This window comes from Durio zibethinus, chromosome 14 (assembly GCF_047325235.1).
Source record: "Durio zibethinus cultivar Kanyao isolate XHJ-2024 chromosome 14, ASM4732523v1, whole genome shotgun sequence".
Taxonomy (NCBI): domain Eukaryota; kingdom Viridiplantae; phylum Streptophyta; class Magnoliopsida; order Malvales; family Malvaceae; genus Durio; species Durio zibethinus.
The window spans coordinates 4,519,449-4,570,696 of NC_143175.1; the positions used below are offsets into that span (position 1 = coordinate 4,519,449).

The 51,248-nt window shown below is 30.0% G+C and overlaps 3 protein-coding genes across 3 annotated transcripts; all 3 read right to left on the bottom strand.

Moving 5' to 3' along the window:
• Window positions 1-5,694: 5,694 nt before the first annotated feature.
• On the bottom strand, window positions 5,695-7,205 carry LOC111294332 (feruloyl CoA ortho-hydroxylase F6H1-3-like). Its single transcript, XM_022887603.2, has 2 exons — window positions 6,588-7,205; window positions 5,695-6,466 (listed from the first exon to the last, which is right to left on the bottom strand). Exons 1-2 carry the CDS (start codon window positions 7,091-7,093, stop codon window positions 5,893-5,895), a joined length of 1,080 nt encoding a protein of 359 aa, XP_022743338.2. The 5' UTR covers window positions 7,094-7,205; the 3' UTR covers window positions 5,695-5,892.
• A 9,036-nt stretch (window positions 7,206-16,241) lies between these two features.
• Window positions 16,242-17,692, bottom strand: LOC111294334 (feruloyl CoA ortho-hydroxylase F6H1-3-like). Its single transcript, XM_022887604.2, has 2 exons — window positions 17,116-17,692; window positions 16,242-16,997 (listed from the first exon to the last, which is right to left on the bottom strand). Exons 1-2 carry the CDS (start codon window positions 17,619-17,621, stop codon window positions 16,424-16,426), a joined length of 1,080 nt encoding a protein of 359 aa, XP_022743339.2. The 5' UTR covers window positions 17,622-17,692; the 3' UTR covers window positions 16,242-16,423.
• Window positions 17,693-20,026: 2,334 nt separating this feature from the next.
• On the bottom strand, window positions 20,027-21,484 carry LOC111294335 (feruloyl CoA ortho-hydroxylase F6H1-3-like). Its single transcript, XM_022887605.2, has 2 exons — window positions 20,901-21,484; window positions 20,027-20,782 (listed from the first exon to the last, which is right to left on the bottom strand). Exons 1-2 carry the CDS (start codon window positions 21,404-21,406, stop codon window positions 20,209-20,211), a joined length of 1,080 nt encoding a protein of 359 aa, XP_022743340.2. The 5' UTR covers window positions 21,407-21,484; the 3' UTR covers window positions 20,027-20,208.
• Between the last annotated feature and the right edge of the window lie 29,764 nt (window positions 21,485-51,248).

A 51,248-nucleotide genomic window follows, 5' to 3' on the forward strand; every position in this document is an offset into this window, starting at 1 on the left:
ATGAGTAAAGAAATAATTTGAGAGTTCATGCACATTATCGATGATCAAACCCTAGAAAGCTTTGATAAGTTGTTCATAAAAAATTTTCATGAATTGTTAGAAGCAATTGTAAGTAATACCGTATGTCCCATTATGAGAAATCTACATAAAATGCTTACGGTATAACTAACATTAATAACATATATATTTATTTCACCTTTATAGGTTTGGAGTGGAAGGCTTGTTAATGAAGAGGTGAAGTGTCTTTCACAAAGTCTGAACAGGATTGTGAAACGATACAAAAATTTCATCATCAATGGATTTAGATTTCACACTAAATCTTATGAGAGATTTAGAAGTACACAAAATTTAAGAGTTGTTATTACTTCATCAACTACTATTTATGCTAGTATTAGAGACACAAACCCTTTAGAGGAAAATGTTATGGCATGATTAATGACATCATTGAGTTGGATTATTATAGAAAGTGAAAAGTTGTCTTATTTTAGTATGATTGGGCTGATATGAAAGTGCAAGAGGTATTAAAAAAGATCAGTTTTAATTTATACTTCTGAATTTTTCTAGATTAATTCACATTAGACAACAACTTATCGATGAACCTTATATTTTTTTATCTCAAGTCAAACAAGTTTTTTATTCTGAAGACCCTAAAGAATTGGGTTAGTTTGTTGTTCTTCGAAACACACCTAAAGACTTATTTGATATGGGGTTAGATACCAAAGATGATGTTCAACATGAAACTGAATGTTATCCTTTTACTAAACAAAACTTGGATGAAAATATCTCCAGTACCTCTGCTCAGTGGGTCCATGAAAATGTTAATGAAGACATTTATGAATTATGATGGATCATTTATATTTTTAATTCGAGTGTTTAAGACATAATGTAATAAATGTTTGTATGTAATTAATGTTGCATTCACTATTGTATATTTATTGTATTGTAAATCTTACATTATCATTTAATTTAATTAAATCGAAATGTTCTTTATATAACGTTGGTTATGATTTCCTAACTTCTCAATGTCTTTATATATGTTCTAAACTAATATCTTTTATATATTCATTTTTATGATACAGTTAAGCTACAATGCGGATAAGTAGATTGAAAAGAACACATATAAGATATATTAGTTCAGAACTATCTGTGGTACCTGTTGATATTGGCTATGGACTGAATCTTTTGGAGGAGAATGAATGTACTATTAGTTCTAACTCAATCACTTCTAACCCTTCAACTGTTATTGGATTTGGCAATACTAGAGGTCTAAGTTTAGATAGTATCCTATCAATTGATTATGCTTTTAATTTGAATACAGGTATCATATACCCCATATTTAAAATTCGATTATAAGGATTAAAGTATCGGCATTTTACATATTGATTTTTTATTTTTTGCAGTTGATAACAATGGTTAAAGGAGGATCAAAGGTCGAACAACTTTGAAGAAATTGTTTACACTACCTCCGAATGAGCATATTGTACTGTTTGCAAACTCTGATAGGTAATCAATTGGTGAAAAGGATCAATTGTTGGCTGGATTTCTGAGCATGATTGCTCGTAATGGAATGAAATTACTTATTCATTATAAAACATGGCATAAAGTTCCAGCAGAAGTTAAGGTCGATGCTTTAAACTTTATTGAGGTATTAGTATAATTAATTACATATAAAAATATAATTATTTTACATTTGGTTTTATTGATTCAAACTTTTCTTTTTGTATTATTACAATCAAGATTTATACTTGAAACACCAACTTCATTTGTGCTTAAGTCATTGGGAAAGAAATGGAAAGACTATAAGCATAATTTAAAGAAAAAGTATTTCGATCAAAATACTACTATAGAGGCCACAATGGAAAATCTAACCCATAATGTAATTAGGTGGTAATATGAACAATTAGTTTCATTTTGGTTCTCAAGAAAATGAGAGGTACTAATTTATAACTTTTAATATTAGTTTTAAACAATAAAAGTGCTTTATGCTTTAAGTTGGTAATATTTATATTTCTATCATATACGCAATTATTTTTTATGACAGGAAATAAAACATATTGGGATTGATAGCAAAAAGCAATAGAAATATAGCCACACAAGTGGATCAAAAAGTTTTTCAAGAAAGCAAAAGGAAATAGTAAGTTTATGATATTAAACTTGTTCGAATAAATGAACTTTTTATGCCATTAAAAGGTAAAAATGCAAATTAACAATTATTGTTCTGGTTTAATAGTTTTAATAGTATCAATACATGATATTAAACTTATCCAAAGTATTGAACTTAGTTTCCACAATTGATATGTATGAAAAAGTTATTGTTTACGTCTATTTAAGACTTTTTATGCCGTTAATAGGTAACAATACTAAATTGTTGTTATTGTTCTATTTTAACAGTTTGGATAGCTTCAATACATGATATTAAACTTATCCGAATGGTTGAACTTAATTTCTACGATTGATATATGTGAAAAAGTTATCGTTTACGTCTATTTGAGACTATTTTTGCCTTTTAAAGGTAAAAATACAAATTAAACTTTTGGATGGCTTTTAACAGTTTGGATGGCTTCAATACATGATATTAAACTTGACCAAATAATTGAATTTGGTTTCCATGATCAATATGTGTGAAAGGCCAAAATGCTTTTATTGTTTATGTTTGTTTAAGACTTTTGTGTTGTTAAAGGGCAAAAATATAATTTTATGGTTATATTTGTATTTTAACAATTTAGATAGATTAAATACATGATATTAAACTTATTTGAAATTTGGAACTTGGTTGACAGGCTTGATATGCATGAATAAGTTGTGGTTGACATGTATTTAATAATAACATATGTTTTTATATAGGAGATTGAGATAGGTGACAAAATTGGATGTGTGAAACTTTTTTGCTTAACACACACAAAAAAAAGATGAATCTTACCTGAATGTTGAAACACAAGAAATTGTGGTAATTGGTTACATCTATTTTAACAGAAAGTAAGTGTATACTATTTTTAACATATTATGAAATAATCATTAAACTTGATAGTTTTATCTAATTAATTAATAAGAGAAAGCAAAAGAGAAAATGGCTGCTGAGATTTAAGTAACATTTGAGGGTTCTGTCAACATGCGAGAATTAAAAAATTAGATTTTCACAAAAATTGCTGGAAAAGAAAGGCATGGACGGGTATGAGGTCTTGGATTAGGTCCAACACCATCTACCTACTATGAACGTAGCTCTCAGTAATTTATATTTTTAGCAAGTCAATCTTCATGAAACATTTCTATATTGAGAGAGGAGTTGCAAACTATGCAACAACATTTTTCAGCAAAAAGAAACATAAAGAGAACATGAACATGCCAAAATTGAAAAAGAATGTGCTAGAATGGACCAAGAGCGTGTAAAATTTCAATAGTTGCATAATCAATTCGATCATCTTATGAATTTTGTGCAACAATAATTTTCAAGAACTAATCTCAGTGGTCCACAAACTTAGCTATTATATTTAGTAAATATTTATATTTTTATAAATATAAAAAATAGCTTATTATTAAGTGTTAAAACTTATATGATATTATTCAGTAGATTCTTGAGCACACTAATGACCAAGATGAAAAAATTCCTTTATCAAATGGCAGTCTTCCAAATCTATACAATCATCAATTTTATACATTTTAAATTTTTTGGTTAATGTACTAAAATAATCTGAATGTTATTATACTAATTATTAAACTTTGTATTAATTACATACATATTTGAACGTGAATTAAGTATTTATTAATTTCAGTTTCTGAATTTAAGTTCATTTTTATTTCTTTTAATATTTTATGTTAATGAAAATAATAAATATTAAAAGAATTTTTTTTTAAAGTAAATTTTTTAATTTCAAGGCGTTCGTGTTTAAGAATGCTGCTAAATTATAAATTTAGTAGTATTTGTACCATAAAATGTCACTAAAATTAGCGACATTCTTATCATTAAAATATCGTTAAATTAGCAGTGTTCTTATTAAAAAAATGACGCTAAATTAGCGACATTTTTATGATACAAATGCCGCTAATTTAAAGGCAATTATCCTGACAAATGCCACTTAATAGAATGGCATTTTATGATATAAATGTCACCATATTAGCGACGTTTTTCTTATATAAACGTCATTAAATTAGCGGTATTTTTCATATACAAACACCACTAAAATAGTGATGTTTTGTAAAAAAATATCACTATTTTTCTTGACAAATGTATAGTCGATATTTTTAGTGGCATTTTTTGCAAATGCCGCAAATTGTTTAGTGACGTTTATAAATGTCGTTAAACATTGAGAAAAACGCCACTAAAAATCTAAACCTCTGTAATAAATTTATTGTTTTTAAATATATCCTTTTGAAGTATATGTAAACTCCCTAATCCCTTTTAAACTCTACCAACAATGTATGACACTATGGTTGACTGCAACACTAAATTATTTAATTCAACGATAAAATATGTTTTTAATTGATTGTTGATCAAAAAAATATATAGCAATTCCTGGAAAAAGGGCTGTTTCGTTAAATTCGTATTTTATAATAAACGCCCACCGGTTTCTATTTGGGCTGATTAATTTGTTAATGTTTATCATTAGCACGCGAGTTGGAGTCCTTAGAAAGTGTTTTGGCTTCCCCAATTTAAAAATTAAAATAGTTTCCCTTCTGAGTTCCAACCACCGGTAAAAAGATTTTGACCTTTGACAAAGCATTTGCCTTATATTCAAATGGCTTAAAGTAATGCTGTATGAACCCTATACAAAATTTTTAACATGATATTTGAATTAAAAGTACATTCAATTTAGTAGCCAAACTTGTAATTTACGTGTTAATTAATTGGAAGCTTTCCTGTTGTTAATTCAAAATGTTAATGCGATCATCAATCAATAAAAATATGATATATATATATATATAGATATTTCATACGTGAGTGACACACGGTTGTTTTTTTATATAATAATGATACATGGTTATAACATAGTATTCATGTGATTGTTATGTGTCAAAATTAAAAAAAAAATTAAAAAACAATAAAACTTTTAATTTTTTAAAATCCAAAATATTAAAATAAAAACATACAAAAATAAAAAAAATATATGTTTTAACAAAATCAAAACTAATACTTAAAAAACAAAAAATAACTTCTTAAAAAATTAAAATATAAGAAAATTTTAAAAAAATTTTCAAATTACGCTGGAGATTGAACTTCATTTTTATAATAATCCATCCCTTAAAAGAGATGAATGAATCATATTACTATTTTAACTATATTTCATAGATTTTATAATTAACTACCTTAATTAATTTGTGGGGAAAAAGGTTTATTTAATTTCTTTCAACTGAAGGAATTTTTTTCACTGCGTTCTCCCATATTAACCAAAAAAGCTTATCTTGAATGATATACTATAGCATATTCTTTTTGATATACAATATATGAAGTCTAGAAAAATAGCTAGATCAAACTTAGACCTCTTTCTTTTACATACGCTAACCTAAGGGCGAAAGCAGAAACTGAATAAATGAAGCACCAAATAATAATTTCAAAGAAGACAGGAGACCATAATAATATTTTAGTGGACTCAGGCACTGTAATATAAAAGAGGTGAAAATTTTTTGAAGGACCGTGGCCCTGACTATCCCCTGTTGCTAATAAATTTGAAACTTGTTCACAAGGAGAATGGGGGGAAATAACTAAAAAGAAAACTTTCAATAAGCTTTTTTCGTTTTTTTTTGGTTTAGTACAAAATACATCTATTGCACGACGGCTAGTTTCGATGAGCATATTAACATACTTTTATGCTTGCAAATTTATTCATTTCAGCCTTTTTTTTTCCTTCAATACATAAACAAACCTATAATGGACGAAAGGAAAATATTATATCATGTTTATAATTCAGCAAATTCAACTGTTTTCTTCCCGTCGTGCGCTTTACGGAAGAAATGTTTGACGTAATCTGAATAAAGAACTTGCTTATAAATTGGTTTCTCACCGCTTTCGACCAATTCAGGCAACGGTCCAATCATATCACCAGGTCTTGGATTCACAAAAATGGGGACAGAAATTCTGTTCTTACTTCCATTGGCGACCACACGATGTTCAACGCTCCTGTACCTGCCATTGCTCAATATTTGCAATGCATCTCCAACATTGATCACAAGAGAACCCTTAATTGGAGGAACATGAATCCAGTTATCACCCTGGTTTCCTCTTACGAAGAGCCCCCCAATCTCATCTTGAAGGAGAATTGTGAGGGTCGAGACATCAGAGTGACGCCCTACTCCAACTGTAAGTTCTGGGTTTGGGCAAATGGGATAGTAGTTAAGGTTAGTCCTCGTTGAACCCATCAACAATGATTCTTTTGTTGCATCAATCTCATTAACATTTAGACCCTTCATTAGCACCTGTAATAGCTGTTTAATGACAACTTCAGACTTCCTCATGTAATCTAGCACTTGCTCCCTGAAAAAAAAAAAAAACAGGTGATCAATCAATATATAAATTTGTTAGCAGATTCTGTGCATGTCAAGATGTTTTATGTTTGCAAGAAAATATAAACAGTAATTGGACTCGTTGTTTATACTTGCAGACAGGAGGCCAAAATGCAGAAGCCTCTTCTTCGGAGACGTAAAACATGCTAAGGTAATCTTTCCACTCGAGAGCCTTCTCTGCTTGAGGGCTAAAACTTGTGCCAAACCTCACATTGTTTGAAGATGAATGTTCCTTGGAATACTTATTTTTTTCCTCTGCTGGCAGCCCAAAGAAGCTGTAAGTCGCCTCTTTAACATTCTCCAGCACTTCAACAGGCACAGCATGGTTGACAATCTGGAAGAACCCCCATTTAGAAGCAGCATCACAAATTGATCTCGCCACTTGGGGGTCTTCCCAATTTGACATGTCAATGATGGGAATGGATTCTTGGGCTATGATGTTGGTCATGCACATCCTTTCTTCCAAAGGTTGGATATATTGCTTAGGGAGGGCTTTGAGACCCACTTCAGACAAGCCCTTCACTCCATTACCTTGGTTAATAACGAAATCAATCAAAGCTGAGGGATCACTGAATGGTTGAGCAAGTGTTGGAGCCATTGTTTAGACTAATTTAAGAGAGATCAGGTGTTGTTTTTGGCAGAGGATAGAGCTTGAAGAGTGAGTGCTACAATAGCTTATAGTACTAGTGTCCGGTGCTGCTAGCTTTCAATTTACAGCTATTTATAGAGAATTTTGTCTAAGGTCGAAAGCAGCCATGCCGAATTTTTGTCTTATAAAAATGTTTGCCTCACCAACCCAACCAATCCTGGCGGGAAAATGCATGTACAATTGAGCATCATTTTGAGTCCAAAATGGTAGGCTGAATTACGTGGGCATTCCATTCTGATCATCTTTGGCACGTTTACGTGACTTAATAGTGGTTTCCTAGCACTTCCGTATCTCCTTAACTTTGCACACCCATTTTCCCCTACGTATCAAAGTTCGTTCACAACCCCCATCTTTACTCAATTGTGAATTTAAACTTACTTTTTTTTTTTAAATTGTTGATAATAATAATAATAATAATAATAATAATAATAATAATAATAATAATAATAATAATAATAATAAGCTTTTTTTATTACTATTTTTGTTGGTTTGTTAAATGCTTTGAAGAATTCATATAAACGAAAAGATCACTATATTGAATTAAGTGGATATTCTTAATTAAAAATCTAATTTCATTGGTCTATGCTATTTTATTTTTTCTAACCTATATGTCATCAGTGCTTTTGGAGGTTTGATTTTTTCTTTCTTTTAATCAAGATTTTTACAAAGTGTTTTTTTTTTGACAAAAAAAATTTACTTTAAGATAATATTGTAAAAAATTATTGACAAATTACTTGTCATTGGTTCAAGTTAATTCCAATTTGCTTAAAAAATTATTAATTAGTTTTTATAACTGCATCTTATTCGAGAAGTCACATAATTTATCCCATCTTTTGTTTATTTCTCTATCATTTCATATGTAGCGTTAATGATTCTCACATTGCACAAAGTTTAACCGAACTTTGACTTTTATTAAATTTTTTTTTTTTTACGAAATTACTCGTGGCCTAAAAAATGAGTGTTACAGTTAAGGGTAACAAAAAAAAAAGGAAGGATGACTTTTCGAATTGATGGTTTCCTAGTACTTTCATATCTCTTTAATTTTGCCGACGCACTTTCCCTTTCTTATAAAAGTTCGTTCACAACGCCCATCTCAATCTCTATCTTCAATTTATTCAAACCTCAGCTTCTTACACAATTGAAATTCCATCCAATATATCTAATAACTAGTTTTTTTTATCCGTGCCATGCACGGAGTTTTTTATTATATTTTTTATAATTTAAAATTTTAATTTATATTAATTTTAATAGTATATATAAATAAATAAAAATAATCATAACCATTTATAATTTGTAGTTTAAAATTTAAAAAAATTATCGATATATAAATTATTATGAAAGAATCTAAAAAGCATTATGAAAGTTTTAGATTATGAAAGTAAAATTATATACAAATATCAATGAGAAAGTTAATCTTTTATTCACATTTTAGCATAAAAACTAAGATTTACACATATAATATATCATGAAAGATTTTTTCATATTTAAATTTGAAACTTTATCTTGTCAAACTTTTATGACGAAAAAAATATTGATTGTGAGAAAAAATCATAAATATATATTTAATAATTATTTAATTTAAAAAAATCTAAATTTTTAAAAATTTAGTTTATCCAAGTTTAATTTTAAATTAAGATAAAAGAAGATAGTATAATTTTAAATTTAGATATGTGTGTAATTTTGAATTAAGATAAAATATTTTTTTATTTTAAATTATAAAAAATAAAAAAAACATTTGACAAATAACTGTGATTCAACAATAAATTTTATTTATTTAAATTTATATGAATATTAATTTAGATGGTGTATAATTTTTGTATGATTTTTAAGATTTAAGAATTTAACCTTTAAAAACTATTTGAATTCGATAAGAGTAAAATATGAGAAGATATATTTTATTCTATTTAAATTAAGATAAATCTTATATATTTGGAAAGATTTTGATAAATGTAAATTTTGAAACTTTAACATTTTTAAAAATTAAATAATTGATTTAATAAATTTATTTTAAAATATCTTACGTATTAATAATATAGGTTGTCTACCTAAACATTCATATAAGCAAATCTTATCAAATTTTTATGTATGTTGTAATATAATATTATATATGATTTGTCAAATTATACCCTTTAGATTTTGTCTCAAATCTCTTTATCAAATTTCCTTTCAATCCAACGATGCCGTACAAAATTTTCTCTCATTTTTTCACTCAATTAAAAATTTAAACTTATACTATTTCTTTCGTCTACTATTTTTAAAATTATTGTTAATAATAATTATTATTATTGTTGTTGTCGAATGCTTTGAAGAACTCAAAGAAACGAAAAGATCGCCAGATTGAATTAACATTAGATATCCTTAATTGAAAATCTAATTTCACTGGCCTACGCTGTTTTATTTTTTCAAACGTATATGTCAGAGCTTTTGAAGATTTCTTTTTCTTTTTTTTTAAGTCTTTACTTGATTTTTACGAAGTGTTTTTTGACAAAAAAATGTTTTATTGCAAAGAAAATTGACAAATTACTTGTCATTGGCTCAAGTCAATTCCAATTTGCTTAAAAAATTATTATTATTAATTTTTAATTGCATCTAATTGGAGAAGTAACATAAGTTATCACATAAGTTATACTCTATCACCTCATATATAGTGCTGTGATTTTGAATTTGCACAAAGTTTAAAAATTTTGAAATTAAATTTTGACTTTCATTGGTTATAATTTTTTTTCGTAATTAATCTTGGCTTAAAAAAATGAGTGTTTAAGGTTAAAGGTAATAAAGAAAAATAAGAATGATTTTTCTATAATTTTCAAAAGAAATATTATTTTGAGATATTATTAAAGGTATGCAAATAAAAAAATATTTATTAAACGAAAGAAGTAATAATTTATTATTTTTTAAATATATCCTTTTGAAGTATACGGAAACTCTGTAATCCCTTTTTCAATTGTTGTAATTTTTTCTAGCCCAAATGATGTCAGATTTACAAATAATAAATAAAAACCCTTAGAAGTTGAACTTCAATTATATCACCTACCATTGTGGAAATCAAGTACCTTCTCCAAGTTGAAAGTTTTTGTTTTTAAATTCAATCTAAAAATTTTAAACATAAAGTAATGCTCTTTTATTTGATTATTCAATAGATTCGCAAGTTAGAATTGACTATACATAAAGAGTTTGTAAATGAAGACTTTGGCAATTAGAGCTTTACAAATTAAGGTTTTGTTTTTCTATGTTTGTGATGAAATCAAAATCATGACTAGAATGAAGAATACATATGTTGCTTGTATATTAAACTGAGTGCTTAGACATGTTCAATGGACGAGAATATTTTATTAATTAATTTTTTGGGCTGATTTTTATTTTGTAAAAAAATAATTCTAAGGCTGAATTGTTAATATTGAACAATATATATCTTCAAGTGTTGTTTCGTCGAACATTAATTCAAGTCTTAAGATCTATGTGCGCACATTGATTTCAGTGGCTGGTTTCTTAATGGTAAAGTTAACATGTGTCATGCATGTTGATTAAGTCTTAATTTAAAAGTATTTTCCTCTTGACCTTTTTATAAAAAGAAAATGTAGTTCCCATTTTACCGCTATTCTAAGGATATTGACCATATCACATGGGGTATCTATGCTATTATTAAAATTCTAAATGAATTTCATATTATAAAGGTTAAAAGTTTTTGTGGTTCTTAAATTTTGAGTTAAATTTTTTTTTAATTTTTAATTTTTAAAAAGTTTTAGTTAAATTTTTAATTATTTAAAGCTATTTTATTTTGATCATTTTATTTATTAAATCATCTAAATTACTGGTAAGTGCTAACTGATAGCACGTAGATTATGTGGATTGGCATATTTAATAGCAAATGGAGGAACTAAAATAGAATTTTTCTCTAAATTTAAGACTAATGATGTTATTATCTCAAATTTTTTATATTTCAATATATTTTATAAAATATTAAATTTAAAATAATATTTTTAGATTTTTATTGTAAAATAATTTATTAGTTAAGTATTTTTGTTTTTACTAGAAAATAGATTTTCAAAAATTAAAATTAAGTTAAAATTTTCAAAATCTTTTTATGGTAAATTCATTATCATTTTAAATAATTAAGTAAAAATTTTTATATCAATCTAAAAAATTAAATAAACGATTCCATATTGTTTTAAAAAATTAACTAAAATTTTTTTTATATATTCTTTATTAAAATTTCATATTTATAAAAAATCAAAAAGGTAATATAAACGGCCCTTAACGTTGTTCAATCCGGTAAGGAAAATAAATTGGATTACTGAAAATAATATTTTTATTTTCTCTAAATATAAATCATATACTTTAATTTTTTTTAATTTATAGAATTAAAAAATAGGATTTCAAATTTTTAAACTTAATTTTCTAAAATCTATTTTATTTTATAAATATTATTCTATTGACAAATCATATCATAAGAAAAAATAAAAAATTATTTTAAATCTATTCTTCATTAAAATTTCATATTTATAAAAAGTAAAAAATGGACAATCTAAACGGACTTTAACGTTGCTTATCTAGTAAGGGAAAGAAATCAATTTACTGAAAATAATATTTTTATTTTACCTAAATATAAAACTTTTACTTAATTTTTTAAAATTGTGTAGAATTTTTTACAAAAAATTTTGAATTTTTAACTTAATTTTAATTTTTAAAAATATATTTTCTCAAAAAAAAATTTTATTTTACTAATAAATCATATCATAAGAAAAAAATAAAAATTATTTTAAATTATAATATTTTAAAATATATATTTAAAATGTAAAAATATTTTTAATTAATTTGAATTTTAAAAATAAAAATATTTTTCTGTATTTACTTTTATTTTTATTTTTACTTTTTTCCTTCTTTGTAAAATCTATTTTATAAAATATATTTGAAAAAGGAATAACAAAAGATATTTAATATTTTAATAAAAATAAATTTTTTTGGATTGAAAATAATATTTTATATTATGATTTTTGTGTAAAATAATATTTTTACTATAAAGTAGATTTTTTATTTTTAAAATGATATGTAATTTTTTAAAAAGAATTTTAAAATTTTAAAATTAATTTTATTGTTGAAAATCTATTTTTTAAATTATTTAATTAATAAATTTATTACAATAAAATCTAAAAATATTATTTTAAATTTAATATTTTATAAAATATTTTTGAATTATAGAAAATTTTAAGATAATAATATCCTTGATACTTAAACTTTGAATGAATTCTATTGTGGTTCTTTTTCTAGTATGTGAGATTATAGTTGATTTTATTCACGTGGTGTCAATTGACGTTTATTATCCATTTAGATTGTTTCATAGACGAAATAACCAAAATATGATAATTTTGGACAATTTAGAATTTAATTAAAATTTTTTAAAATTGAAGGACTAAAATAGAATTTGACTTAAAGTTTAGGGACATAGGTGTTTTAACTCTAAATATTATTAAAATTATGAATGAATTTAATATCATAAATCAAGTAACATAAATTTAGTTAAAAAATTATTAAGAAAAATATTAATATAGTATAACTTCTCCTTTGAATTTTTTTTTTTAAATGCACACATGATATGTGTGTCAAGTTTTAAATGTTACATAATAAGCATATACATTAATTATTATTGCTTAAAATATTAGTAATTTTTTACTATTAATATTTAATATTGAATAAGAAAAGTATTAAAAAATTGTTCAAAGCTAATTGGGCATTCTTACATATATAAGGGGAAAAAGCAAATAAAATAATTACAATTAATTAATATTTTCCATCTTAAGAAAATCTTTTGAATATTATAAAAGAATAATTTAATTCTGTCCCCTAACACTGAAAATTTTCTTTTTTTTCTTTTTTTTCTTTCTATAAAATTACTTATTTTTTAAAAAAATTGTAAAAAGCTTTTCTTGATCACATTTGGTTTTCAAAATAAAATAAGGTGGGCATGAAATATATATTTATTTCCCTCTTGTACTACATAAAAAAAGGAATATAATAGCTAGGAATATGTATTGAATAAAATCTCAAGATTTCGTTTGTCAAGCTGAAATAGAATAGAAATGTTATTTAGATATTAGAGTGGTAAAAGTTAGTGAAGGAAATAAATATATATATAAAGTAATACCATTTTCTTTCAATCTAAAGTAATAAAAAATTATTTATATAAATTCAAACAAAATTAAGATTTTCTAAAAAGAGAAATTATAGTTATAATTTAGTATTATATTTTATTTTAAAAATTAAATTAAAAAAACAAACTAATAGATCAAAATATAACTGAATAAATATAATATAAAATTAAACAAAATCCTAAGATTTCATAACTTCTTTTTTACCATCAATTTAGTACTTTTTTTTGGGGTCAAAGAATATTAGTAGTTGATACGGCTTAAATGTTTCAGATTACATAAGCAGAAATTGATATTTTTGTCTCCTGTAAAACCTCAGAAGCAATTGAGCAAGTTGTGAGTCAACAATTACCTTTTTCCAGGCTGCGACCAATTTTGGTCTCTCTTCCTCTGCTTTCAAGCTCGATCACGGTCCGTTTCAAAGCCGCGGTTTTGGAAAATTTAGCCTAGGTTTGAATTTTATCGTATTTTTTATAAAAAAAATAAATTTTTTGGATTAAAAATAATATGTTATATTATAATTTCTGTGTAAAATAATATTTTTAATAAAAAATAAAATTTTTATTTTTAAATGATATGTAACTTTTTAAAAAAGATTTTAAAATTTTAAAATAAAATTTATTGTTGAAAATTTTTTTAATTAATTTATTAAATTATATTATAACACAATATAAAAATATTATTTTAAATTTAATATTTTATTAAATATTTTTGTATTATAAAAAAATTTAAGATAATAACATCCTTGATCCCTAAACTTTGAACGAATTTTATTGTATTTCTTTTTTTGTCATTTGAGATGCTAGTTGACATCATCCACGTGATGTCAACTGATGTTTTTCATCAATTTAGATGATTTCATATATAAAATGATCATAATATGATATTTTTTACAATTCAAAATTTAATTAAAGTTTTTTAAAATTAAAAAATTAAAATAGAATTTGACTTAAAATTTAAAGGCATCAGTGCTATTAACTCTAAATATTATTAAAATTATGAATGAATTTAGTAAACATAACTTTAGTTAAAAAATTATTAAAAATATTAGTATAATATAACTTCTCTTTAGAAATTTTTTTTAAGAAATGCACAGTGTGTGTGCCAAATTTTAATATATATTACATAATAAGTCTGCATATTAATTATTATTGCTTAAAATATTAGTAATTTTTTATAATTAATATTTAATATTGATTAAGAAAAGTACTAAAAAATTGTTCAAAGCAAATTGGCCATTCTTACATATATAAGGGGAAAAAGCAAATAAAATAATTACAATTAATTAATATTTTTCATCTAAAGAAAATCTTTTGAATATTATAAAAGAATAATTTAATTGTATCCCCTAACTCACTTAAAAGTTGATTTTTTTCTTTTTTCTTTTTTTTTTGTTCTTTCTATAAAATTGCTGATATTTTAGAAACTTGTAAAAAGCTTTTCTTGATCACATTTGGTTTTCAAAATAAAATAAGGTGGGCATGAAATATATATTTATTTCCCTCTTGTACTAAATAAATATATATATATAAATTAATACCACTTTCTTTCAATCTAAAGTAATAAAAATTTATTTATAAAATTCAAATAAAATTAAGATTTTTTAGAAAGAGAAATTATAGTTATAGTTAAGTATTATATTTTATTATAAAAATTAAATTAAACAAACAAACTAATAGATCAATATATAACGGAATAAATTTAACATAAAATTAAAAAAATCCTATGATTTCATAATTTCTTTTTTACCATCAAGATAAAGCCTCATATACTATTAAGAATATTTAGTAGTTTTCTGTTTTTTTTTTTTCTGTGAAAGAATATCAATAGTTGATACGGCTTAAATGTTTCAAATTACATAAGCAGAAATTGAGCGAGTTGTGAGTCAACAATAACCTTTTTCAAGGCTGCGAGCAATTTTGGTCTGTCCCTTCCTCTGCTTTCAATCTCAATCATGGATCTTTTCAAAGCCATTGTTTTGGAAAATTTAGCCTAGGTTTGAATTCTATTTTATTTTTTGTGTCACAATTGAGTTTATTATATCATTAATTGAATATAAATATTAATTACATTGAGATTTATTTAATATAAATTTTTTATTAAATTTTTTTCAATCACAATTCAATATTTTTTTTCAATCATATTTACGATAATTTTTATTATTATTTCTAATTTTATTAGAATTAATCTCATCCCACATCCAAATAGAATCTTGTCTACTCTATTATTTAAATGTTGCATAATTTTCTTTGTATGATTGCAACATTATTTATATATTTACATACATTTGAAGAAGTCTAAAATACCATAACAAATTACTTATATAAAAACTAAAACTAATAAAGTTCATATTAATTAAAATTTGTTTTGTGTACAAAATATATCAAATTAATATAAAGTTTATTTCTTTTAACTATAATATAAATTAAAAAATTCAATGTAAATTATAATCTTTTTATTTATAGAATATAGAAATTAATTTAATGAATGACTTTCAATAAAATTAGAATTCTTATTTATAAATTGAGTGAATCTTGTATTATTTATAAATAAAAATATACTTAACAAATATAAATATCGCTTTCGTAAATAAAAATATAGATGTGGAAATAACTAAAACTAATAAAGTGCATTAACAGGTTGAATTAAATTTATAAAATGCACTAATATCATTTTTGTCAACCAACATGGGTGCTTTTATATATATATTATACTTAATATATATGATTTGAATTTTCAAAATTAATTAATGTAAAAATAAAAAATGGGGTACCTGTATTAAACACATACGTAAGCCGTATACTATTCAGAATCCATGTATTGAATTTTCATATCTTTTTGGTTATTTTCATTTAAAAAAAAAAAGAAACAGCTTTCATAAGGAGACTATAGGTAGTACAAAAAATAGGAGATTATTGGTAATATATTTGAAAATTATTAGCAAGGAGAAGTGGAGAAAGAACAATAAAACAAGTGATTTCAGTGTTGCACAAGATACATATTTTTGCACGGAATGGCTAGCTTTTCTAATATCCTGAAGCATATTATAAGCTTTTATGCTAACAGTTTATTCTTATCAGCCATTTTCCCATCAAATAAATCTACAATAGCTTACAACATTTGGATGAGATGTTTATAATTCAGCAAATTCAACTGTTTTCTTCCCATCATGTGCCTTGCGGAAGAAATGCTTGACGTAATCTGAGTAAAGAACTTGTTTATAAATTGGTTTCTCACCACTTGCAACCAATTCAGGCAATGGTCCAATCATATCACCAGGTCTTGGATTCACAAAAATAGGGACAGAAATTCTGTTCTTACTTCCATTGGCGACCACACGATGCTCAACGCTCCTGTACCTGCCATTGCTCAATATTTGCAATGCATCTCCAACATTGATCACAAGTGATCCCTTAATTGGAGGAACATGGATCCAGTCATCACCCTGGTTTCCTCTTACGAAAAGTCCCCCAATCTCATCTTGAAGGAGAATTGTGAGGGTCGAGACATCAGAGTGACGCCCTACTCCCACTGTAAGCTCTGGGTTTGGGCAAATGGGATAGTAGTTAAGATTGGTCCTCATTGAACCCATCAACAATGATTTTTTTGTTTCATCAACCTCATCCACATTTAGACCCTTCATTAGCACCTGTAACAGCTGTTTAATGACAACTTCAGACTTCTTCATGTAATCTAGTACTTGCTCCCTGGAAAAAATAAAGAGGTGATCAATTAATATATATTTCTTTAGCTAATTGTGTGCATGTCATGAGGATGTTTTATGGTGCAAGAAAATCTAACAAGTAGTTGGAATCTTTGTTATACCTGCAGACAGGAGGCCACAGTGCAGAAGCCTCTTCTTCAGAGACATAAAACAAACTAAGGTAATCTTTCCACTCGAGAGCCTTCTCTGCTTGAGGGGTAAAACTTGTGCCAAACCTCACATTATTTGAAGTTGAATGCTCCTTGGAATACTTATTTTTAAGCTCAGCGGGTAGCCCAAAGAACCTATAAGTAGCATCTTTAACATTCTCTAGCACTTCAACAGGCACAGCATGGTTAACAATCTGGAAGAACCCCCATTTTGATGCGGCATCACAAATTGATTTCGCCACTTGAGGGTCTTCCCATTTTGACATATCAATGATGGGAATGGATTCTTCGGCCAGGATGTTAGTCATGCACATCCTTTCCTCCAAAGGTTGGATATATTGCTTGGGGAGGGCTTTGAGACCTATTTCAGATAATCCCTTCACTCCATTACCTTGGTTAATAACGAAATCAATGAGAGCTGAGGAATCACTGAATGGTTCAGCAAGTGTAGGAGCCATTGGCCTGAGGAATTTGAGTTAAAGAGCGAGGTGTTATTTTTTATAGAGCTTTGAAAAGTGCTACAAAAGAAGGCAGTGGTGGAGCTAGCTTTCAATGCACAGCTATTTATATACAAAATTTTCTTACTTTGAAAATGGCGCAGGCTCACCAACCCGTGTACTAATCCTTGCACGAAATTTCCACCTTCCTTGTTGTGCGCTAAGCCTAATGGTAATAGCTGCATCACCTTAAAAATTTTCAGTCCAAATTGGTAGGCAGAGTTCATAGCGGCTCACTTTTGGAATTTCCTCACCCTTTTTCCACTTTAGTCTGCACTTTCCTATGACTTTCTTCGTCTTCAATTTTGCTATGCGCTTTTCCAAAAAAATAACTTAAAAAATCATTTTTACTTGTCTTGCCAAAATTTTCTATGCTCTTTTTCAAAAAACCCAACAAAGCAGGACCAAAAGTAATTACTATTTCAAATCTTTCTTAAGCAGTCATAAAAATTGAAAACCACCCCACATCAATCCCCACCGCAACTTTATCTAAATAAACCTTGGTTTTTCATATGTAGACATCTATTTCTTTCATTTTTGTTTTCATCTTCGACAATCCAATTTATCTTCTAACTCTAATTTGTAAAATAACATTTTTAATTGTCTCCTCAAATCTTGACCAAATTAAATTATATTCTTTTCAAATTTTCTCTCTTTCTCATTCTTAATTTCTTTTTTTTTTTTTACCAAAAGATAATATAAGTAATTAAAATTGAAGCGGTATATCTTGCATTATCAACTTAGTTTTTCTATTTTTCTTATAAAATTACAATTTTAATAAAAATATTTAACATGCACCCAGAGTAAAAAAAAAAACCAACAAACAAATAAATAAAAAGTCTTTATTCGGATAAATCAAAACAAATCATTATCATAAAATAATTAATTAATATTGGCAATTCCATGAAGCTATGTCAATTGACAAAATGTTTCAATATATGAATATTACGAATATGAAAATAATTAAATCCGTCTCCACTCGATAATTTTTTTCATCACTGAGATGCAAGAAGTAAAGTGTACCCTTAATTAATTTCCCCTTTCAACTAGCAAGAATTCTAACATTAAATTAAAAAAGTGACTCAACCAACAACTTGTTTATTAATTGGGATAACAAGCATTATCATAAATGCTTATGTTACCCATGGTAATTTGGTAGCTTATGTAATTTGAGTCGTTGAGGTGTAAATTACTTTGGGTTTCTGTATTTAAGATGGATATTTAATTTAAAGGAGAAATAATTAGTGTCTAACGACATTAATTAGGAGATATTGAAAGGAAGAAGTATATAATTAATGCATTGCTTTTATTAAATTTATATAGCAAAATCAATGCATTAAATGCAGAATTTTTCTTTAAATGATATTTTAATTATTCTTAATTAATGTTTATAAACATCCATTAATCTGACTTTTTTAAGCCTAGTTTTGAATTCTATTTTATTTTTTATATGGTATGATTGAGTTTATTACATCATTAATTGAATATAAATGTTAGAGATTTATTTAATATAAATTTTTTATTAAATTTTTTTCGATCACAGTTACAATATTTTTTTCAATCATAATTACGATAATTTTTATTTTTTTTTTTAATTTTATCAAAATTAATCTCGTTGCATATCCAAATAGAATTTTAATCTACTCTATTATTTAAATGTTGCATAGTTTTCTTTGTATGATTGCAACATTATTTATATATTTACATACATTTGAAGAAGTCTAAAATACCATAACAAATTACTTATATAAAAACTAAAACTAATAAAGTTCATATTAATTAAAATTTGTTTTGTGTACAAAATATATCAAATTAATATAAAGTTTATTTCTTTTAACTATAATATAAATTAAAAAATTCAATGTAAATTATAATCTTTTTATTTATAGAATATAGAAATTAATTTAATGAATGACTTTCAATAAAATTAGAATTCTTATTTATAAATTGAATGAATCTTGTATTATTTATAAATAAAAATATACTTAACAAATATAAATATTGCTTTCATAAATAAAAATATAGATGTGGAAATAACTAAAACTAATAAAGTGCATTAACATGTTGAATTAAATTTATGAAATGCACTAATATCATTTTTGTCAACCAACATGTATATATATTATACTTAATATATATGATTTGAATTTTCAAAATTAATTAATGTAAAAATAAAAAAATGGGGTACCTGTATTAAACACATACGTAAGCCGTATACTATTCAGAATCCATGTATTGAATTTTCATATCTTTTTGGTTATTTTCATTTAAAAAAAAAAAGAAGCAGCTTTCATAAGGAGACTATAGGTAGTACAAAAAATAGAAGATTATTGGTAATATATTTGAAAATTATTAGCAAGGAGAAGTGGAGAAAGAACAATAAAACAAGTGATTTCAGTGTCGTACAAGATACATATTTTTGCACAGAATGGCTAGCTTTTCTAATATCCTGAAGCATATTATAAGCTTTTATGCTAACAGTTTATTCTTATCAGCCATTTTCCCATCAAATAAATCTACAATAGCTTACAATATTTGGATGAGATGTTTATAATTCAGCAAATTCAACTGTTTTCTTCCCATCATGTGCCTTGCGGAAGAAATGCTTGACGTAATCTGAGTAAAGAACTTGTTTATAAATTGGTTTCTCACCACTTGCAACCAATTCAGGCAATGGTCCAATCATATCACCAGGTCTTGGATTCACAAAAATGGGGACAGAAATTCTGTTCTTACTTCCATTGGCGACCACACGATGCTCAACGCTCCTGTACCTGCCATTGCTCAATATTTGCAATGCATCTCCAACATTGATCACAAGTGATCCCTTAATTGGAGGAACATGGATCCAGTCATCACCCTGGTTTCCTCTTACGAAAAGCCCCCCAATCTCATCTTGAAGGAGAATTGTGAGGGTCGAGACATCAGAGTGACGCCCTACTCCCACTGTAAGTTCTGGGTTTGGGCAAATGGGATAGTAGTTAAGATTGGTCCTCATTGAACCCATCAACAATGATTTTTTTGTTTCATCAACCTCATCCACATTTAGACCCTTCATTAGCACCTGTAACAGCTGTTTAATGACAACTTCAGACTTCTTCATGTAATCTAGTACCTGCTCCCTGGAAAAAATAAAGAGGTGATCAATTAATAAATATTTCTTTAGCTAATTGTGTGCATGTCATGAGGATGTTTTATGGTGCAAGAAAATCTAACAAGTAGTTGGAATCTTTGTTATACCTGCAGACAGGAGGCCACAGTGCAGAAGCCTCTTCTTCAGAGACATAAAACAAACTAAGGTAATCTTTCCACTCGAGAGCCTTCTCTGCTTGAGGGGTAAAACTTGTGCCAAACCTCACATTATTTGAAGTTGAATGCTCCTTGGAATACTTATTTTTAAGCTCAGCCGGTAGCCCAAAGAACCTATAAGTAGCATCTTTAACATTCTCTAGCACTTCAACAGGCACAGCATGGTTAACAATCTGGAAGAACCCCCATTTTGATGCGGCATCACAAATTGATTTCGCCACTTGGGGGTCTTCCCATTTTGACATATCAATGATGGGAATGGATTCTTGGGCCAGGATATTAGTCATGCACATCCTTTCCTCCAAAGGTTGGATATATTGCTTGGGGAGGGCTTTGAGACCCATTTCAGATAATCCCTTCACTCCATTACCTTGGTTAATAACGAAATCAATGAGAGCTGAGGAATCACTGAATGGTTCAGCAAGTGTAGGAGCCATTGGCCTGAGGAATTTGAGTTAAAGAGCGAGGTGTTATTTTTTATAGAGCTTTGAAAAGTGCTACAAGAGAAGGCAGTGGTGCAGCTGGCTTTCAATGCACAGCTATTTATATACAAAATTCTCTTACTTTGAAAGTGGTGCAGGCTCACCAACCCTTGTACTAATCCTTGCACAAAATTTTCAGTCCAAATTGGCAGGCAGAGTTCATAGCTGCTGATTTTTGGAATTTCCTCACCCTTTTTCCACTTTAATCTGCACTTTCTTATGACTTTCGTCGTCTCTTTAATTTGTATGCGCTTTTTCAAAAAAAATCACTTAAAAAATCATTTACTTGTCTTGCCGAAATTTTCTATGCTTTTTTTCAAAAAACCCAACAAAGCAGGACCAAAAGTAATTACTATTTCAAATCTTTCTTAAGCAGTCATAAAAATTGAAAACCCCACATCAATCCCCACCGCAACTTTATCTAAATAAACCTTGGTTTTTCATATGTAGACATCTATTTCTTTCATTTTTGTTTTCATCTTCGACAATCCAATTTGTCTTCTAACTCTAATTTGTAAAATAACATTTTTAATTGTCTCCTCAAATCTTGACCAAATTAAATTATATTCTTTAAATTTTCTCTCTTTCCCATTCTTAATTTCTTTTTTTTTTTAATCAAAAAATAATATAAGTAATTAAAATTGAAGAATGTAGAAATAACCTTATATCTTGCATAATCAGTTTAGTTCCTCTATTTTTCTTATAAAATTACAATTTTAATAAAAATATTTAACATGCACCCAAAGTAGAAAAAAAACCAACAAATAAATAAATAAAAAGTCTTTATTCGGATAAATCAAAACAAATCATTATCATAAAATAATTAATTAATATTGGCGATTCCATGAAGCTATGTCAATTGACAAAATGTTTCAATATATGAATATTACGAATATGAAAATAATTAAATCCGTCTCCACTTGATAATTTTTTTAATCGCTGAGATGCAAGAAGTAAAGCGTACCCTTAATTAATTTCCCCTTTTAACTTGCAAGAATTCTAATAATAAATTAAAAAAGGGACTCAACCAACAACTTGTTTATTAATTGGGATAACAAGCATTATCATAAATGCTTATCTTACTCACGGCAATTTGGTAGCTTATGTAATTTGAGTCGTTGAGGTGTAAATTACTTTGGGTTTCTGTATTTAAGATGGATATTTAATTTAAAGGAGAAATAATTAGTGTCTAACGGCATTAATTAGGAGATATTGAAAGGAAGAAGTATATAATTAATGCATTGCTTTTATTAAATTTATATAGCAAAATCAATGCATTAAATGCAGAATTTTTCTTTAAATGATATTTTAATTATTCTTAATTAATGTTTATAAACATCCATTAATCTGACTTTTTTAAGATTAATTTTGTTAATTTTTTATTTTTTAAAAAAATAAAAAGAAATTTTACTTAAAAAGAATAGAATTAGTATGTAGAATTCTAAGAAACAAAGGAAGAAGATATATTTATATATATATATATATATCAACGTCAAGAATTAATCTATAATAATACTGGACAAGAAATATTAAAGTGATAATAAAATAAATTTTATATCAATTAAATAAGATATTTTAAACACATAAATATAATAAAAAATTATTTATTGTTAATTAATTTTAAATCGAATCCGATTAAAAAGTTTCAAGTTCTTTAATTTATTTTGACATATTTTAAACTTGGATTTTTTTTTTCAAAAGAATATTACATAAATCTTCCCTATCACATCAATCATAAAATTAAACATACAATATGCAATATGCAATAATTTCATAAGTTATCATCTCAGGGTTTAGATTCTTATAGGAATCTCTAGAATAACTTTATTATATATTTAACATTAATGATGATGTAAATCGGCCAGAAATCGGTAAGTGCCCTTAGTTCATTACATTTTTCTTATTGTTTTGATGAAAAAATTGTAAAAACAAGAGCATATATATATATATATATATATATGATACAAGTTGTGAATTGATTGAAGTAGGTGGGTATCCTTAGTTACCTTGACTAATCGCATGGTTATTTAGATATTTTAAATGTCAATGATATATAATTATTTTATTAATTTTCATAGCTATTTAGTTTGGTTTCGTTGATTTGATTTCTTAAAAAAACAAAAATTTTGCAAATTAATCGAAAATTTTCGTAAAAGTCAAATCGAATATAGACCTATCTACATTTGGGCAATTCCCCGAGCCCGCGATCTCCACCCAATCAACCCAAGCCATGGATAACAAATTTCAAGCCCAAGCCATACATGACCAATGAATATTAATTAGTTTTTATTTAATTTTAATTCAAAATATATGTAAAATAAAAATATTAATACATAAAATTTTTAAAATATTTTAACAATAAATTTAATTAAAAATAAACCTAAACTAAGCTTTTATACGCCTATGGAGCTTAACCTTAACAAAAAAATTAAAATGTCAATAGATTTGATCCAACTTATAAGCACCTCTAATCGAATTGTTATTGTAATGTAAATAATAATAATAACTCGTGGCTTTATACCTAGCCCAATCCGTTTATTTCTTTCCACCAATCCATGCATGGTCAGCCCAATTCAAGCTCATAGTAAAAGTTTCAAACCGATTGTTCAACCCGAGTCCTACTGTCCTACTAAACAAGAATTAGAACCAGAATTCTCAAAATCTTGTTTTGTAATCTTATAAATAAGAACCAGAATTCTCAAATCATAACTTAAATTTTCTAGCTTTTTCTAGTGGCATCTTTTGGTTCAAATAGTTCCAGGGAAGAGGAAGTGAAGAGGATTTTAGAACAAAATTTTCCTTCTTCACCTTCGGAGTTGGAGAGGCTTTGTCCAGCAGTTAAGTTGGGTTTAGCACCTGGCTATCGGTTTTATCCTTCTAATGATCAGTTAATCATGGATTATTTGATGAACAAAATCATGGGTTATAAGCTTCCTGTTGATTTTATCAATAAGATTGATCTTTATGCCTATGATCCTCCTCTACTTCCAATGAGTGAGTGTTTTCTTTCTTTCTTTGTTTTCTTTTTAATTTTCTGGGATTTTTTTTAATTCTGCTGGTAAATTATATTCTTGATCCAACTTTTAAGGTTTCTTGGGCGTGAAGAAATATGGCTTGAGTTAATTTTGAGTTGCAGAAAGGAGATACTCTTTGCCATTCCATCAACTTTATCTCCATCCTTAAAGATTTCAGCCTTAGACCTTTGTAAGTCTGAATTTTAAGTTCTTGAATTTGTTTTGGCATTCCCAAGTTTGAAGAATTTAGTTTTAGTGAATTTTATGGAATCTTTATCTCTCAACTTTGATGTTAATTTCTGATTCTCTTTGCTTTTATATGATAGCTAGTATTAATCTTTTTAATTGGTAAAATTATATAATTGAGTTGGAAAATTTTAGGTGATTTCAAGTATGGGAAGGACAATGAAGCATACTTCTTTACCTTAATACCCTAGACATACAGTATTGCTGAACCAATGGAAAGAGCCATAAATGGTGGTTATTGGAGGGCAACAGGTGAAGCTGAGCAGATTTATCGCTACAATGAAATTGTTGGATTCAAAAGAATATTTGTTTTCTATGAGGGACAGGCTCCAAGAGAGAGACAAACCTTCTGGGTGATGCACGAATTCAGTGTTAAGGAGTTTGGTTTTGGATGATGAACCAAATATTAGGACCAATGTAGCAAGTTCTCTACCGCATATTTTTAATTTGGCCCTATATTTGTATGTCATGATTAAAAGCAAGTTTTAGAATCCATTTTTCTTGAAGTTGCTTTTTGATTAAACTTGTTTCAGATTGGGAGGTATGTGCTATGCAGAATCATAGACAAAGGGCGTCCTGAGAGAGGCTTCTGACTATTTACCTCGTCTCTATTGCTTTTGTCTGTTAGTTCTTGATACATTTCACTATCAATGTTTATGGACAAAATTGTATTGAGAAGGGAGCTGGACTCATATCTGACATTGTCAACTTGAAATTTTGGCTTTCTGATTGCCTTTATAATGTTGTAATTGTCAATTCAATGATTTTTGAAACAAAAGGGTAGCTAAGAGGATGTAGAAATCGAATTTTGAGATTGCTTCGATGCTTTATTTGGGATACAAATGAATGATAGATATGATTTATATTTAGAAAGGCCTTGAAACGAAAAAAAAAAAGCATTAACTTAAGCAGGAAGCTTTAGCTTCTCATGGTTCTTCCAGCTGAAATGACCAAAAAAATGACAGTACCGAATCTGAAATCATTGAAAACGCTTTATTTCCCACGTAAAGTGTCTTCTAGCAGTTATTGGTAAATTTGGGTTCAAAAGCAAATGATAATTCTTTGTTAAAAGAAAAGATCAAATGATAGATATATAATACATTCAATGACAGGTTTGATGAGTAAACTTGAAAACTTATATTTTTTGGTGATCAGGAGGAAAAAGATCAGCGCATGCATGATTGAATTTTCAAGAAAATGCATAGTGAAATTGTCCTCGGATTTGAAATTTTTTGTGTTTTTGAACATAAAATATGCTAGCAAAATAATTTCATGGTTTATTCTAGTACACCATTCTTTACGTTTGAATTTCTTGGATCTAGCATACTGTTGATATTCAGTTTAACAATGTCAGATTCAGGATTTTTTTCAAGGGTGTCCATTTATAATATATATATATATATATAATACTGTTGATGGATTTATTAATTTTATCAATAAAAAAATATTTAGAAGAAATTTTCGGAAGTGTTAGAGAATTTTTTTTATTTTTTAATTTTTCAATTTTTAAGGATGTTCAGTAAAAAATTCTCTTTTAAGTTTTTTTATTTTCTAATTTTTAGGGTATCTATGAACATCCCACCGATCCATTTACATCCACCTCTGATGTTTAACGTGTTTAAGAAATGAATCAAGGTTACAACATATACAAAACAAGCAATGCCTTAAGAAAATGTGAGAAAGAAGAATGCATGAAACATACCTCTTGATATAGTAGTAAAAGAAGTATGCATAAAGAGCAGTTTGGACCAAGCCTAAAAGCTAAGCTGTTGTTGGCATTTTACCAAATTAAGTATACAACGCAGCAATGTCATAAAACAAAATTAAGGATTAAATTGGGGAAAGAAACATATATGAAGCGGAAACACCATGGCAACAAACACAGGGCTCGAGAATGACAAAAGACAGAGTGAGAAGCTCGAGAATGACGAAAGACAGAATGATCTTCTTCTTCTCCTTCCTCTTCTCTTATCTTCTTTTTCCTTCTTTTGCTTCTCTTTTTCTTCTCTACCAATCAAATATGGGCCTTGCTTAGTCGTCGGTTGCCACCCTTCTTCTCTTCCTCCTCCTCCCTTCTTTTTTCTTTTCTCTTCTCCCTTCTTTTTCGCCAGTCAAATCTTTGCCCGAATAGTCCAAGCCTTTCACTATTCGGCAGAAACTCTCTTATTTTTTTTATTTTTTAATTCTTTTTTTTGTTGATTTTTGTTAGGATAGTGGTTTTTGCTTTTTTTTTTTTTAATTGTGTGTTTTTTGGTTGTGAGTCTTGTGACAAGTTTTGTGTATGGTTTTTATTTGGAACGAAAATGTGTTTTGAATGTGTTTGATTTATTTGTCTGATTGTTTTTTATCTTTGTTTGAGTTTGTGTTGTAAGTTGTTTTTGTTTTCATGCATAGATTTCTTTGCATGTGCATGCCCTAACCATTACCTTGATTTTATTTGCATGTTTGATTTCTAAAATTGTTTAAAAAATTTTCTTAAATTTAACATTTACATGATTTTCTAACAGAATCTTTAAAGAATTCCAATAATTGTAAAGAATTTTAAAGGTATTTAGCAACTGTTTTAAAGTTAGTTTTACTGTATTAATTGTTGATTTGGATTGGCATTAAATTACCTTTCATGTTTGATTTTTTTCTTCATTTTCTTGCAGGGTATATTGAAGGTATTTAGTGGTTAGTAAATTAATTTCGTTTTAAGGTATTCCAACAAGTGTATTTGAATTTAAATTTGCTTTTAATTTTGTTGCATGTTGTTTAAAATGGTTTTGAACAATTGATCATTGGCTCTTAAACTGTTTATAACATTTTACTTGATTTTTTCATTTTCTTACAAGGAGTGTTCAAGTTATTTTAACAATTGTATTCGAAGTTGGTTTGAATACTAAATCTGATTGGTTATTTTAGTTTTTAAATGTTTGATTGAGATTTTTTATTTTATTTAAGTTGTTGTTGAATATTTGGTTGTGTTTGTAATATTTTCTATTTTTGTATTGCTAGGATTGTTCAAATTGGCCATTTCTATGTTGAGCTTGAAAATGAAACAAGGTTAGATATAAGTGACTTGGTTCATTTTCTTACAATGAGTGTTCAAGTTATTTTCGTAATTGTATTCGAAGTTGGTTTGAATTCTAAATCTGATTGGTTTTTTAGTTTTTAAATGTTTGATCAAATTTTTTTATTTTATTTGAAGTGTTGTTGAATATTTGGTTATGTTCGTAATATTTTATGTCTTTGTATTTCTGGGATTGTTCAAAGTGGCCATTTCTGTGTTAAGCCTGAGAATGGAATAAGGTTGGATGTAAGTGACTTGGTTTTGTCTGTTAGGTCTTTCACAATTTGTAAAAGCCGTGATTTTTGCTTTTTTTGTGTGTTTTTTGTTTGCGAGTCTTGTGACAAGTTTTGGTTATGGCTTTTATTTGGAATGAAAATGTGTTCTAGGTTTTGAATGCATTTGATTTATTTGTCTAATTGGTTTTGTTAATCTTCGTTTGAGTTCATGTTGTAAGTTATTTTTGTTTTCATGCATGGATTTCTTTGCATGTGCACGCTCTAACCCCTATTTTGATTTTATTTGCATGTTTGATTTCTAAAATTACTTCAAACATTTTCTTAAATTTAGCATTCACATGGTTTTGTAGTAAGTAATTTTTAAGGAATTCCAATAATTGTAAAGAACTTTGAAGGTGTTTAGCAATTGTTTTAAATTTAGTTTTGTTGTATTAATTGTTAATTCGGATTAGCATTGAATTAACTTTTATGTTTGATTTTTTTTTTCATTCCCATACAAGTTATATTGAAGGTATTTAGTGGTTTGTAAATTAATTTCGTTTAAGGTATTCCAACAAGTGTATCTTATATAAATATATATAGATATATATATATATATATATATATATATATATATAAAAGCCAAAGCTTTTAACAAAAAAGGAATAAGATGTAGATTGTCTACATTTTTTATGTAAGGATGATATAAAAAATTAATATGTGTATAAAATTAATTATATATTTCAAATTTAAAATTAATTATGTGTACAAAATTGAAATTGATTATTCAATGGTTATTAGACATATATAAATATGTTGATTGCAATCAAATTCTTACGTTTTTAATATATAAAAATTAATTTTAACATATATTTCTTCGATTATAAAATTTTTAATATCTTTTGTTTGAAAATTTTGTAAAAAATTGAAATAACATATTTTAGAATAAGTGATTGTCCAGTAAAAAACACTATTGTTACGTATGAAAAGGTATATTTAATAAAGTGAATTTGGATTTTATTTATTATATATTATAAAAATAAAATATATGTAGTATGTACAAATTAATAAAATTCAATATGATAATTGATTTAATTTGAAAGATATAAGAAGATGGATTTCAAATTCATAAATATGTATAAATATTTCAAACTCATTATTAAATAAACATCCAACAAATCTTTAAATTTAAAAAATAATTATAAAATAATGTTGATATTTACATGTACTTTTATCATAAAATTTATATAAATATATAAAAGGTAAAACCTCTAACAAAAAAAAAATCTGATATAGATAGTCTACATTTTTTACAAGTGAACAATTTAAAAAATTGACATTTGTTCAAAATTAATTATGCATTTAAAATTTAAAATTTAATGGTAAAATAAATTTAATTTAAACTATCCTATTTCCATTATTATAAAACACATTAAATGATTCTTATTAACATTTTATTTTTAAATAATTAATTGACTAAAATAAATTAAGAACCAAATCAAGAGTAATAGTACTTAAATTGAGAGTAATTTATACTTGATAATTAGATATGTATTCCACACACTTTAGAGAAATGAAAAACAAGAATTTGAAATTAATGTGATAATGATAATAAAATTAATTTGATTTGACTTACTAAAATTAATTTTAATTGATTTGATCATCTGTTAATTATTTTAAAATTAATATATTAATTTGTTTATTAATGTGCAATTCCTTATTTTTAGGAATCATGTAATCCCTTGATTTTAGGAAATAACCATAATAGTGCTAGGACCTCAACTATAAATAGAAAGTCACCCCACCCTCAGTTGTATCATTCACCCTTCAGTAATATATAGAACATTCCAGCATTCTTTTGTTTCCTAGCTTGCATATTTTGCCTTTCTGATTGGTTGTGTAACCGCATGTTTGGTTCATAGGCTGACTTAGGCATACGGAGTTAAATTTCAGTCTATGGCCGTATGAATTTTGGCTTGAGACTAAAGCCCGTGACAATAGTATCAGAGCCTAGTTTAGGGGAGGTAGAAATAGGCCACAGAGTCGATACCAAGTGGTATCAGTGCCTGGTTCGGTGGAGTTGAGAGTAGGCAATATAACCAAATACCAGGAGGTATCAGAGCCTAGATCAGACCAGAAGTGGTGACTAGAACCTTGGTTTGGAGTGTACAATAGATCCTTGTTCATGACAAAAAGAGCCAGAGTTAGCTAGGGAGTCGGAGTTGACATTGGTGTAGGTTGAAGGATTTGCGTACGGGCATCTTGGTGTGATGTGCAGGCATTGTAGTGAGTTGTGTAGGCATCATACCATGTATGTAAACATTTTACTATGTGTGCAGACATTTTACTGTGTGGTACAGGTAGTTTGCTCTGTGGTACGGGCATCATAAAAAGATTACTATGCTCATGTGCTAGTGAAACACTCCTGCTTTACTAAGTGTAGGCATACTAAAGTGCAAGACAGGTGTTCGATAATTTGTTGCTATGTGTTGTAGGTATGTTGGGCATGCTATGCAAGTGTGCAAGTGTGTAGACTGGTGCTTGATTGAAAGGTTGGTGTGTTGAGCCAATATGCATACTGGTGCCTGACAATGTATACTGTGCTGATATGCTAGTTTGCGGGAACCAGAATCGAATCACTCTAGTGCCTATTAGAGTTAAGGTAAACATTTGATTTGGGCATTCGTGGTCTAACAGTTTGTGTGTTTTGGGTTTGGCATGGCTAGGAAAAACTAGATAGAGGGTCAAAACAAGGTGCTCGAAAAGCAACCATCTACAAACTAGTGGGAAAGCTTTTTCAAATAACAGATCGATTCATTAAGGGATCCTCAAACAAGGTAATGGAGAGGCTTATGTAGCATAATGAGGTATTGGAGTCCTTTATGACAACTTTGCAAGAAGATCTAGCCAGGCTCAAGGTTGACCATGTTACATTACGAGCTGTCATGGTTGTTGGTACGAGCTTTGAACCTAGATTAGAAGTGCTTAAGCATTTCATTGATAGAGTAAAGCCATGGGTAAAGGCCAAGCTATAACGAAAAGGCATGTAAGAGTTGAGTCGGGCCAGAGTTGCTGTGAAATCATTGACTCAGAATGAGTGCACCAAGTCTCCAAGGTCGTAGGAGAAAGGCTAGAGTAGGTGAGACACTGGTATTTGTTCCTCAAGGGAGGAGAAGGCTGCCAAGAAACCTAAAGTTTGCAAGATTGATAGAGCTGGCAACAGAGGTAAGGGGCATTTGAGTTGCTATTTTTGTACAGGTCCACATCAAGTTACAGGCCAAGATTCAAGCTCTAGGCTCGCATTGCTTGAGGATATGAGAACGGACTCTTTCGTATCCCAAATTAGCCTAACACAAGAAATGATACACGGACACAATGGACTATGAGGCTTGACCATCTAATAGGCTACAAAACAAAAGGGCACAACAAGTGCCTAAAAAAAGGCTAATAAAAAAATAATAAGGATTAAGGCAAAAATAAAGATCTTATTACTTAATAATTTTGGTCTCTTCCCTTGTGTACATGAGGGTGAAGGACCCTTTATTTATAAGTGAGACTGTCCTTACATTTAGTGCCTGAGATATGTTCCTAAACTTTAAAGATTAAACTAGTTAAATTCTTTGATTTTAGGAGATATGATATAGTTCTTGATTCTAAGGGATATGATGTTGTAACGTATTCTCAGCATCTTTGATTCAATCATAATGATAATCTATCCAGACCAATTCCAAGCTCGTGCTCAACACCTTCCGTGCCTGGACTTGTACCCGTGCCTATATCTGGGTCGACTTAGTGTTGCCAATTCTAATTATCTTAAGCCTATGTTTAGGTGTGCCCACACTTTGGCTCAATTGTGTACCTATACCTTGATCATCAGTGCTCCTACCAAGATTTGATTCGGTGCATGTGCATGTGTCCGCCTGTGCACCCACACTGTCGTACCTAAGCCTAGCTAGACTGTGGTGAACCTGAACACCTTGCCTGAGCCACTAGAGCCTTGATTGTTGCTCGCACCATTATTCTAGGCTGGTTTCCCATAACCTGGACCTCTAGTACACCTTAGGGCCTAGTCTCATTTGGTTGTCAAACTCTATCCTATTAAAACTTGAACTATCACCCGACTTGGAGAAAACCTGGGCTTGGACCATCTTATGGACAGTGACAATCTGCCATACTCATTTTAACAATACCCCCATTGCTAGAGGGATGATGTGCCCGCCTTGGACGTCGGTTCTAACTCTTACCTTCGAACTAGTTTTCCAACGTTTCAATCCCATTTCGAAACATGTACTTTACTGGCTTCCATTACTCTCAATCTAAAGTTTCTTAACATCCTGCTGCAATGGTCTCTTTTGCTTGTGCCATTGATGCTTCTTACGCTTCTTCTTAGTTACCCACCATATACTCTCCTGTGAGGAATCTAGCTACACTGTAGGACTCATGCTATGGCACTCAATTGCCACTAGTTTCCCAATCCCTTGGCAATCTCCATTAGTACTTGGCAGCTTCTTCTTGGGCTTCTTTTGGAGCTGTTTACCCCTGTTGCTCTTATTTTCGAACAGCCCTTTTGCCTGTTTAATGGTTGAAAGTTTCGAGCACTCCTTGACTCCATATGGACTTGTACAAAAATAGCAACTCAAGGGCCCCTTACCTCTGCTAGCAGCTTTGTTGGTATTGGAAATCTGGGCTTCTCCACAGCCTTTTTTTCTCTTGAGGAAAGACATCGATGTTTCACCTATTTTGGCCTTTTCGCTTCGACCTTGGAGACTTGGTGCACACATCCTGAGTCAATGATTTTGTAGCAACTCTAGTCCGACTTAACTCTTACATGCCTCTTGGTTGCAGCTTGCCTTTACCTACAACTTTACTCCATCAATGAAATACTTAAACATCCTCAATCTCAGTCTTAAGCCCACACTAATAACCACGATAGCTCGCAATGCAGTGTGGTCAACCTTGAACCTGGCTAGCTCTTTTCGCAAGGTTAACACCATGGACTCCAATGCCTCATTACACTGTATGAGCTTCTCCATTGCCTTATTCGAGAATCTTTCAACATCCTAAAATAAATTTGTTATCTAAAAAATCCTTCCATACCAATCTGTAAATGGGTACTCCTTGAGCACCTTACATTGGCCCCCTGTCTAGTTTTTTCTAGCCAAGCCACAGCCAAAACACATAAATTGTTAGACCACGAATGCCAAAACCAAAGGTTTATCTCAACTTTAGTAGGCACTCTAGCAATCCAGTTCTGGTTCTTACAAACTAGCACACCAACACATTACAGCAGCATAGCACATACTGTCAGGCACCAATCTACACACTGGTTTAGCATACCAACCTCTCGGTCAAGCACCAATTTGTACACCTACACAGCATGCCTAACACTCTCACAACATACAACAACAAATTGTTGATCACCTATCCTGTATTCTACCATGCCCACAACTAGCACACTAAAAGTGTTTCATAAGCACATGAGCACAGTAGCCCTTCTAGGATGCCCGCACCTCGCAACAAACTGCCCACACCACACAAAAGGATGTCTACACATATAGTATGATGCTTGCACAACTCACCATAATACCCGCACACCACACCAGATGGACCCAAAAAAGTGAGACTGATCCAAAATCATCTAAAAGTGATAAGATCGGTAGCACATAATAAGAGATCTAGTCAACCATTAGAATCATGGTGTAATATGTGTATTAATATGTAATCCTTTATTTTTAGGAATCATGTAATCTATTGATTTTAGGAAGTAGCCATTGTAATGCTGGGGCTTTAACTATAAATAGAGGGTCACCCTACCCTTAGTTGTATCATTCACCTTTCAGTAATATACAGAGCATTCCAACATTCTCTTTTTTCCTAGCTTGCGTATTTTGCCTTTCTGGTTGGTTGTGTGCTCGTATGTTTAGTTCGTAGGTTGATTTAGGCATACGGAGTTAAATCTCAGTTTAAGGTCGCATGGATTGAAATTTAAAAATAATTTGCTACAATAAGATAGATGGGATTGAATAGATAAGTTAAAAAATGAGAATTTGATTAATCTTATATTGTTATTATTTAGAATAAGCTAAAAATTTTATATACAAGAGATCCAATGGAGCATTAATTTAATATTTAAATTGAGTGTTGAAATAAAATTTGTTAATTTGACCTTGATCTCAATAGCATTGGTTTATTAAGTTCAATGCCACAAGATCTTAAAAGGTTAAGAAATTTGTAGAAAAATGGTCTTTAGGAATAATGGTCTGGGTAAGTCTTAGTGGCGAATTTGTTTCCTACTCCAAATCAGTTCAAATTGTAGTATTTTCATAGTTAAAATAAGCCCATGACATAGTGCGGGCCTGCTGGCTAGTTACTTTATAAGAAAAAATGTAAATGGAAGGCTAGAGAAACGATACAACCAATTGATAAGATATAAAGCTCGATAAACACTACATAGGAAATTAAACAAAAAATATCTCTAAATTGATAAACCAAATGCATGATAGATGGAAAACCAAATGTTGGAAACTAAATTATACTTAAACCTTAAACCTTAAACCCTAATTCATAAATATGTATAAAATTGAACAAAAGTGATAGTTAATTTAACAATTTTGATTCCTTTTGTAATCAAAATGAAAACATTTATATTATTAAATGTGACCATGATTAATGTGATCATGATTTTAATTCTCTTCTAATGGAGAGTAATTCATTAGTAATTATTTCTAAAATAAAAAAGGCGGATTGTACACATCATGGGATACGGATTTTTCATATGTTGAATTGGGCTTTATTTCATACGTCTTGTTAGTTCATTCATACCAAAAAAGTTGTTTATTTTTTAGCACATCACATAACTAAGATTGAGTGTGAGATTAGTAACCAACATACCTCGTTGAGATTACTTCCAAGCCTGGTTTTTAGACTCATTCTTCTTGATGTGAATAAAAGCTACATTTTTTTCATAAAAATTTGAGTGAATAAAAGAGAAATTAATCCCAACTATTAAATGTGATAAAAGGAAAGCATCTATGAACACAAAAGCCAAAAAAATTAAGTTGGTGATCAATATTCAGCATTGTTGTTAGTGTAATGAACAGTAATATAACTTGACAAAAATACAACAATGAAAAAAATCAAAATCAAAAAATTAATTATCATAAAAAATTAATATAATTGTATGATAAAAATTTACCTAATCACAAATTAATACATTTGGAGAGTAGCCTTATAGCATTCTTAGCTTACATGATTTTTTATTTATAATAAGAATTATAAAGCCTCTTATAAATGAATAAAAAGTAATTTATGCATAGTAATTATAATGGGTTATTAGATAATACATTTTGAAATAGTAAATTATGTTAGTAAATATGTGTTATTGTAATTAATACTTATACATAAAGAAAGATAAAAAAATATGTTTGTGCAATTAATTAGGCTTTTTATTTTAGTTTTGAATTCTTAGCGTTATATGACTTATATATTCATTACATAAATTATTTTTTAATTAAATACTAAAATTATGGGTATTAAATAGTCAATGCTTTTAAAGTATATTTCCTAGATATAGTATTCATGTTTAGTGTTTAAAATTAAGAATTGAATTTATTTGAAAGTGATTTAAGATAATTGAATTGTAATGTAATTATAGAAGGTAATAATATTTGATATTTATAAGAAAATAAATATACCTAATTTTGTCAAGATAAATATCTTTTAAATTAATAAAATTTATATGAAAACAAATCAAAATAATTAATGTAGGACATATAACGATTGTTCAAGACCATCCACATGTCAAAAGAATAGATCATTTACATTGGATTTTTCCCTTTTTTGTTAAAAGCTTTGGCTTTTATATATTTATATAAGATTAATTGAAAGTAATTTATGTAGAGTAATTATAATGGGTTATTAGAAAATACATTTTGAAATAGTAAATTATGTTAGTAAATATGTGTGATTGTAATTAATATTTATATAAAAAGAAATATATATGTTTGTAATTAATTAGGCATTTTATTTTAGATTTGAATTCTTAGCATTATATGACATATATTCATTACATAAATTATTTTTTAATTAAATACTAAAATTACGGAAATCAAATAGTCAATGCTTTTAAAGTATATTTCTTATTTATAGTGTTCATGTTTAATGCTTAAAATTAAGAATTGAATTTATTTGAAAGTGATTTAAGATAATTAAATTGCAACGTAATTATAAAAGGTAATAATATTTTATATTTATAAGAAAATAAATATATCTAATTTAGTCAAAATAAATATCTTTTAAATTAATAAAATTTATATGAAAACAAATCAAAATAATTAATGTAGGACATATAGGGATTGTTCAAGACCGTCTAAGTGTAAAAAAATAGATAATTCACATTAGATTTTTTTTTTTAAGTTTTGGCTTTTATATATTTATATAAGATTAATTGAGAGTAATTTATGTAAAGTAATTATAATGGGTTATTAGAGAATATATTTTGAAATAGTAAATTATATTCATAAATATGTGTGATTGTAATTAATACTTAATTAGAAAGAAAGATAAAAAATATATTTGTGCAATCAATTAGGCCTTTTATTTTAGATTTGAATTCTTAGTATTATATGATTAATATATTCATTACATAAATTATTTTTTAATTAAATACTAAAACTATGGATATCAAATAGTCAATGTTTTTTAAAGTATATTTCTTATTTATAGTGTTCATGCTTAGTGTTTAAAATTAAAATTTGAATTTATTTAAAAGTGATTTAAGATAATTGAATTGTAATGTAATTATAAAAGACAATAATATTTAATATTTATAAGAAAATAAATATACCTAATTTAGTCAAAATAAATATATTTTTTATACAAAACTGAAGTGGGGAAAATTCTCTCAACTCACGTGAGTGGGTCTTTCTTGTGTTGAAGATCTTCTCATCCAACTGTCATTTTTTTCATTTTAAACTGTCAATTTTCTTTCTTAACCGCCAAATTTTCTTGTTGAACTGCTCATTTTCTTGCTATTATCATCTTGTTGATTTGGGAAGTAGACATGAAAAGATCATTCAATACTAGCAATGCAGGTAGGGTTAGCAACAGGTTGGGTCAGCAACAGGTTGGGTCAATAAGGGTTTTTGCATGTCACAAGCCCAACCCGACCTGACCTGAAATTAATAAAATATTATTTGTTAAATATAAAATATTATTTTTTAAATACAAATATTTAAATATATAATTATATAAATATATATAAATAATTAAATAATTAATTAAAAATAATTTTTATATAATATTGGGTGGGGTCAAGTCAGGTTTGCCTAAAACTCAAACCCGACCCAAGTCTGATTTTTCTTTAGCATTACCCGACTCGATCCGAAACTTGATTTTTAAAAAAAAAAAAATTGACCCTATAAGGTTGGGTCAGGTTGGAACCCGTCAGGGGTGGGTTGGGTTACCAACTCTGAATACAGGCTTCACAGATGGAGCTTTTGTGTAAAAGATAGCTACAAATTGGAGAAATCTTTTCTCGATGTCGAAAGATCAATTGCTGTAATTTTTTCCCCCACAGAAGAAAAATGAAAATATCTTGGTAAAGCTATCGGATGATGTTTTTGAAGAAGAAGTACATCAATGGTGAAACTCATTGGTGGCTCAATTTATTGGTAAAGCACCTAACTTTAGCTAATTTCAGCGACTACTTAATATCTTATGGGGAAATAAGGGAACGGTTATAATCAAACCAGTGGGGAATAACTTATTTTTATTGCAATTATCTTATAAGTTGGATCGTGATAGAGTACTAGAATCAGGGCCTTGGCATATTCAGAACAAGATCATAATTCAAAAATTGGAACTAGGATGAAAAGTTTAGAGTTTCATATGAACAGGTTACCTATTTGGATACATCTGTATAATGTGCCATTGGAGTTATACACAAAGAAATAGCTAAGCTATATAGGGAGTGCCATTGGTGTACCACTATACATGGATAAAATTACAGCAAATTGTAAGAAGCTAGCTTATGCAAAGATTTGTGTGGAGATGGAGGTAAATGTTAAGGTCCCTTATGTAGACACCCAATTGGGTCCAGGCCCAGATCAATTGGGCCTGGCCCAAATGGGTATGGCCCAATTCAATTTGTCCTGTATTATTTTGTATTTTATGTATTTTATTATTATGTATATATTTATTTTTTTTATTAGATTAGATTTATATGTATATAGTTATATATTTATTATTATTTTTTTATCTGTTCTGATTTTTTCTGATTATCAGATATTTTTTTTACTATAATTTATCTTTTCTAATTATCTAGGATTTTTTTATTTATTTTGATTTTAATTTTGGAGGGCTAAGATTCAAGGCTGAAGAATCCCACTGTGGAGGGGAACTCAATCAGAAAAGTCCAATTAGATTCAAAGACTGAATCCCCGTCCAAGGAGGAATTGGGATTGATCAGGAACTCCTGATCAACCCCTATAAAAGGCACCCCCTGGAACAGAATGAAAACACAGAAAACAGTAAGCAAAGCTACTGATTTGAGAGAAAAGGAGGCGTATAGGAAGCTAGGAAAAGTTTAGGAGTGTTCTGGGAGTGAGAAAAAATTTTTAGAGATTTTTGGCGAAAAATTTTTCTGGAAATTTCTGGGAAATTTCCAGATTCCGGTGAAAATTCCGACGAAATTTGAATTTTCCGGCAACAATTCCGGCGAACATTGAAGTTTCCGGCGACCAGCCCAGTTTTCGACGAAGAATCCCAGAAACCGACGACTTTTCGGCCAACTTCCGATGAAATTTCCAGATTCCGGCGAAAATTTCTAGAATCCGACACCGGTGTTCTTCAGTTTCTAGAGAGAAGGGAGAGAAAAAGGAAGAAGAGAGAGAGAGGGGGAGGAGCGTTCTGCCAAAAAACGGAGGAAGGTGCCTTTTATACCCTCCCAAAACGACGTCGTTTTGGGCTTTAGGTTAACCAAGGGATCCGTACGTTTTGCCGAACTCGACCTGACCCGGGCGTCGACCCGCTTTCTGACCCGCGCGTGCCAGCCCCTCCAAGCCGAGCCGAGCCGAGCTGAGCCGCCAAGCCGCTCCCCCCGAGCCGTTTTCTCTTCCTTGAGCCGAGCCGAGCCGCGATCCGAGCCGCTCCAGGTTTTTTTTTTTTTTTTCTCTTTGAATTTTTTTTATTTCTTTGTTTATTTTATTTTTTATTTATTAGATTAGGTTTATGTAATATTCTTTTTATTTATTTTTTATTTTCTTTAAATAAAGATAAAAAATTCCAAAAAAAAATATTTTTAGGGAAAAGTTGAAAGTATCAATTTTCCTTAGAAATAAATTTTCAAAAAATATTTTTAGGGAAAAGTTGAAAGTATCAATTTTCCTTAAAAGAAAAATAAATTTCCAAAAAAAATATTTTTAGGGAAAAGTTGAAAGTATCAATTTTCCTTAGGAATAAATTTCCAAAAAATATTTTTAGGGAAAAGTTGAAAGTATCAATTTTCCTTAAAAGAAAAATAAATTTCCAAAAAAAATATATTTTTGGGGAAAAGTTGAAAGTATCAATTTTCCTTAAAAATCAAATTTTCAAAAAAAATATTTTTGGGAAAAAGTTGAAAGTATCAATTTTCCTTAGAAATAAATTTTTAAAAAAATGGTTTTTGAGGAAAAGTTGAAAGTATCAATTTTCCTTGAAAATCGAAATTTCCAAAAAATATTTTTGGGGAAAAGTTGAAAGTATCAATTTTCCCTACAAAAAAAAAATCATTCTTTCCTTCCTTTCTATCTTAATTTTGATTTTGTTTTTTTCTTTAAATAATCCGACGACGGAGCCTCTGCAAGTGAAACAGTAGTTTTTCTTGCATACTCTTGAGGTGAGGGAATTTTCTCAATTTTTTGCTAAAAGTATTAGAGTCAATTGAGAAAAATTTTTAATAATTAATTACTTGGTAAAATTTTAAGGCTTTTGGATAACACAAATTTAAGTTGGTACCATCTTTTGATGGGCGTTGCGAGGGTGCTATAACCTTCCTCACACGTAACCGAACTCCCGAACTCTGTTCTGGTTAGCAGACCCGAACCTATTCTTTTAGGGACCCTTAAACTTAGGTGTTCCCTAAAAGGACAGATTCCTTAGGTGGCCAATCGCACCTAGATAAAAAAGATTGGTGGCGACTCCCTAAAGTCAATGTCTAGCGATAGATCCCCGGATCTAGACGTTACGACAGCTTGGCGATTCCACTGGGGACCTTGAGAGTCAGGCCAGCAAATAATTTGTGTTATCCAAAAGCCAAATGAAATTGAACCTTGTTGTATATATGTGTTGTTATTCATTCATGTTTTAGTTACCTTGTTAATTATGTCATTCATATGCATGTGCATAACATGAGCTCTATACCCGAGCTCCGTCCTTCTAGGAGGGAGTAAAGTACCTATTGCTTTCGTGAGGTCTAATGCCTCCGCAGTGGCTAGCGAAATACTCCCACTCAAATTGAACCTTTTCCGCTTGTAGCCTGTAATGGGTGAGGATTAGGGTGCCTTACTAGTCTGTGATGGACAGGGATGTAAGGAGCAATTTGAGAACCTTTAGATTTTGACCTTAAACCACATATAGTGAACCTTAAGAGTGCCTAAACCTAGGATAGAGCCCTTTCTACCCAATGATAGATATACCCTGAAATTAGGACACAAAAAGAGTGTTTGTCTAATCATTTTTATTATTTAACTTTGTGTATTATATTTATCATATGTGACGTTATGCATCAACATCACTTACGTTTCATCCACGGAACTAACTATGTTGTTTGTCTGATTGTATGCATCTGTATTCTTTTCATGATCATGTTTCAACACAATCATTTGCATTCATTTCATACTAGATTTCATTCAAAAAAATGTACATTTCATTTGTGTATCAAAGCATCATACATAAGGTACAGCATAACATTTGTAATCATAAGTATGGTACTCAAGGTCCGAGGATAGCTCCATCTAGCGAAAACCTTGCTTATCCATACAACACAAGATCCAGAGCAAGGCAAATGGAGGAGGAAAGTTCTCATAGATTTGAAAAGCTAGAAAAAGCTCAGGAGAAGATTGAAAATGAACTTAGCAAAATTCTGGAGGCTCTCAATAATATGAATAAAGGAAAAGGAGTTGAAGGAAGTACAAGCCAGCAAGAAGTGGCTGACCTATTGTACCCTTCAGGTTTTGGCCCACCTCAAGCTCAGTCTGCTCAAGAGGTCCCACCACAACATTTTGCATATCCAACATGTCCTGAAATGCCATCAGCTTTCAACCCAGGGCAGTATAATAGCTATATAAATCCTGTCTTCACTGAAAAGGTAGCAGAACCAATTCCTGATCTAGAAGAGAAGGAGAAGGAAAAGATAAGGGTGGAAGCTGAGGAAAGCTCTAAAATTAGCATGCTAGAGCAAAGGCTACGGGCTGTGGAAGGATTTAGCTGTTATGGGTCAGTTGATGCTGCTGGGCTCTGCCTAGTTCCTGATGTGGTTATCCCCTATAAATTCAAAGTACCGAAATTTAAAAAATATGACGGTACAAAGTGTCCTAAAACCCACATCACCATGTATTGCAGGAAGATGACAGCTCATGCACATGATGAAAAACTCTTGATGCATGTCTTCCAGGATAGTCTTACTGGTTTTACTGTCAGGTGGTATGTTCAGTTGGATAGAACCCACATTCGCTCCTGGAGCGATATGGCTCATGACTTCATCAGCCAATATCGACACATCATCGATTTGGCCCCTGATCGTTTATCTTTGCAAAATCTGGAGAAAAAGTCAAATGAGTCTTTTAAAGAATACACCTAGAGATGGAGGGATATAGCTTCACAGGTACAACCTCCACTGACAGAGAAAGAGACCACAGTGCTATTTGTTAACACTTTAAAGCCTCCCTATTATGAAAAGATGATAGGGAATGCAACAAAGAATTTTGTTGACATGGTAATCTCTAGAGAAATTATTGAAAGTGCCATAAAAAATGGCAAGTTGAGAGGAGGAGAAACCAAGAAGATATCAGAAAAGAAAGAAGCTGAAGCTCAAGCTGTGAGCTTTGATAGACAACAATTCGGGGGTTATCAACCCTATCCATCTCAAGGTTACTCTCCATACTATCCTGCTGTGAATAATGCCTCATCCTACCCCTACCAGCTAGCTCCACAACCATCTTATTCATCCACTTACCGCCCTAACATTCAAGCTCCTGTAAGAACCCAAATTCGTCCTACTCACCCAGCAAGTGGTTCACGAGAACAAAGAACTACTCGAGAAAAATTTGTATTTGATCCAATCCCTATGACTTATACAGAGTTATATCGAGAACTCTATAATAGCCACTTGATTGCCCCCAGCCATGTGGAACCGCTTAAACCACCCTATCCAAAGTGGTATGATCCTACAGCCCATTGTGATTATCATTATGGAATTACTGGCCATTCTACTGAAAATTACACTGCTTTAAAGTATAAGGTGCAACGGTTGATCAATGATGGAATGGTAAGTTTTGATCAGGGAAAAACAACAACACCTCATGTTAGCGTACTGAGTGAAAGTCAAGAACAGAAAGGATCTGGAGAGTCACAATGAATTGAGGGGCAAGATGTCAATGGGGATTTCTTCACCTGATCATATAGGGAGCTAATTTTTAATGGAGATAAGGCGGGTTGAAGGTTTTTTGTCATTTTAAGATTTCTTTTCAAGTAATGTTAGGATTTTCTTTCTGCAATATCACTTCACTTGTTATCATCTTAATAAAGGTAAGTCAATGCATTTCATTACATTTTTCTCTTTCACTTGACCATTATTCCATGCCTTGTTACCTTCCATAACTTCACATTCCCATTCTTAAATTTCAGATGATGAATATTTAGACAATGATAACAATAATTCTGGAATTTAATTTTGAGAACTCATTCACAGAGGAGATGATTTGATCGAAAATAAAGAGGGTAAGCCATCACCAGAGATGAAAGAGATATATCTTGAAGGTGTGCAATATTTTATACAAGTTCATGAGCTTTGTTCAATAGATGATGTTCAAGAAAGGTATTCACAATTGAGATGAAAAATGGCCATCTTTCTTTTACCATTGGAAAAACCATTTATTGCTACCCTTTTGAGCCAATCATCATTTTTTTAAGAACCCCAACCAAGGATCACCCTCTACACTGGAGGGTAAATTTTGAAAAAAAAAAAAAAAACACCACAAAAGTTCTCAAAAATGGAAAGAGAAAGAAAAGTAAAAGAAAAATAAAAGCCACACATGACTTGGGACAAAGTAATGAGAATCTTTTGTGTGATAAAAAAAAAGTAGTGAAACGATGTGGGGGCAAAATGCCAAGTTGTATCAAATGATCCTTTGGTTTTGAACCTTTTTAATACATGTTTTAAGCCTATTATATCCTTTTTTTTATGACCCTTCACCTTGGCCTACATTACAACCTTAAAAAGTCTATTTGGATCAAATGTGAATACTCAACTTGAATGATCACAGGTTGAGCAAAGATATGCTCATGATGAAGCAATGGAATCATGCTACATGAAAGATATCAACATTGGATGAAAAATGAGAAAAGAGAAAAAAGAGAAAAAAAAAAGAAAAAAAGGAGAAAAATGAGAAAAGGAAAAAATGAAAAAAGAGATCCAAATTGAAAACCTGAAAGGGTGATTTTGGTACCAAAAAAAAAGATCCAGGTCAAATGGCTCACATGAATGAAAGATCAAAGACATCTGAAGATCCCTCAAAGACTGGGGCAGAGTTCGCCAAGCTCAAGATGACTTCAACAGTAAATGGAATGAGTTTTTGAAAAAGAATCCTAGATTAAGGTTAAAAATTGTCTGAATATTCATCATTTGGACATATCATTCACCTCAATGACATCCAATTTATTTCCTTTCCCATTTATTTTCTACCAAAATAGATCTTCATTGATTATCTTTACCATAGTTCACTTTCTGTTCCCTTATTGTTACACCCCTAGAATGAATTGAGAAAATGCTTGATTGCATTGAATTTGTCAAGAATTGAAATGATAATGAATGAATGAATATGTGCTTAAAAGAGTCTTGCATTCATTTGAAAAGAAATCTAAGATCATGGTGGTAGAAACCTAAAAGAGATGATTTGAAAAGATATATGATGTGATCAAATGAAGAATATAATGGGGCAAATCTTGAAAAGTGATGAACTGATCGATATGACTTACAAGTTATGATTGAATGATGAAGACAATCAGTGGACAGAGTTTGTTTTGGAATGGTTAATGCTGAGACAGAGTAATGACCCAATGATGGTGGATGAAACTTGTTTTGAAAATTTGTTATTGCTGAGAAATTCATTGAATGATGGTCAAGTGATGATCGATTGATGAAGCTTATTCCAAAGTATTGAAAAATAGAACAAGGAAGAATTTGAGCGGAAGAGACAATTAAGAGCTACACTGGTTCGATCTTAGAAGAACAGTGCCATTAAATCTTTGAGGAATCAAAGGGCTTGATGCCCAAGAAAAGAGCTTGAGAAACTTGAGTACCATACATTGAACAGGAATTAATTGGCCAACATTTGCATAGCATGCATTGAAATTCATATGCATTTGCATAGCATACACTACTTTCAGGAAAGTATAGTGTACAAATTCAAGAAGCAGGGGTGTTCCAACATCCCACATGGAAAAGACAGATATGAAAAGACTTTGCAAGTTTGAGAAGAAACTTGTCAGGTAAGTTCCTAATCCTTGAAATAGGATGTCTTTTGGTATCAGGGTTGATTTATAAGACCTTTGGGCATAATCTCCTGGAATCCCTTCAAACACAACTTTCAACTCCTTTGGACATGATTGTCAAGGAGCAATTTACTTTTCAAAGTTTCGTTGCCTCTGTTTAGAGGAGCAATTTACTTTCCAAAGTCGTGGTGCCTCTGTTGAGAGGAGCAATTTATTTTTCCAAAGTCGTGGTGCCTCTGTTGATAGGAGCAATTTACTTTTCAAAGTTCCGTTGCCTCTGTTTAGAGGAGCAATTTACTTGGTGCCTCTGTTTAGAGGAGCAATTTACTTTTCCAAAGTCGTGGTGCCTCTGTTTAGAGGAGCAATTTACTTTTCAAAGTTCGGTGCCTCTGTTTAGAGGAGCAATTTACTTTTCCAAAGTCGTGGTACCTCTGTTTAGAGGAGCAATTTACTTTTTTCAAAAGTCGTGGTGCCTCTGTTGAGAGGAACAATTTACTTTTCAAAGTCGTGGTGCCTCTGTTTAGAGGAGCAATTTATTTTTTCAAAAGTCGTGGTGCCTCTGTTGAGAGGAGCAATTTACTTTTCAAAGTCGTGGTGCCTCTGTTTAGAGGAGCAATTTATTTTTCCAAAAGTCGTGGTGCCTCTGTTGAGAGGAGCAATTTATTTTTCAAAGTCGTGGTGCCTCTGTTCAGAGGAGCAATTTACTTTTCCAAAGTCGTGGTGCCTCTGTTTAGAGGAGCAATTTACTTTCTCAAAGTCGTTGAGCCTCTGCTTAGAGGAGCTTTGATAAAAAAAAAAACAAAAAAAAACAAAAAAAACAAAAAAAAAACAAAACAAAAAACAAAAAAAAAACAAAAAAAAACAAAAAATGACATTGTTGAGCTGAGTCTTGATTGGGTGTCTACGTCTTTGCGCAATTTCTGTTTCACAAAAAATGTGCAAAGAGGGGCAGCTGTAGACACCCAATTGGGTCTAGGCCCAGATCAATTGGGCCTGGCCCAAATGGGTAGGGCCCAATTCAATTTGTCCTGTATTATTTTGTATTTTATGTATTTTATTATTATGTATATATTTATTTTTTTTATTAGATTAGATTTATATGTATATAGTTATATATTTATTATTATTTTTTTATCTGTTCTGATTTTTCCTGATTATCAGATATTTTTTTTACTATAATATCTTTTGATTTATCTTTTCTAATTATCTAGGATTTTTTATTTATTTTGATTTTAATTTTGGAGGGCTAAGATTCAAGGCTGAAGAATCCCACTGTGGAGGGGAACTCAATCAGAAAAGTCCAATTAGATTCAAAGACTGAATCCCCGTCCAAGGAGGAATTGGGATTGATCAGGAACTCCTGATCAACCCCTATAAAAGGCACCCCCTGGAACAGAATGAAAACACAGAAAACAGTAAGCAAAGCTACTGATTTGAGAGAAAATGAGGCGTATAGAAAGCTAGGAAAAGTTTAGGAGTGTTCTGAGAGTGAGAAAAATTTTTTAGAAATTTTTGGCGAAAATTTTTTCTGGAAATTTCTGGGAAATTTCCAGATTCCGGCGAAAATTCCGACGAAATTTAAATTTTCCGGCAACAATTCCGGCGAACATTGAAGTTTCCGGCGACCAGCCCAGTTTTCGGCGAAGAATCCCAGAAATCGATGATCTTCCGGCCAACTTCCGACGAAATTTCCAGATTCTGGCGAAAATTTCCAGAATTCGGCACCGGTGTTCTTCAGTTTCTAGAGAGAAGGGAGAGAAAAAGGAAGAAGAGAGAGAGAGGGGGAGGAGCGTTCTGCCGAAAAACGGAGGAAGGTGCCTTTTATACCCTCCCAAAACGACGTCGTTTTGGGCTTTAAGTTAACCAGGGGATCCGCACGTTTTGCCGAATCCGACTTGACCCGGGCGTCGACCCGCTTTCTGACCCGCGCGTGCCAGCCCCTCCGAGCCGAGCCGAGCCGAGCCGCCAAGCCGCTCCCCCGAGCCGTTTTCTCTTCCTTGAGCCGAGCCGAGCCGCGATCCGAGCCGCTCCAGGTTTTTTTTTTTTTTTTCTCTTTGAATTTTTTTTTCTCTTTGTTTATTTTATTTTTTTATTTATTAGATTAGGTTTATGTAATATTCTTTTTATTTATTTTTTATTTTCTTTAAATAAAAATAAAAAATTCCAAAAAAAAAATATTTTTAGGGAAAAGTTGAAAGTATCAATTTTCCTTAAAAGAAAAATAAATTTCCAAAAAAAATATTTTTAGGGAAAAGTTGAAAGTATCAATTTTCCTTAAAAGAAAAATAAATTTCCAAAAAAAATATATTTTTGGGGAAAAGTTGAAAGTATCAATTTTCCTTAAAAATCAATATTTCAAAAAAAATATTTTTGGGGAAAAGTTGAAAGTATCAATTTTCCTTAGAAATAAATTTTTAAAAAAAGGGTTTTTGAGGAAAAGTTGAAAGTATCAATTTTCCTTGAAAATCGAAATTTCCAAAAAATATTTTTGGAGAAAAGTTGAAAGTATCAATTTTCCCTACAAAAAAAAAATCATTATTTCCTTCCTTTCTATCTTAATTTTGATTTTGTTTTTTTCTTTTAAATAATCCGACGACGGAGCCTCTGCAAGTGAAACAGTAGTTTTTATTGTATACTCTTGAGGTGAGGGAATTTTCTCAATTTTTTGCTAAAAGTATTAGAGTTAATTGAGAATAATTTCCAATAACTAATTACTTGGTAAAATTTTAAGGCTTTTGGATAACACAAATTTAAGCTGGTACCATCTTTTGATGGGCGTTGTGAGGGTGCTATAACCTTCCTCACACGTAACCGAACTCCCGAATCCTGTTCTGGTTAGCAGACCTGAACCTATTCTTCTAGGGACCCTTAAACTTAGGTGTTCCCTGAAAGGACAGATTCCATAGGTGGCCAATCGCACCTAGACAAAAAAGATTGGTGGCGACTCCCTGAAAGTCAATGTCTAGCGATAGATCCTCGGATCTAGACGTTATGACACCTTAATTTATAGATGTGATGCTAGAAAATGGAAAACTTGTTTAGGTATTGGTAGAGGTACCATAGATGCCTCAACGACGTCAGTGTTGCAATATATTTGGGAATTCAAATAAAGTTTGTATGAATAAGCCAATGGCTATAGAAAAAAAAGAGTGGCAGCCAAAGAAACAAAATGATATGCTAAAGAAGAAACTAAAAAAAAAAAAAGAGGTGGTTGCATTAAAAAATGCCAGAATTAAGGTAAAACAAGTTGTACATTTTGCTTTAGCAAATAGATTTGCTATATTGGAAACAATTGTTGAGAATGATAAAATGAATGATGATGCTCAAGTGGACTTGACGAAGGTAGAATCATAAAAGATAAAAAGAGGTTTAGCCAGTTATCAATTCACTAAAGAAAGTGAGGGCGACATCATCTGGAGTTACAGACTTAATGAAACAATTGAAAAATAAGAAAAGAAGACCTATTGATAAGTGAAAAAATAAAGTAAAAATATATCTATCTACCTTAAGAGGTATATCCTCTTGTTTTCTTTCCTCATGAACATCCTTAGTTGGAATGTCAGAGGGCTTAATGCTTTTCTGAAGCAAAAGCAGGTTGTAGGCAGGATTAGGTAAGCTCAAATTGCCCATTTGTTAGAAACTAGAATAAAGCAGCAAAATATGATGCAAGTCTTAAACACTTATTTTCCTGGTTGGTCTTTCTACAATAATTACTCTATTGCTTATAATGGTCGAATATGGTTGCTATGAAAGTCTGAATTGCATGTGGAGTTAGTCACAGACAGTGATCAAAGTATCACTTATAAAATCATGTATGTGACACAAGTGATATATCTTGCTGCCATTTATGGATACAATAGTGAGAGAGAACGAAGAAGATTATGGATAGATTTGATCTCATTCCAAAGTATAGTTAATAGCAGCCTATGGATATTAGCAAGAGATTTCAATGTGATAGCCCATCTTATAAAAAGTTCTAACTATAATGGCTCATAGATAGCAAGCTTAAGTATTAAAGAATTACAGAAGTGTATTCAGAAGCTAACTATATTGGATCATTCGTATATGGGGTCGTTATTCATATAGAGTAACCATACATTATCTAGGAAGTTGGACAGAGTTCTAATCAATGAATGAAGCATGGCTTTTACAATGGCCAAACTCGACAGTTGAATTTTTTCCACCTAAAGTTTTAGACCATTGCCTAGCTTTGATTAAGTTAAATGTCCTAAGGCAGTCCTCACCAAAGCCATTCAAGTTCTTCAATTTTTGGATAAGGCATCTAAATTTTTTGAAAAAAGTAAAAGAGTAATGGAAAATGCAAACCACTAAGACACCTATGACTATATTGCACAATAAGTTAAAAATATTAAAGGCAGAGCTAAAGAGGTTTAATTTCATACAATTTGGTGACTTGACAGAAAGAGTTAAAAAGAAAAGATAGAAACTGGTAGACACGCAGATTGCTACACTTATGCAACCATCAAGTGTTGATGTCGAAAATGAGAAAAGGTTTTTACTGGAGCTTCAAAATTTGTTAAAATATGAGGAGGGCCTATGGAAACAAAAATCTAGGATCCAATGGATACAAGAAAAGGACCAAAACACAAGGTTATTTCATAACACGGTGGTAGTTAAGCAAAAAAAAAAAGCACTATTAGCATGTTATATGACAGTGAAAGTAGAATGCTGGACACGTTCTCTCAATTTTCTACAAAGGTTATGGGATTTTTCAAAAAACTGTTGGGAACAAAGGATATTAAAGTTTAAGGTTACTTAAAGGTGTTAATTGTAGATATTCTTCAAGGTGACTTGATTGAAAAACAACAAGCAGTCTTATCCTAAGATGTAACTATAAAAGAGAAAAGCCATATTCTCGTAGCACAATGATAAGGCACCAAAGCTAGATGGTTATAATCTATAATTCTTTAAATTAGCTTGGAGTATAATAGAAAGAGATGTAACAGCAATAATAATGTATTTCTTTAACACCCAAGACTTGTTACCTGCTTTCAACTCTACTGTAATAGCATTAGTTCCAAAATGTCAAAGCCCAACTAGTATTTTAGATTATAGGCCAATTTCATGCTGCTCTGTTATCTACAAAGGTATAACTCGAATACTAGCAAGCAAAATACAAAGGTACTTGCCAAATCTTATTAGTAGAAGCCAAAGTGCTTTTATAAAAAGAAGAAGCATTACCGAAAATGTGCTACTGGCTTAAGAATTAGTGAAAGGGTATAATAAAATCGTGCTTTCCACAAGGTGTGCTATAAAGGTAGATTCAAAGAAATCGTGCTTTCCCCAAGGTGTGCTATAAAGTTAGATTCAAAGAAAGCTTTTGATTTTGTACACTGGGAGTTTTTGCTTGCTGTCTTTAAGGCGATGGGTTTTCTAAAAAGATTTGTAGGCTAGATTAAAAGCTATCTGACTTCACTTATGTTTTCTCTGTCTATTAATGGAGGGTTGGTAGGATATTTTAAGGTGCAAAGGGAGTAAGACAAGGGGATCTTATGTCTCCATACTTGTTCGTGATAATAATGAATGTGCTACCAAGGTTATTAGACATTGTAAGCTTATATGGTATATTCTCCTATCATCCAAAGTGCAAGAAGATACAATTGACACATTTATGCTTCACAGATGATTTCTAATATTCACAAAAAAGGGAGTTGAATTCTGTTCTTAGCATCCAAAATGTTTTATAGTTATTTTATACATTTTCTAAACTTTAATTAAATTGTGCAAAAAGTGAGATATTTTGTTTAGAGATTCAAAGAGAAGAGCTTGAAGCAATTTTACAAGTAATAGGTTTTAAGTTAGGTTCTCTCTCTGTCGTATATTTAGGAGTGCCACTGATCACATACAAGCTCACCATGACAGATTGCCCCTCATTAATTGAAAAAATAATAGCTAGAATACACAACTGGATAGCAAGGCATCTATCTTATGCTGGTAGAATGTAGTTGATTTAGTATGTAATATTTAGCCTACTCAATTATTGGTGCAGGCATTTTATATTGCCTAAGAAAGTTATTAAAAAGATTAATTAGCTATGCTGTGCTTTTTTTTTAAAATGTCAAGAAGGTACAACTAAGGGAGCAAGGGTAAAGTGGCAGACAGTGCATAAACCTAAGTCTGAGTGGGGCTTAGGACTAAAAGATGTAGAAAGCTGGAATAAAGCTTGTATGCTTAGATTACTATGGTCTATTTTCACACAAGCTGGCTTATTATGGATAGCATGGGTGCAGTGCTATGTTTTTAAAAGGAAGAGCATATGAGAGTTACAAATAGCACAAGGTCAAAGCTGGTGTATGGGGAAGTTGCTGCAAATGAGAAGTATTACGACTAGATTCTTGTTATAGATGAAGAATGGAGTGATATGGCAAACCAATGGGTCAGATTTTTTAGTTGCTAAGGTGTGGGATGAAATAAGACAAAGGCAACGAAAAGTAAACTGGCACAGACTTGTTTGGTGCAAGCTACATATTCCCAAGTTTGCTATAATAACTTGGATGGCC

Coding starts and splice junctions, on each gene's coding strand:
- LOC111294332 (XM_022887603.2), bottom strand. CDS start 7,093: ATGGCTCCAACACTTGCTCAACCATTCAGTGATCCCTCAGCTTTGATT. Junction 6,467..6,587: donor TTTTGGCCTCCTGTCTGCAA/GTATAAACAACG, acceptor TTTTTTTTTCAG/GGAGCAAGTGCTAGATTACA.
- LOC111294334 (XM_022887604.2), bottom strand. CDS start 17,621: ATGGCTCCTACACTTGCTGAACCATTCAGTGATTCCTCAGCTCTCATT. Junction 16,998..17,115: donor CTGTGGCCTCCTGTCTGCAG/GTATAACAAAGA, acceptor TATTTTTTCCAG/GGAGCAAGTACTAGATTACA.
- LOC111294335 (XM_022887605.2), bottom strand. CDS start 21,406: ATGGCTCCTACACTTGCTGAACCATTCAGTGATTCCTCAGCTCTCATT. Junction 20,783..20,900: donor CTGTGGCCTCCTGTCTGCAG/GTATAACAAAGA, acceptor TATTTTTTCCAG/GGAGCAGGTACTAGATTACA.